A 71,800-nucleotide genomic window follows, 5' to 3' on the forward strand; every position below is an offset into this window, starting at 1 on the left:
GGTGTTTGAAAATGGGAATTTTAATCCCAGAATGGTATGATTCTTCTGGATCAAAATACCAAAACATTTTTCTAAGCAGGTCCTGGGAACTTTTGGTTATTTTGAAACTGAGAAATTAGGAATTTTTAACTCCAAAATGGCACGCTTCTTCCAGATTTCGTAACTAAGTGGGTCCTAAAAATTGTGGGTGTTTGAAAATGGGAATTTTAATCCCAGAATGGTATGATTCCTCCGGATCAAAATACCAAACCATTTTTCTAAGCAGGTCCTGGGAACTTTCGGTTATTTTGAAACTGAAAAGCTCATTTCCACCATGGCATTCCAGACCTTAATACTGAGTAGGTTTGGAATTAGGAATTTTTAACTCCAAAATGGCACGATTCTTCCAGATTTCGTAACTAAGTGGGTACTAAGAATTTTGGGATATTTGAAAATGGGAACTTTAATTCCAGAATGGCATGATTCCTCCGGATCAGAATACCAAGTCATTTTTCTAAGCAGGTCCTGGGAACTTTCGGTTATTTTGAAACTGAGAAGTTCATTTCCATCATGGCATTCCAGAGCTTAATGCTGAGTAGGTTTGGAATTAGGAATTTTAACTCCAGAAGGGCACGATTCTTCCAGATTTCGTAACTAAGTGGGTCCTAAAAATTTTGGGATATTTTAACATGGGAAGTTTAATTCCAGAATGGCATGATTCCTCCGGATCAGAATACCAAACGATTTTTCTGAACAAATCCTGAGAACTTGCGGTTATTTTCAAACTGAGAAGTTGATTTCAATCATGGCATGCCAGAGCTTAATACTGAGTAGGTTTGGAATTAGGATTTTTTATCTCCAAAATGGCACGATTCTTCCAGATTTCGTGACTAAGTAGGTCCTAAAAATTTTGGGATATTTTAAAATAGGATTTTTAATTCCAGAATGCCATTATTCCTCCGGATTAGAATACCAAGCCATTTTTCTAGGAAACTGAGAAGTTCATTTCCATCGTGGCATTCCAGAGCTTAATACTGTAGGTTTGGAATTAGGAATTTTAACTCCAAAATGGCAAGATTCTTCCAGATTTCGTAACTAAGTGGGTCCTAAAAATTTTGGGATATTTTAAAATGGGAATTTTAATTCCAGAATGGCATGATTCCTCCGGATCAGAATACCAAACGATTTTTCTGAGCAAGTCCTGAGAACTTGCGGTTATTTTGAAACTGAGAAGTTCATTTCCATCATGGCATTCCAGAGCTTAATACTGAGTAGGCTTGGAATTAGGAATTTTAACTCCAAAATGGCACTCTTCTTCCAGTATTGTTAACTAAGTGGGTCCTAAAAATTTGGGAGTTTGAAAATGGGAATTTTAATCCCAGAATGGTATGATTCTTCTGGATCAAAATACCAAACCATTTTTCTAAGCAGGTCCTGGGAACTTTTGGTTATTTTGAAACTGAGACATTCATTTCCATCATGGCATTCCAGAGCTTAATACTGAGTAGGCTTGGAATTAGGAATTTTTATCTCTAAAATGGCACGATTCTTCCAGATTTCGTAACTATGTGACTCCTAAAAATTTTGGGATATTTTAAAATGGGAATTTTAATTCCAGAATGGCACGATTCCTCCAGTGATCGATGGTAAGTCGCATTACTAGATTTTTTTAAATATCTTGGCATTGGTGATTTTAATTCCAGAAGGGCATGATTCTTCCAGCCTTCGATAGTAAGTAGCTTACAAGAAATGTTGGTCTACTTTGGAAATGTGAATTTGCCAAAGACCTTTTCGCGATAGCGGGGACAGTTAAATTTACTCAATTTTAATTTTCCTGAGCTATCCTTGTAGTCAATTTTTCACACCCACAACTGACGAATTATCTTCAAAATGGCGATGTCTACTTTTCCTATTGGTTAATGTCTCTTTTAATACCAATCACAGATAGTTTTAAGGTTCTCAGAGCAAGCTGACCTAAAAATTTCTACTTTTACTTTATCTCATGCCTACTATGTAATGTAACCTTATAGACAGCTAGACGTAATATCACCTTCTAGTCATTATGGAACAAAAGCTCATTAAAAACTAACTATATAAAATGACGCACACTCCATTGGGGCTCAATAGGATTTGTCAAATTTAGTGTTTAATTCGGTTTTCGTATTCTCATCGTACATTTTTCCTAGTGACCCATAACAACCAAACCGTCCGTACACTTGAATGAAGAGTTCAGATCTTAGCTCGGTCTGGGGAGTCCAGCGTAAATTTGAGTGCAAGCCATAAATAAATTACTCGATTGCCATTTGAACCAGGTCACGAATCGGCACTATTTATTCTACAAATAATCGTTAGTATGGGGTCAGTTTGTAAATAGTCCGACCCCCGTCGAAGGTATACGGTCAGTTGTGTACGTTTCTAATACCGCTACTTATCAGTCAGTCAGTCCTTTCACTAACGAAATCAAGCCAAAGGGTTGCCGATGATTTTCTCTTATCCGGCCCCCAAAAAAAAAAATCTACGGTCATTTCGAATTTCTCGACCGCCCGCGTATGAAAAACGAATGCGGAGTTTTTTGTTCGCATATATGAAAGGGTTGGTCACACTAGAGGGTGGTTATAAGTGACCGTGTCCGACAGCCATGGTGAATGTTTAAACGCCCCTAAATTACCTTTATTGTCTTTAACCCTCACACATGCATGGCTTCTTTTTGTTTTAAAATTTATGTAATATTTGCGCGCGCGAGGTTTTTTTGTACGCGTTCGTTCACCCCTCGCTACGAGCGAAAATGATTACGGCAAAACGGGAAAGAACGCCAAGATACCGCGCTTAGGTGTGCTTAAAGTATTAGTAATCTATATGTTTGCGCAAGTTGATTGTGATGAGGCAAATCGGATTAGGTGCTCGATACAAGGGAGGAATGCACCCCCTCGCTCCCTTATAATAATCACTTCAACTTGTACATGTTTTAAATTGCATTTTAGTCGGTAAACTACCACTTCTAGTCATTGGGAACGTTCGTGGGGTATATTCCTCCCTTAAAATCAAAGACGAACTGAAGACTGCATTTTAGACCGGAGTTATTCGACAGTTCTCTGCTTTTAGATCGATTTCAGGCCTCAGAAGACACGGACCAGGATTGAGTTAAATCCATGATTTGGGATACAACGCTCAGAGGGATAATTCATGACCCAAGCCACAGGAGCCTAAACCCCAAACTCAAGGTTCAGATTTCAAGAGTCAATATTCAAAATTGAAGTCGCGAAAATTTGAGATTTACAGCTCAGGGTTCAAGATTCAACAAGAATTAGGAATCTGGACCCGAAACTCAAAACTCAAGGCTTATGACTCAAAATGCTAAAGGTTTAACAAATTCAGGATTAATCCCTCAAAGATCAAAACTGTTTGCGAGTAGATATTCAGGATTCAGGACTCAATACTCAGAGCATAGGACTCAAGGATTTAATATAAAAGACTAGGAAATGAAGACTGCATTTTAGACCGGAATTATTCCACAGCCCCCTGCTTTTAGACCGATTTCAATACCTTTCCGATAGTTCCAAAAACGCATGACTGGGTCAGACCTCAGAACACACGATTCAGGATTGAGTATTCAAAATTCAGGATCTACGATTCGGGATACAGCGTTCAAGATCATAATTCAGGACCCAAGCCTCAGGACCCTAAACCCATAACCCCAAACTCAAGGTTCAGATTTCAAGAGTCAATATTAAAAAATGAAGTCATGTAAATTTGAGATTTAGAGCTCAGGGTTCAAGATTCAACAAGAATTAGGAGTCAGGACCCGAAACTCAAAACTCAAGGCTTATGCCTCAAAATTCTAAAGGTTTAACAAATTCAGGATTAAGCCTTCAAAGATCAAGAATGTTTGCGATTAGATATTCGGGATTCAGGACTCAATACTCAGAACACAGGGCTCAAGGATTTAATATAAAAGACTAGGAACTGAAGACTGCATTTTAGACCTGAGTTCTTATTGGACACCTCTCTGCTTTTAGACCAATTTCAATACCTTTCCGATAGTTCCAAGAAAGCATGACTGGGTCAGACCCCAGAATACACGATTCAGGATTGAGTATTCAAAATTCAGGATCCACGATTCGGGATACAGCGTTCAAGATCATAATTCAGGACCCAAGCCTCAGGACCCTAAACCCAAAACCCCAAACTCAAGGTTCAGATTTCAAGAGTCAATATTAAAAAATGAAGTCATGTAAATTTGAGATTTAGAGCTCAGGGTTCAAGATTCAACAAGAATTAGGAGTCAGGACCCGATACTCAAAACTCAAGGCTTATGACTCAAAATGCTAAAGGTTCAACAAATCCAGGATTAATCCTTCAAAGATCAAAACTGTTTGCGAGTAGATATTCAGGACTCAATACTCAGAGCATAGGGCTCAAGGATTATAAATATAAAAGACTAGGAACTGAAGACTGCATTTTAGACCGGAATTATTCCACAGCTCCCTGCTTTTAGACCGATTTCAATACCTTTCCGATAGTTCCAAGAACGCATGACTGGGTCAGACCTAAGAACACACGATTCAGGATTGAGTATTCAAAATTCAGGATCCACGATTCGGGATATAGCGTTCAAGATAATAATTCAGGACCCAAGCCTCAAGACCCTAAATCCCAAACTCAAGGTTCAGATTTCAAGAGTCAATGCTCAAGAATGAAGTCACGAAAATTTGAGATTTAGAGCTCAGGGCTCAAAATTCAACAAGAATTAGGAGTCAGGAACCGAAACTCAAGGCTTATGACTCAAATTGCTAAAGGTTTAACAAATTCAGGATCAATCCTTCAAAGATCAAAACTGTTTGCGAGTAGATATTCAGGATTCAGGACTCAATACTCAGAACATAGGACTCAAGGATTTAATATAAAAGACTAGGAACTGAAGACTGCATTTTAGACCGGAATTATTCGACAGCTCCCCGCTTTTAGACCGATTTCAATACCTCTCCGATAGTTCCAAGAACGCATGACTGGGTCAGACCTCAGAACACACGATTCAGGATTGAGTATTAAAAATTCAGGATCCACGATTCGGGATACAGCGTTCAAGATCATAATTCAGGACCCAAGCCTCAGGACCCTAAACCCAAACCCAAGGTTCAGATTTCAAGAGTCAACATTCAAGAATGAAGTCACGAAAATTTGAGATTTAGAGCTCAGGGCTCAAGATTCAACAAGAATTAGGAATCAGGAACCGAAACTCAAGGCTTATGACTCAAAACGCTAAAGGTCTAACAAATTCAGGATTAAGCCTTCAAAGATCAAGAATATTTGCGATTAAATATTCAGGATTCAGGACTTAATACTCAGAACGCAGGGCTCAAGAATTTAAGAACATGACAGGGGATACAAGGTTCAAAATAGCGAATCGAAGATACTCGCAATTCATGATTCAGTAATAAGAATTCAGAGTTCGACATTTAGGGATTTACAATTCATTTTCTGGATCACTCAACTTTCAAGAGGACTCATTATTCAGGGTACAGCTTTTAGGATTCATGACTCAGGGTTTAAAATTCAAGGTCTAGAATTCACATCATGATTTAAGACCCAAAACTTAAGACTTAAGTTTATCAAGAGGCATTAATGTTAAAGGTTAATGAGTCATTTTTCAGGGCATAAAATCAGGAACCAAGATTTGAAATCCAGGATGTTCCATTGAAGGTTTAAAATTCAATTTTTGCATTAAGTTCCTAAAACACACAATGGAGGACCGTAGTTTTGGAGTCCTTAAGTAAGTGACGCAAAGGATTCAATTAGTTTAGAGCCCAGGACTCAATATGGCCTCAAGGGATGCAGGATTCAAGCTTTATGCTTCAGAATTTATAGAACTCAGGATCTAGGAGATTAAATTGTCAACAGAATTTGTGATTTGGACTAAGGATCCAAGTCTAGGAACCAGGATTCGAGATTAGGAATTCAGAATTTGTGTCTTTGAGCTAAAAAGGATGCATGATTTAGAACTCGAAACTCAATATGTGAATTGGAATTCAAGGCTCAATGCTAAAGGCTCTAGAGGTTTAGAGTTGATGATTATAGGAATCCATGACCGAAGGCTAAAAGAGGTTTAGGATTGAAAATAAGTGATTTAGAGTTCAGAACACAAAGAATCACATCATTTGTCGACAAACTTATGTAAAAGGTGTCGAGCTACTAGGAGAACATAATGTACGAAGAGGTCTTTTTCTATCACTATGAGAATTATTTCAAAGCTTTATTTCGAATTAAAAATTTAACATTCTCTATCAGAAGCATATAACGTGCGAGGAGGTGTTTCTTTTCCTAATACTACACCTGGTATTTGTCGAAAAACTTATGTAAAATGTTTTTTGCTACTAGGAGAACAGAATGCACGAAGCGGTATTTTTCTATCACTATGAGAATTATTTCAAAGCTCTATTTCGATTTAAAAATTTGCCAATCTATATCAGGAGCATATAATGTGCGAGGAGGTGTTTCTTTTCCCAATACTACACCTGTTATTTGTTGACAAACTCATGTAAAATGTTTCTTGTTACTAGGAGAACAGAATGCACGAAGAGGTCTTTTTCTATCACTATGAGAATTATTTCAAAGCTTTATTTCGATTTAAAATTTTAAAATTATGTATCAGGAGCATTATAATGTACGAGGAGGTGTTTCTTTTCCTAATACTACACCTGTTATTTGTTGACAAACTTATGTAAATTGTTTCTTGCGACTAGGAGAACAGAATGCACGAAGAGGTCTTTTTCTATCACTATGAGAATTATTTCAAAGCTCTATTTCGAATTAAAAATTTTCCAATCTGTATCAGGAGCATATAATGTGCGAGGAGGTGTTTCTTTTCCCAATACTACACCTGTTATTTGTTGACAAACTCATGTAAAATGTTTCTTGCTACTAGGAGAACAGAATGCACGAAGAGGTCTTTTTCTATCACTATGAGAATTATTTCAAAGCTCTATTTCGAATTAAAAATTTTCCAATCTGTATCAGGAGCATATAATGTGCGAGGAGGTGTTCCTTTTCCTAATACTACACCTGTTATTGGTTGACAAACTCATGTAAAATGTTTCTTGCTACTAGGAGAACAGAATGCACGAAGAGGTCTTTTTCTATCACTATGAGAAATATTTCAAAGCTCTATTTCGATTTAAAAATTAGCCAATCTGTATCAGGAGCATATAATGTGCGAGGAGGTGTTTCTTTTCCCAATACTACACCTGTTATTTGTTGACAAACTCATGTAAAATGTTTCTTGCTACTAGGAGAACAGAATGCACGAAGAGGTCTTTTTCTATCACTATGAGAAATATTTCAAAGCTCTATTTCGATTTAAAAATTAGCCAATCTGTATCAGGAGCATATAATGTGCGAGGAGGTGTTTCTTTTCCCAATACTACACCTGTTATTTGTTGACAAACTCATGTAAAATGTTTCTTGCTACTAGGAGAACAGAATGCACGAAGAGGTCTTTTTCTATCACTATGAGAAATATTTCAAAGCTCTATTTCGATTTAAAAATTAGCCAATCTGTATCAGGAGCATATAATGTGCGAGGAGGTGTTTCTTTTCCCAATACTACACCTGTTATTTGTTGACAAACTCATGTAAAATGTTTCTTGCTACTAGGAGAACAGAATGCACGAAGAGGTCTTTTTCTATCACTATGAGAATTATTTCAAAGCTTTATTTCGATTTAAAAATTTAAAATTATGTATCAGGAGCATATAATGTACAGGAGGTGTTTCTTTTCCTAATACTACACCTGTTATTTGTCGACAAACTTATGTAAATTGTTTCTTGCGACTAGGAGAACATAATGAACGAAGAGGTCCTTTTCTATCAGTATCGAAACTAAAGACTCAAGATTTATGAACACACAGGGGCATGCGGTTCACGACTAGGAATCTATGATCCAAGGTTCAAAAGGATTTAGGATTGAAAATTAATTATTCAGGGTTCAGAACGCAAATAATGAGGTTTCAAAATCCTGAATTGAGGATACAGGAAATATGATTAAGGTCTCAGGGAACAGAAAAACTATTTTCAATGCTCAAAACACATGGTCGAGTACTTAAAAGCATGGCACATGATCCAAGGTTCAAAATTGCTCATCAAGCGTTTACGGTTCATGATAAGTATTGAGATTTCAGAGTTCAGGATGTAGAGATTTATAAATCGTTCTCAGAACTTACCCCTCAACACTCAAAAATCATAGTTCAGGGTACAGGGACCGCAGTTCAAAATTTAAGATTCAAGGTTCAATTTACAAATTTCCTAAAGGATCAGCAGCCAAACCTCAACGGTCCAATTAACACTCCTAAATCCCAAAAGGATTCGTAATTTAGGGAACACCGTACACGATAAAGGATCAAGGCTTGTGTTTCAAGGGCTATGACTTCGAACTCTCCAAGGATCCAAGAATCAAAAGGCCCAAGAATTAGGACTAAGGGACTAAGACTCGGGATAGATGTCGGATTCGGGATTTGGTATTGAGAAGTCCCCGGATTTAAGAAGATACAAGATTTAGAATCCGCAACTCAGGATTCTTGGGTTGGAACTCAAGATTCATGCTGAAGATACAAGAAGATTGAGGATTGAAAATTAATGATTCAAGTTATAGTTCATCGCTCGGAACCTACGAGTTAAGGGGAATCAGGGTATAAGGTTTAGGATCTAGGATTAAATAGTAAAAAACCAGGACTCAGGAATCATGATCAAAGATTTAAAAAACCAGAAATTCCGAGTATGGGCCCAAAAATATTGATTAAGAAGACTTAGGATTCATAACTCAGGATTTAGGAATAAAGATTGAAGTCCCAAAAGAATTCACAAATGAGGACTAAGGACCCAAGGCTCGAGAGAGAAAATCTAAGATCTAAGATTCCGGACTAAAGACGCAAGGTTTAAGTCCCAAGGGCTTAGGGTTCATGACTAGGAATCCTGGACCCAAGGATCAAAGGGATTCAGGATTGAAAACTAATGGTTCAGAGATCACAAAGAATCAGGGTTCAAAATCCAGAATTTATAATTCAGGTTTCATCATTAAAATTTCAGGATTTTGTATTTGTAACTGAGAGCTCGGGGACCAAGTAAACACATATATTAGGAACGGATGCTTGAGAAACAGGGTAGAGAGTTCAGAATTCAGGGTTACTGGTTCTCAAAGTTCAAGACGCGGAAGTAACGATACTTGATCCAAAACGCAAGGGTCCAAAAATATAGATGAAGAATTCAGGGAACTCGGGAGTGACGACTTAGAATTCAGGATTTAGGAATCAAGATTGAAGTACGAAAATAATTCAGGAATTAGGACTAGGGATCCAGGGCTCGAGATCTACTATCTAGGATTCGGGGCTAGAGATTCAGGATTCATGACTAGAAGTTCTTGATCCAAAGATCAAAAGGAGTTAGGATTAAAAATGAATGACTCGAGAGTTCAGAACGTAAAGGACCAGAATTCAGGATGCAAGACCTAAAAGCATTCGGGATAAGTTCAGGATTCAAGGTGCTACATTTAGGGTTCAGGATACCTGCACTCAGAAGTCAGGAATAAGGATCTAGAACTCTTGAATTTATTGCATCGCCATCGTATGGCCCTAAATGCTGAAATGCTGAAAAAGTGACCTTCTACTTGGAGCGAATTTTAATCCTTCAAAGATCTAACACCTAAGACATGTCAAAGGGCGACTGTTAATAAGCTTCGTCTAAATGCATAAAACCGCACCATTCCGATTCATTACGGCCGAATCGGTGTATCGTTTTCCACCAGTGCGCAGTAAAGTTGGGGTCAAGTTCAATAAATCGGGATAAAATCTCAATCTGATTAGAATTCCAATAACAAGACCATAGCAAATATTGCCGGTTTCTATTTAGATACGCCAAATATCTACGAAATGAAATTCATGTCCCGTATTATTTTTCCCTCCCTCTTTATCCGCAATACAATATATCGAAATAACCTTACGGAAAGAGAGCAGATTTAAGCTCGGGCTCGAAAACGGAATTTATTTTATTTGTGATACGGCTGACCATAGAAAATTACCCTAAGCTCGAAGCATAAATCAATGGTGCGGCGCGTATTGTAAAAAGGGGATGCTCGGCTAAGTGACCCTATTATTTTTGGGACGTAATACTTCTTGTACGCTTACGAAACAATTAGTGAAAGGGATTCTCAACGTAAGTGTTTGCTTGGGTTTGGTAAAACGGAAAACAGCACAAACGCATTCAATGGACGTTCAGTGGACGTACTAAAAATCGTTTGAAAGACATCGCGCTTTAAATTGGAAGTGGAGGATCAGAATTAACTGTTGCAGTTTTAAAACCATGCATCAATTAAAAGCATCGACTTCTTACACTTCGAGCCTTGAGCTTCTATTTTAAATTTCTCTTATAAGATTTCTTAAAAATTTCGAAAAGTCCGAAAAAAATTTCTTGGAGCCAATTAGCCAGACTTTCGAGCTCTGGAAGGATCATAGGTACCGTTTAGGAGTTCACGAGACTTGATATCGAGATGCGAATTCAAAGTAGCTCAAAATTTCCAAGGACCTGCTTTGTCAAGCGCCTTAGAACCATACCGTTCTGGGGACATTCCCAATTCCAAAATAGCCCCGCACTCCAAGAACCTATTTAGCAAAGCGGCTTAGTATATTCATCTCTGGAACAATCATAAAAATTTCCCAATTACATCTAAAGTAGCCCAAAATTTCAAGGATCTACTAAGTTATCAAGTTCTGGAAGAATCCTAGAGCTAAAATTTACTCCAATGCCAAAGTAGTCTAAAATTCCTAGTTAACCGACTTAGTATCAAATTTTACAAGAATCATGAATTAAAATTCCTAATTCCAAAGTAGCCCAAAACTCCTATGACTTACATAACGAAACGACTTCAGTAACCAGCTCATTCTGGAGTTAAAAATAGCTCAAATTTTCAGGGACCTACTTAGCCACTTTAACGATCTCTACAAGAATCATACCATTCTGTAGTTAAAATTCCTAATTCCAGGGTAACTCAAACATTCCTATGACGTATTCAGATAAATTCACAATTCCAAAATAGTCCAAAATTTGTAGTAAGGGCTTAGTATCGAGCACTGGAAGAATCATGAGATTCTGGTATAAAATGTCAAATCTCAAATTGAATATTGAGACATTTAGTAGTTAATCATTAACCCTTGAACCTTGAGCATTGAAGGTTTAAGGTTTAAAATTCAATTCAAGATATTCTTATAGCAGGGCTGCACGTAATTATGTATAAGATCAAAAGTTCATGACGTTCAGAGGGTGGAGTTCCAGAAAAAATAATTCCTCCAAGGTTCATTATTCTGTGTCAACTACTTAATGTCTAAAACTCAAGGTTCCAGGTTCATGATTTAAGATTTAACCTTCAAAATTTCGAGATGTACAATTTTAACAACGGAAATTCAAGGTTCAAATTGCAAAATTCAATTCTAGACATTCTTATAAGTCTGGAAGATAAAGATTATAAGATAAAAGGTTCAAGACATAACGTTCAAATGGCGAAGGTCTAAAAATATTAATTATCTAAGGTTCATTATCCTGGGTCAACTATTTCAGATCTAAACATCAAGATGGAAAGGTTCAGAGATCAACATTTATATTAAAGGTGGAAGTGCACAAAATATTTAAAGTACAGGGTATACCTTTAAGCAATTGAAATTCAAGGTCTAAAGTTCAAAATTCAATTCAAAACATCCTTATGACAGGGATGAAGGGTATAAGAAATAAATCATCTGAGGTTTTTTATACTGGGTCAACTATTTAAGGTCTAAAGCCACAGATAAAAGGTTCAGCGTTTAAAATTTAATGTACAACCTTCAAAATTTTTACCTCGAGGTGCACCAAATATTTAAGGTTCAACATTAATATTTTAACAGTTGAAATTCTAGGTTTAAGGTTTAAAATTCAATTTAAGATATTCTTATATTAAAAGGGCTGTAAGAGAAAATACCTATATAAGATAAAAGGTTCATGACAACGTTCAGGGGGTGGGGATCCAGAAAAAATAATTCATCAAAGGTTCTTTATTCTGGGTCAACTACTTAATGTCTAAAATTCAAGGTGAAAGATTCCATATTCATGATTTAAGGTTCAACCTTCAAAATTTAGAGCTCGAGATGAACAATTTTAACAATTGAAATTCAAGGTTCAAGTTGCAAAAGGTTCCTTATTTTGGATCAAATATTTAAGTTCTAACCCCAGGTGAAAGGTTCAGCGCAGAGTTCAGCGTTTATAATGTGAGGTTCATATTCCAAAATTTGTACCTCGAGATGCACCAAGTATTTGAGGTTTAGCATAAATACTTTAACACTTGAAATTCAAGATTTAAGGTTCAAAATTCAATTTAAGATATTCTTATATTAAAAGGGCTGTAGGTAAAGAGGTATAAGATCTTCAAAGGGCGAAGGTCTAAAAAAATAAATTATCTAAGGTTCAATATTCTGGGTCAACTATTTTCAAGTCTAAAGATCAAGATGAAAGGTTCAGGGATGAACATTTACAGTTCAAAATTCAAAATTTAACGCTGGAAATGCACCAAATATTTAAGGTTCAGGGTTAATATTTAAGTAATTGAAATTCAATGTTTAAAATTCAAAACCCAATTCAAGGGGTTCTTATAGAAGGGCTGTATGTAGAGATGTATAAGATAACAGGTTCACGTCATAACGTTCAAAGGGTTGAATCCTAAGAAATAAAGCATCTAAGGTTCCTTATTCTGGGTCAACTATTTAAGGTCTAGATCCCCAGATAAAAGGATCAGCGTTTATAATTTAAAATACAACCTTCAAAATTTATACCGCGTGATGCACCAAATATTTAAAGTTCATCATTAATATTTTAACAAATGAAATTCAAGGTTTAAGTTTCAAAACTCAATTTAAGATATTCTTATATTAAAAGGGCTGTAAGTAAAGATACCTATATAAGATAAAAGGTTCATGACTTAAAGTTCAGGGGGTGGAGATCCAAAAAAAATAATTCATCCAAGGTTCTTTATTCTGGGTCAACTACTTAATGTCTAAAATTCAAGGTAAGGGATTCCAGATTCATGATTTGAGGTTCAACCTTCAAAATTTAGAGCTCGAGATGTACAATTTGACCAATTGAAATTCAAGGTTCAAGTTGCAAAATTCAACTTGAGACATTCTTATAAGGGTGGAAGGTAAAGAGGTATAAGGTAAAAGGTTCAAGGCATAACATTCAAAGGGTGAAGGTCTAAAAAATAAATATCTAAGGTTCATTGTTCTGGGTCAACTATTTCAGATCTAAACACCAAGATTAAAGGTTCAGGGATCAACCTTTGTAGTTCAAACTTCAAAATTTAGAGCTGGACATGCACCAAATATTTAAGGTTCAGAGTTAATATTTAAGCAATTGAAATTCAAGGCTTAAAGATCAAAATTTAATACAAGACGTTCTTATAGAATGGCTGTTGGTAGAGATGTATAAGATAAAAGGTTCACGACGTTCAAACGGTGGAGCCCTAAGAAATAAATCATCTAAACTTCCTTTGTCTGGGTCAACTATTTAAGGTCTAATGCCCCAGATAAAAAGGTTCAGCGTTTAAAATATAAGGTACAACCTTCAAAATTTATACCTCGAGGTGCACCAAATTTTTAAGGTTCAACATTAATATTTTAACAGTTGAAATTCAAGGTGTAAGGTTCAAGATTCAATTCAAAATGTTCTTATATTAAAAGGGCTATAGGTAAAGATCTATAAGGTTAAAGGTTCATGACATAACGTTCAGGGGGTGGAGATCCAGCAAAAATAATTCTTCCAAGGTTCCTTATTCTGGGTCAACTATTTAAGGTCTAGATCCCCAGATAAAAGGATCAGCGTTTATAATTTAAGATACAATCTTCAAAATTTATACCGCGTGATGCACCAAATATTTAAGGTTCATCGTTAATATTTTAACAAATGAAATTCAAGGTTTAAGTTTCAAAATTCAATTTAAGATATTCTTATATTAAAAGGGCTGTAAGTAAAGATACCTATATAAGATAAAAGGTTCATGACTTAATGTCTAAAATTCAAGGTAAGGGATTCCAGATTCATGATTTGAGGTTCAACCTTCAAAATTTAGAGCTCGAGATGTACAATTTGACCAATTGAAATTCAAGGTTCAAGTTGCAAAATTCAACTTTAGACATTCTTATAAGGGTGGAAGGTAAGGAGGTATAAGGTAAAAGGTTCACGACGTTCAAACGGTGGAGCCCTAAGAAATAAATCATCTAAAGTTCCTTTGTCTGGGTCAACTATTTAAGGTTTAAAGCCCCAGATAAAAAGATCAGCGTTTAAAATTTAAGGTAAAACCTTCAAAATTTATACCTCGAGGTGCACCAAATTTTTAAGGTTCAACATTAATATTTTAACAGTTGAAATTCAAGGTTTAAGGTTCAAGATTCAATTCAAGATGTTCTTATATTAAAAGGGCAGTAGGTAAAGATCTATAAGGTTAAAGGTTCATGACATAACGTTCAGGGGATGGAGATCCAGCAAAAATAATTCTTCCAAGGTTCATTATTCTGGGTCAACTACTTAATGTCTAAAATTCAAGGTAAGAGGATCAAGAGTCATGATTTAAGGTTCAACCTTCAAAATTTAGAGCTCGAGATGTACAATTTGAACGATTAAAATTCAAGGTTCAAGTTACAAAATTCAATTTTAGACATTCTTATAAGGATGGAAGGTAAAGAGATATAAGGTAAAAGGTTCAAAGCATAACATTCAAAGGGTGAAGGTCTAAAAAATAAATTATCTAAGGTTCATTGTTCTGGGTCAACTATTTCAGGTCTAAACGCCAAGATGAAAGGTTCAGGGATCAACATTTATAGTTCAAAACTCAAAATTTAAAGCTGAAAATGTACCAAATATTTAAGGTTCAGGGTTAAACTTTAAGCAATTGAAATTCAAAGTTTAAAATTCAAAATCCAATTCAAGATGTTCTTATAGAAAGGATGCAGGTAGAGATGTATAAGATAAAAGGTTCACGACATAACGTTCAAAGGGTGGATCAAAGGGTGGAGCCCTAAGAAATAAATCATCTAAAGTTCCTTTGTCTGGGTCAACTATTTAAGGTTTAAAGCCCCAGATAAAAAGATCAGCGTTTAAAATTTAAGGTAAAACCTTCAAAATTTATACCTCGAGGTGCACCAAATTTTTAAGGTTCAACATTAATATTTTAACAGTTGAAATTCAAGGTTTAAGGTTCAAGATTCAATTCAAGATGTTCTTATATTAAAAGGGCAGTAGGTAAAGATCTATAAGGTTAAAGGTTCATGACATAACGTTCAGGGGGTGGAGATCCAGCAAAAATAATTCTTCCAAGGTTCCTTATTCTGGGTCAACTATTTAAGGTCTAGATCCCCAGATAAAAGGATCAGCGTTTATAATTTAAGATACAATCTTCAAAATTTATACCGCGTGATGCACCAAATATTTAAGGTTCATCATTAATATTTTAACAGTTGAAATTCAAGGTTTAAGGTTCAAGATTCAATTCAAGATGTTCTTATATTAAAAGGGCAGTAGGTAAAGATCTATAAGGTTAAAGGTTCATGACATAACGTTCAGGGGATGGAGATCCAGCAAAAATAATTCTTCCAAGGTTCATTATTCTGGGTCAACTACTTAATGTCTAAAATTCAAGGTAAGAGGATCAAGAGTCATGATTTAAGGTTCAACCTTCAAAATTTAGAGCTCGAGATGTACAATTTGAACGATTAAAATTCAAGGTTCAAGTTACAAAATTCAATTTTAGACATTCTTATAAGGATGGAAGGTAAAGAGATATAAGGTAAAAGGTTCAAGGCATAACGTTCAAAGGGCGAAGGTCTAAACAAATAAATTATCTAAAGTTCATTATTCTGGGTAAACTAGTTCAAGTCTGAACATCAAGATGAAAGGTTCAAGGATCAACATTTATAGTTCAAAATTCAAAATTTAAAGATGTAAATGCACCATATTATATTGGAGGTTCAGAGTTAATATTTAAGCAATTGAAATTTATACCTCGAAATGCACCAAACAGTTAAGGTTCAACATTCAGATTTTAACAATTGAAGGTTTAAGGTTCAAAATTCTATTTAAGATATTCTTATATTAAAAGGGCTGTAGGTAAAGATGTATAAGATAAAAGGTTCAAAACATAACGTTCAAAGGGCGAAGGTCTAAAAAAATTAATTATCTATTCTGGGTCAACTATTTCAGGTCTAACTATCAAGATGAAAGGTTCAGGTTTAATATTTAAGCAATTGAAATTCAAGGTTTAAAGTTCAAAATTCAATTCAAGACATTCTTATAGCAGGGATGCAGGTAGAGATGTATAAGGTAAAAGGTTCACATAACGTTCAAAGGGTGGAGTTGTATGAAATAAAGCACCTAACGTCCTTATTCTGGATCAACTATTTAAGGTCTAAAGCCCCAAATAAAAGGTCCAGCGTTTATAATTTTAGGCACAACCTTCAAAATTTATACCACGAACTGCACCAAACATTTAAGGTTCAACATTAATATTTTAACAATTGAAACCCAAGGTTCAACATTCAATTTAAGATATTCTTATATTAAAAGGGCTGTAGGTAAAGATGTATGAGATCAAAGGTTCATGACGTAACGTTCAGGGGGTGGAGATCCAGAAAAAATAATTCATCTAAGGTTCATTATTTTGGGTCAACTACTTAATGCCTAAAGCTCAAGGTAAGGGGTTCAAGATTCATGATTTAATGTTCAACCTTCAAAATTTAGAGCTCGAGATGTACAATTTGAACAATTGAAATTCAAGGTTCAAGTTGCAAAGTTTAATTTTAGACATACTTATAAGGGTGGAAGGTAAAGATGAATAAGATGAAAGGTTCAAGACATAACGTTCAAAGGGCGAAGGCCTGAAAAAATAAATTATCTTCTGGGTCAACTATTTCAGGTCTAAAAACCAAGATGAAAGGTTCAGGGATCGCATTTATAGTTCAAATATTTAAGGTTCAGGGTTAATATTTAAGCAACTGAAATTCAAAGTTTAAAGTGCAAAATTCAATACAAGATGTTCTTATAGAAGGCTCTGGGGCCACGTTAGCTTGAAACTGATTCTTTAGGACTTTACAATTTGGAACTTAGAGACTGTGACCCTCAAAGATGATACACAGAACAGTGAAACCTTGGTGACCTGAAAACAAGGGGTGTTTATCTATCGCGGCGACTACGTAAAAAATTAAATTACTTACTAAAGTTGTCGTTAGACGGTTGGCCGTAACACGACGTTTTAGTTTCAAGTCGATCAAACTCAAATTGAATCAAGCATCGTCGATCGGAGAATATGAACTATGAATTTCCTAATTAAGACCATTTAGGGGCTTGAGTTTCATTTAGAAAACATGGTAAATATTTAAAGAAACCCCCATTCGCTTAATTACAAATAATTATAGCGAAACAACGATATAAAGAAAAACAGTAATTTGAGGGTTTATTAAAAGTACCGAGTTCAATTAGAAGTAATTACAATATCGTTTCGATAATTGCGACCGAATAAAAAATTCCGGACGCACCTATAAATAATAAAAAAAAAAATTACGAGGGCGAATCTTGCCCTTTTCACGTCGAAAGCCTTACAAAGATATCCGACGTAGTTCGAGAATTCGCTTGATGAAACCGTAATACGCGAATCGCCGCGGCGGCGGCGGCGGTCGCGTCGTGACAAATATATCTCGTCGGATTTCTTATTGTAAAATTTGAAAATGAATGTGGGCCCCGAGATATAATAAAGATAGAGGAATGCAATATATTACGATTCGAGAGTAATACGAGGTTCTTATGAAAATCTGGAATAAATTCCGGATGAGTGTCTGTTTCAATAATAGCAGACGTCCCCCTTTGGCGCGCGAGGGAATTTAATTTTTTTCCATGTCAAATAAAGCGCGAGGGCGGGAAGTGAAGATTTACAATCACATTTGACTTTACAATGTTTCGGTTACTGGTTGACATCTTTACCCCGGCGTTTGTTTCGTTCTTGTTTGCATTTCTGTTTTGCTGTCGACGACTTAATAGGGGTTGAAAGTTGCGGTGCATTTTTCTTACTGTTTAGAACATGTTATAGAACGTTTTTAAGATGGAAAATTGACACCAGCCACATTAGGTAGAAGAAGAGTACATAAAAATTGCGTTTTCTTATGCACTACCAATTATACTCATTTTCAGAACGTCTTTGGGTGGGTATACTTTCAAGTTAATCAATGAGATACTCGTGTATCGAATATTTTGTGTAGATTTCAGAAATTCTGTAGTTTTATTTGACGTTCATGGAGGCACCATAAAATATTAATCACCGGCTGTAAGAAACTAGTGCAAATGTGACGCGTTCTTTCCGGGAAATATGGTGTGTTTTGTTCGAGAATATTCGGGAACTGTTATAAGACTGATATAAATTCATTGTTAACGGTAAATAAATAAATCACGTAATTAAAGTTAGTTGCCGTATTGGTGCCCCCTCAGTGGTCCTTATTACACTTTATATGTACGTAGTAGTTGTAAATACAGTGATTCTAATATATTCTGTGTTTTATAAACTACAGAAACTCATACAATTTTTACATGAAAGGACACTACCAGTGTTGCAGAAACTACAAGAAGTACATACGGTACAGGAATTACACGAACGCAGTTTTACCTGTGAATTATGTCCCATAATTTATGTATGGGGTTTTGAACTATTACCTGTGGAGTGTATTTGTAGTATGGCGTTATTGTTTGAGATACAACTTCTTAGACATGTTCTATGGCTCTTACGAAGATACTTGCAGGCAATGCCTTAGACATGTTTGGAAATAAGCGTTTTACAGGAACTGTGGTATGTTTTCCTATAAAATTTCATGAAAACTGTACGAAAATTTAGGTTTTCCAGAGAATTCGAAAGATTTTCGGTAAAATTTCACGGACATTTTGAGACTAGGAAACTTCCAGATAATTGTTTCATGGACATTTAGGGCGGGGGCGATTCTGAGACTGTGCCTAAAGTTTAAAACTATTGCCATACGCTTTGTCTGCATTTTCGATCCGCATTATTTCAACCTATTTTGTGCACATTCTGTACTATACAGAACCGATCCTCTTGTGCGTCTTTGTTACATACACAAGACGTACTTAACTGATCCACAAACGTACAGTAACGTACGATTTATGTACATCGAATGTCCAGGAATGTAGATGGCGACACTATAGCGCATATTGAGTCAGAAACCTTAAAGGTCGAAAGGCGAATCAGGAGCTAACCATTTTTTAAGGGAGCTTTATCATAGGTAAACTTAAGTTGTAATCTGAGCTGGCCATGTACAGTATAAAGGAAGAAATAAGCGACGGTAGTCGTTGAACGTTAGTAATTAATAGGGCCATTAAAGCATACATAACGAAAATACTGGGCACGTTAATCATCTCCCACACAACGTGAAAAACGCGCGTTACGAAGACCTAATTGCGTCAATTCTAGTTAACCAAATCGAATTCCAATTTTTTTCGTCTCCCCCGTTTAAATTAATTAGTGGTTAAAATAGGTAGCGTTTACGTATTCATAACGTAAGTATAATTGCGTGTTCCTGAAGTTACAGGCGGCGCACGCGGGGCGCAGCCCGTCGGAAAACCGTCTGGCTGCTTAATAACTTGGAAACTGAATGAAAACTTTATAAGGCAGCGAAATGGTAATTATAGGTACTAAAGATAATCACGCCACACTTCTATCCTCGAGTGTACCGCAAACCAGTCGCCGCCTACTTCGTGTATTTCTTTTTTAAAACAAAAACTCTCCGGTAGCGCCGATTGGCCGATTGGGGCCTCCACATGGGAGGCCTAAAGCACATAACTGATGTGGTACTTGAACGGTTTAGCATATAAAATGTCACTCTCGCATTTATTCGACTGTACGAGTGGGACGCGAGCCGAACTTGTTGCATTTATTATTACTTATTGTCTAATTTTTTTTCGTTTCCCCACCCCGCAGCTTCTGTGGCAATACCTTTCGTACTGGGTGGGTTTTCGGGTCCATTCAAATTTATTTTCACTCACGAAAAATTTATTCTCTTAATACGGACCGTACCTTAAAATATACCACGGATTCGAAGAATGGAGAGGTAGCGGACGTTGACAAATTTATGTATCTTTGTCTAATGGCTATTAGTTTTTTTTTAAATTTTTATTCGTCTCGTATTAATTATGGCACAGCATACTTCGAGAATCAGAGGAGCTTTTTTTGTTCGAGTTGTAATGTTTTGTGCATGGTGCAAGGCTCGGAAGGGTACACGTTATTCCGACTGGGAAATGAGCGCAATGGCACTTCGTGGACCTACTCTGTACGTTCCATGTACGTAAATCGTACGTTATTTGCTGCAATGGGCGTCTTCCGCTACACGTACGTTTTTGGTACATTGGATATCTATCCAGTACGTCCTACGTACCTACGTAATAAAGGCACGCAAAGTGCACACCTTTGTAACACATTTCAAATTGATACGCATACCTCGAACGTCTCCGACAATACTGTGACTGTGATACAAAACTGTGAATGATATTATACAGGGCGTTAATTAATTGAGTGCCGATAATACAGGGTGTGAATCCTGATTTATATCAACATATGTCCAAAACTTAATACCTATATAAAATTGTCAGTTCTAACCCCTTACCGACGTCACTGGTGAAAAACTTTTACATAAAAAATGCTCCTTAATGATGAAAAAGTGTGTACAAAATTTCATAAAAATATCTAAGAGTGAATTTTGAAAAAAAATTTTAACACCCTGTAGTTAAAAAACTAAGAGGTTTTGGGCATATTTTGATATAAACTTTTCGCCTTAAAATCACCCGAGGATTCACAACCTGTATCGGCATTCAATTAATTAATACCCTGTATATACTTTTTTAGACAGAGAACCAGGGTCCAAGTCTCAGGACTTGGGGGAAGGTGGTCCAACCAACGGAAGATCCAAGGTAACGGTCCACATATGCAACCCAGTGCTGACAACGGAACTAATCGTTAAAGTGTTGTATTGTATTTTGTAGTAAATGTGACGCGAAGCACAATATAAAATGACGTTCAGAACATATGACAATGCTGTTGCTATGGAAACGACCGCGACAGTAGAGCCTAAGCTTCCCATTTCGGACGTCTAAGTTAATTTTAGACTTGTCAGAAGCTTTACAATGACTTTATATGGCTTCTGCTACAACATAAAGTGTTGTATTGTATTTTGTAGTAAATGTGCCGCGAAGTACAATATAAAATAGCGTTCAGAACATGTGACAATGCTGTTGCTATAGAAACGACCGCGACGGTAGAGCCTAAGCTTCCTATTTTTGACGTCTAAATTAATTTCGGACTTGTCAGAAGCTTTACAATGGCGTATATGGCTTCTGCTAAAACATAAAGTGCTGTATTGTATTTTGTATCAAATGTGACGCGAAGCACGATATAAAATGGCGTTCAGAACATATGACAATGCTGTTGCTATGGAAACGACGGCGACGGTAGAGCAAAAGCTTCCTATTTTTGACGTCTAAATTTATTTTAGACCTGTCAGAAACTTTACAATGGCTTTATGTGGCTTCTGCTCTAAAGTGAAGTGTTTTGTATTGTATTTGGTATCAAATGTGACGCGAAGCACGATATAAAATGGCGTTCAGAGCATATGACAATATGCTGTTGCTACGGAGTTTCAAGTAAATTAAAGATGTAAAGAAGTGGAATTTTTTAATAGCGGGTCGTAAACTCAGAATAAACGGATTTTGCAATTTCATGTCTCATCATATAGCCTTGCAAGATCTATTGGGCTTGGTCTGCCTAGTTGCAGAGATGGAAGGGAATCTTTAAGGTGGGAATAGACCAAGCAAACATTGTTGTGCAAAAGTTGAATAACTCACTCACTTGTGTGTTCAACTGTTGCACAACAATGTTTGCTTGGTCTATTCCCACCTTTACAATTACCACTTTGCCATGTTTTGTCTGTTACGCAACAAAACGGCGGTATCCTGGAACTTTTTGGTTCAATTGAACACCCGGTCTTCTAATCTGAGGGAGGGGGTGCTAATCAGTACACCTTTGAGGCACTCCCACGAAGATCGGCTACCTTTTTAATGTACGACCTGCAAGAATATTGGACGGAAATTTGTCTCATATAGGGTTATACGTGCAAAACAGCAAATTTCCCCAAGTCAACTTGTTAGAGCAACGCATGGCAAAATGTGGTTAAGTTAGTAAAGAGGAAGTGAGAGGAAGAGTGAATTATTATTTATCACTCGGAATGTTATAAACGACACGAGCGCCAACTGAAATTACACTTCGGAACCGATGTTAGAACTAACCACTACAAGCGATTCAATTCGCTAAAACGTTCTCGAACAACTCGACTTATCGCATTTCTCGGTAAAAACGCGTCACATTTGCTTTCGTTTCCATCGATGTCTATCTGGATTTTTAGAATATTCACTACAATATTTTCCGACTCAAATGAGTCGAAGTAATAGCCATTCTGACATTATTAGCACAATTTCACCTGACCTGAAACAAAGAAAGAGCTAAGGAGAAGAAAAACAGAGCCTTTGAGCAATCAAGGAATTCGCCGAGTTCGCGGAGTACATTAATTCATTTATAAAAGGAGCACTCGATGACCATATATTCACGACCAGGAGGATCCTAGACGAACAATGGTGAGCTGGAACCAAATAATGGCTTCTAGCAATAGATCTGGGTAAGGCCTTTGACAAAGTGAAGCATGAAGCAATAGTCACCTCCCTGGCGATGCTGGGACTGCCCAAGTTCCTAAACGCGTGCCTAAGGGAGTATACTTGTATACAATGGTTTGGGAAGAAAACCGCGCGCCAAAAGAAAACCAGTGGAATCGAGCAAGGATGTCCGCTTTCCCCAAGGTTTTTCGCGATAGCACGCTTTAGAACAAACAAAGGATGGTGGTCTGGTGAGGAACTTCAGCACAAGCGACCAATTACAACTACCGACACTACTGGCGTACGCGGACGACCTACTCGTAATCGCGGATAAGTTAGAAGGCATTGAGGACTTCGTCCAAACCAGCGAGGTATACATGGAAATGGTCGGCAGAAGCAACACCCAATCCAAAAAAGGAAAGAAGATTGCCATAGCCCAGATAAGGGAATTACTAGAGGGAAAGACGATCACCAGGAGACTGAAGATGAGGCAGATGAGATACTGGGGACATATAAACAGGAGGAATAACGACCATATCCTACGGGCTGCCAAGAATCTATGTGCCTCGGAATGGAAACATAGACCAAACGGTAAGGGCCTCGGGGATTCGAATGGGAAGAGTGGAGCAGAGACAAGCATCAAATGAAGAAAGAAAGCAGAAGAATACTGGAGGTGGAGGAAGAATCAGACATGAGCGCAAGTAGCCAAGAGGGGGAGGAACAGGGGACAGATAGTAACGCAGGAAGAAGACAACAATAAAAAAAGAACACGGGGGAAACCAGGGAAGGGAACGATACCAAAGGATGGGAATATCGGAAACTAATGAATGCCCACAGAAGAAGCTATCACCAGAAAGCAGAGTTCCCTCTAAGGCAGATATTCCAGTGGCGACGCTGTGGCCGTACCCGTTCGGGTCGGGTAAAAACCAGATAGCCCCCCCCCCCACACACATACACAAAATCCATCACACTGTTTGGCATAGGTCGCGGCCCAGCGCGATGGCAACAAAGTAGTGGTGAAACGCCCCTGACAGTACCTACCAGGGACGCATCCCCACGACAGTTGACTAAATCACGGGAGAGGCGGCGATGCCGGGCATCATAGTATCAAGGTAACAGGGTTAACGGTCTTGGTTCTTAAATCTGCAGTAATACATAATTAATTTTAAAGTGAGCTTTAGGTAAGACAAAAGTGCTGTTTACGTTTAAAGCTGTAATCCATAAGTTTATTATCCTTCACTAATGGCAGATTGCACCGATAAATTTAAGCGGAGCTTAGCTTAAGCGTTGCTTAAAATCCATTGCAACGATTATTAAGACAATTGTTGCAATAGATTTTAAGCTACACTTAAATTTATCGGTACAAACGGCAATAAGTGATCCACGCCTTTTTTTATGACCGTGGATTTAATCAGGCCATGTTATAATCGTCTCTTTACTGCAGAACGAATGCACAATACGCCATGATGGCTGCCCATGAACTGTTGTACCTGATTCTCCTAGTTGCGGGGACGAAAGGGGACGTTTTTGATTATAACTTCGAGGCACTTTCATCGCCACGTATGATTTCCGATGCGATCGAATCTTTTCTGTTGCGCAATGCTACGGCGGTATCTTGGGACTGTTCGGCACAATTGAGCGAGTACGTAGTCGGCCTTCGATCGAGGGAGGAGTGGGCGTTAAAGGGTAAGTCACCTTCGATATCCTCCCGAAGCAATCGGCTACTTTTTTAGTGTACGACTCCACTGGAAAGCTTCCGGCTGGAGTATTGGACGGGAATCTTGCCGAGCTGGGTTCATTTGATGAGTGCCTCTATGTCACGAAGTTAAACGAGGAACCCGAAGGTTCCAGTTTTACGGGACAGTATTGCTTGGGCTCAATTTACGTAAATGCAACACGGGTGAGTAGAATTTTCGATGACCTTCTCGATTACGAAAGTGTACATTTAACACCGCGGATCGACTCTTGCCTATGACCTTTGATACTATTCAAGGGGGGTGGGGGGTGGGCAAATTTGTTAATAGGTAAAAGGAGCCGAGTACGTAAGTATGAGAACCGCTGTTGTAGAACATCAGCAATGAAATCAAAGTGCCCGAAATTGGGAACAGACTGGCCTTTCCCACGTGCCTCCCTGAAGGATGCTCAGGCGGGGACGTTCAAAATGTCATCAGAGGCATTGGAATCAACTTAACCATTAAAGACTCTCACTGCCAAACATTGGCGAAACGGCCGGAAATGGACACCGGATGTATCATTGGATTGTAAGTCTACTCTCAAGGGAGCAGGTGGTACTCATTGACCTTTTAGGACCTTTTTTGTATGTTTACCATTGCTGATGGCCGCGTCTACAATCTACGACCTTCGTAACAAATTCATCGAGAAACGTAGGACGTTCAACACTATCAGCAACTGACTAACGACTGCTTACAGGTGCGCCAAATGCGCTTCTGTCGGCATTTTCGATATACACAAACCTCAAGAAGATCTTCGACACGAAGTCCGCCCCCCGAGAAATTACCTGCCTGCACGGGGTTCGCGCTATTGCAATGTTCATAGTCATTGCAGGTCATCGCTATTACTATGTGTTACACCAAAAGCACAGAAATGAATTCTTTACTATCCACGTGAGCTTTTTGACTTCCTTTCAATCAGAAAGTAACCAGACTCATAATTTAGTGGGTACAACAGATACAAAACATGCCTCTAATAAAAGCGGACATTGCCATGGATATTTTCTTCTTTTTGTCAGGTTCGATGATTACGTATGGATATTTTCAAAAATTGGCGAAACAGCAAAAGTTCGGAGTAATATCGCACTACGCCAACAGATATTTGAGGTGAGCAAGTCGAAGGAAAGAGGAATTTTAAATTTGAGCGTTTAAGGTTGACTCCCACGATGGCTATTGTAATCTTGTTTGTAGCGACAGTGACCAAGTATTTGGGTTCAGGTCCACTATGGCCAGCATTCAATGAAACTATAGTCGACCCTTGTGTTCACAATTGGTGGTTCAACATGCTGTATATTCAAAACTTTGCACCGCCAATGGTATCGGCCATCTAAAGGTAAAGACACCATCTAAACACTTCCTTTTAGTGCATGCCACACACCTGGTATATGGCTGTAGATACTCAGCTGTTTCTTCTGACACCTTTGCTACTGATCCTTCTGAGACGCTGGACGAAGAAGAGTTTAGTAACGATGGCTTTTCTAGGCGCCTGCTGCATTGCATCCGTGTTTGCCCTTGCGTTCACAATGGAATTTCGCGTTGCTCACGTGTTTCACAGTGTGTAAGTTAATGGCCACAAACTCGCCTGAAGAATAATCGCCCGATTAGTTTAGGCGAGTATTTCCCTGCAGGTTTTTAGGGGCTAATCCAGATTTGTTCTTTGCTGAATCTCAAGCCGGCACCACATAAATCAATGCCGAGCGAGTTCGGCACAATCCGAGATTTGTTTCTTGAAATTGGCGCCGGAACAAAGGGCGCCGAGCAAACCGACCGATTAAATTGTCAAATTCGTCAATTCCGAGCGACTTGAAAGCGAGTTCGGTAAATTCCGGGACCTGTTCTTTTACGGAAGACCGAATGTAAGATGGTAGCATGGCTTGTGTCGAATTCTCCTTCAGCTCGCTTGGAAAAGGTACATTCGATTGACTGCGAAGTGTTTTCAATGTTCGACTTTGGGCCTTAGAAACTGTCGTAAATCCCCAAACTTCAATAAACAAATTAAAAGTCTCTTCCCTTAAATGTTTTCTAAAGTTAACAAAGGCAGGAACCATGAAAGGCCCCTAAAATCTCTTAAAAGCTATACATGGCCCATATACAGGGTGAAAACGTTGCCTACAACACTGAATATGCCTTTAAAAAAACGGTTTTTTAAAGAAGCTTTTTATGATATCCAAAATTATAAAATGTTTGCTACGTACTGGAAATTAATGGTCAGGGGCGTACTTCTACATGGTCTAGGGGGGGCTTATTTTTTTAAGTCTCAACCACTGGTTTTCATTAGGTACATATTTTTAAAGAGCTCATTGTCTAACTAATGCTGGAGTCAGAGGCCTACTCCTACGGTTTTTAAGATACCTATATACTTCGTTCTTTTTGCATTTGGTAGTTTATATCTTTGCAACAGCGCAAAGTCAACTTTCTTATTGGTTCTCTCCAGAATTTAGTCAACTGCCACGGGAATTTGTCCCCAAATAATGAGGTGAATTTTGTGTATTGGGGAGGTTAACGGGGCGGCTAACTGGGTTGTCCGACCCGAAAGAGTACGGTCACAGCTTCGCCACTGGTATAAACTGCATCAGAGGGAGCTTCCTGTTGATAGCCTCTCCCCCTTCGTTCCATTGATCTCAATAATTCCTTTTTTTGTTTCTCCCTTCCTTCTTCCCTCTCTGTCTCCTCCTTCTCTTGACTGCTTGTACTTCCGCCTAATTCTGCCTCCACTTCCAGTACTCGTCTGCTTTCTTTCTTTCTTTCATTTTGTGTTTGTCTCTGCTCCACTCTTCTCATCTCTCTATAGAAATTCCCGAGGCCGCCACCGTTTGGTCTATAGTGGTGTTCCATGTGAAGCACGGCCGGCCTACTTTCTATTCCGAGGCACGTAGATTCATGGCCCCCTTGAGGTTTTTGTTCCCCCTGTTTATATGCCCCCAATATCTCAGCTGCCTATATTCCCTTAGGCACGCGTTTGGTTTGGGTAGGTTGCGTACATCTTGTAATCGTCTGTTACTTGTGGTGACCTGACTTTTGGGATTTTGTTTCCTCCTGTTTTTAGCGCATTTTTTAAGAATTAAAAAAAATGTGCTATTGTTTGCGTTTTGTCCATCCGTCCGACCGTCGGGACCCACTTCTGCCGTTTTGAACTACTTCTAGGGAATGGTCCTAGAGTCCTGGAATTTTGTGCAGTAGATAGCCTATACCTTGAAGGTGTGCCAGGCGGACATCAAATTTCGCTGTCTAAAAGCCCGCTCCCCCACAAATTATTTCCTGAGATGCTGTTTTTGAAAGTAAAACGTGCATAACTTTTACATACGACAACCAATTGGTCTCAGATTTTGCATACCTACAGATATGCCTTTAGTGGTGCCAAGTTAAACTTTAGGAAATGTGGGGGGGGGGGGTAAACATCATGTTCTACCCTTCATGGTATTCTAATGAAAGGTCTCATCGAAATAAGTTGGTTTTTACAAACTATAACTTTCCCGTGTGACTCTTTTTCGAGATCAGTGAGCGACGGGGCCCTTTCTATAGTTCTCCCCTGTCAAAAGTCTCACATCCCCCCATTCAGTTCTCTCACTTTTCTCCTTGGCCTTTCCCTCCTTGTCGCATTTTTCACTCCTCCCCTTACTTTCCCCCTCACTATTTTTTGGTCCGATCCTACTGTTTTTGCCAATATGCCTACTGTGATGATTATTTTTTTTAACTTGGTCTTTACTATGTGGTCGATCTGTGATTTAGAGATCCCTCTCCTCCATGTTGTCAGTCCATGCAGATGTATCACGTCTTGCTCGTGCTTGAGCATTTTGCCTATCCTTCGTCCCCTTCCCTTTCGTCTAGCATTGAAGTCGCCTAATAGGATGTCCGGGTATATTCCGCTCTTTTGCTCTATAATTTTGCTGAATTCCGCTTGTCCTTTTTTGTCCGAGGGGATGTGGCATCCTATAACCGTTAGTCTTCCTAAGCTTGCCTTGATTTGGGCCATACATATATTCTCGCTTCTTTCTTTAAATTTCTCAACATCAATGCCTCGGTGTTTCCTGATTACGATTGCTGTGCCTCTTCTGGTTCTCTCCATCTTCCCTCCTCCTATCTACCAATCGTACTTCCTCGTCGCGGCCATCCCACTCGTTTGTTTGGTTTTCTGTAGGCTGGCTACCTCTATATCCTGTTTTCTTAATTTGTCCATTTTATTTGGGCCCCTTGTACATTCCACGTGGCTACCCTCATGCTGTTGCCTCCGTCTGCATCATGGCTACTATCCTGGTTATTTCCAGCATGGAACTCCTCCCGGATACCAAGCTCAGACTATATTCGTTTGGAACGGTGGCTTCTCTCATTTAATTAAATCGTCGTGCGTTATTCGTGTCTTGATAAAGACAAATTCCGCTTGGGCTTCGAATGTAATTTTGAATTAAGCCTGGACCCGTCTCGCGTTTAAAAGTTAACGAGTTCTTTACTAAAGAAAACAAACTCATCTGCACTCTTTGCCGGTCCGAATTCCACAGCGCAAAGTCAACTTTCTTATTTACTGAGATATTTTTTTGAATTTTAACCACTTGGCGAAACATGAAATCATTCAGACCCGTGGGTGAACTGCTTGACTTAAGAGACTATAAATCCTTTTAGGAAACTTTTTAAAGACCCTTAAGCCTTTTTAAAGAATGGTATATATATAACAAGTTCTTCGCATCCGTGGAAAATTCAAGGGCCGAAAACGCCAAACGTGCTTGAAATCAACGTTAAGTTAAGAAATACTGCAGTCAATGTTTCAATAGCACTTTGAGACTCTCTTAATTTTGAAGGTTCTTGAAACCTGAGACTTTTGACACCTTCAATAATTTTAAAATTTTTGACACCCTTGATGTTTATCAAACTTCGACTCTGTCAAACATTAGACTCGTTGAGTTGATAATTTTTAAAAGTTTGGATTTTTAGGTCAAATATTCTTTTACAAATCTTGGTACTTACTTGACCTCTCCCAAAAAGCGTTTTCGCGAGAAATTTTGATGTAGTCGACTTTTGGTAAAAAAGGAAGGTTATACACTGCCTTCTTTTGAGCCCCGAAAAAAAAATGGTCTCAGATCGACCGGGAAAAAAAATTTTCTTATAGAATGCGCCCTGTAGAATCCGTAATTTCAAACAGTTCGAAGATTGGGCTACTAGTTCAAAAGTTACAGCCCTTTGAATTTTCTTTCGAAATTGGTTTCTAGTGTATAACTTTGGTTGATAAGTCTAATCGAAAAAGTACGAATTGTTTTGGATTCTACGCCCCAAAATTAATAAGAATTAGCCACAATTCGTTTACCAATCACGATCGTTTGCTAAAGGTCAGGGAGGTCATCCAGGAACCACCACCCCGGCTGGTAGAACTAAAGAAATGAGCAACGAAAATGGAGATACGAAAAACGATAAAAAAACTAAAAGGCACAAACATATATTTTTTATTTTATCCCTCTCTTGTTTTGGGCCCTCAACAGGCATGCGCCCAATTACAGAGTGACCCGCATAATGCTATTTAGAGGTGCCTCTGCAGAAGGTCTTAAGTTGGTCTATACTACTCCGGTATTTACCTTACGAATTAGGAAAACTGCAGGAAAACCTAATTCGGAGTAGAGGGTAGAATGCTCGGAACTGGTCTAAGGTAATTTCCATCTCCGCCACAGATGAAAAATTCACCTCAACCCAAGTTCGAACACCCGACCTCCGGATTTATAACCCAATGCTCTACCACTGAGCCATAAATCCGATATACATAGAAGGAGACAAAGGAGACCCAAGATCCGATAAAACACAGGAGTAGAATCAGAACAGAGAGATATTACGAAGCGATTAGATACAATTAGTGATGTTAAATTACACGTTTTTTTTAAAGTGCGTAATATTACGTGTAAAATTACCAATTGTTTATGTTTTTTATGTATTTTATGTAATTTATGTAACTTACCATTTATTTAAAAAAAACCGTAATTTTACATGAAGATTACCAGTAATTTATGTTTTTTATGTAATTTACAAATATTTTTGTAAAATTACCTGTCATTTATGTTTTTTATGTTTTTTTTTTAAATTCCATAAACCTTTTTGAATTTTGTGAGTGTTTGAAAACAAAAACACTTGTTAAATTATATATTTTGGTGTATTAAATAAAATACCCAAGCAGTAGGTATTTCGCCATCACGCGTCGTTTGGAGGAAGAAGTTCCAGATCGCGAATTAGATGCTGTATCATCTTCATTAAACCAAACTAGATTCAACGGTGAATCGTTTACGTTGGTAGTACCGTTGATGGTCTGTGGTAGTACCGATCAAAATGTATCAAATAGGTATTACATTTATGTAACGGTTTTTTTACATAAAAAACGTAAGTTACGTAAATTTCATAAAAGACATAAATTACATAAAAAAACCGACCTCTTGTAAGTTACGCGTAATATAACCGTTTTTTATGTAACTTACATATCGTTATTTTACAATCCACATCACTAGATACAATAAACCAACAGTAAATGGTGATGTCTACAACCTAGAATAATTAAATGAAATGGAAAGGAAGAAGAGAAGAGAACAATACCAGAAGGAAAAATAGACTGGGCCTGAGAAGAAAGATGGATAAGTTTCAAAGAGACACTGCTGAAGATAACAGCGAAAATATGTGGGACGAGAAAATACAGTAAACACGTCAAGAGGACGAAGTGGTGGAATAGAGATATACAAAGGCTGACAAAATATAAGAAAATAGCATGGAAAGCAAAGACAAACAACGAAGGAGAAACACAGGGAAAACTGAAATCGAAATAGCAAAGAAAGAATCCTGGAAGGAGTTTGGAGAAGGGATAACAGAAGAACATAGAACAGCCTGTAGGCAATTCTGGACGAGAATAAAAGGATACATAAAAAGAAACAAAAGCAATTAAATTAGAAAGGATTTCTACTCACCTGCAAGAGCCTGTGGAGGAGTAGCATTTCTCATTCACAAAGGAACACCTTATAAACAAGTTAAATTACATACAACTTACCAGGCTGTAGCCGTTAAACTTGAAATTAGTAGATCGTGTACACTTTGTAATATTTACACTCCCAATACAAATTATGATGTCGAAGAAATTCGAAAAATTATTGGGCAGCTTCCACCACCATTTATTCTTGTTGGGGATTTTAATTCCCACAACACCGTTTGGGGCTCCAGATCAAATGATGCTAGAGGGAAAGAACTGTTGGACCTGATTGAAAATAGTAACTTAAGCTTACTAAATGATGGCTCCGCTACATTTTTCAATGCAGGATCAGGCACATTTGACTCCATCGATGTATCAGTATGTTCACCAGGTATACATACTAGCCTGAAATGGGAGGTGGAAGATGATCTACATCATAGTGACCATTTTCCCATTATTATCACAGTCAGGGGTCACAATCTTCCAATAAAAACGATAGCTAAATATAAAATCCAAGTAGCAAATTGGGAACTCTTCACACAAGTCCTCGTCCCTCCTAATCAAGACAATCTAAATGTTAAAACCATTACCTCTTCCATCATAAACGCTGCTGACGCCAGCATACCTAAATCTAAACCTGGCAATAGGCGAAAGATGGTCCCGTGGTGGTCACCTGAAATCAAAGAAAAAATAGCATTAAAGAAAAAAGCTCTAAATAAATTTCGTCGAAATCCTACGTTGGAGAATCTTGTAGAGTTCAAAAAACGAAGATCTCAGTGTCGTAGGGGAATACTAGAAGCCCAAAGAATTTCATGGCAACATTATGTAACAACCATGACACCAGAGACTACCAGTAATGATGTCTGGAAGAAAGTCGGAGCTATATCTGGAAAAAACAGCTGCAGTCATCCGGTGTTTTTGCGCAATTCCGATGGAATAATTACCAATAAACTGCAAGACATAACTAACATAATTGCAGATCAGTTCTATAAAGTCAGTAGCTCGTCAAACTATTCCAACACCTTTCTAGATACCAAACCTGAAAAAGAAGCAGTATTAATTGACTTTAACACAGATGATATACAGAACTGCAACGTACCTTTTACTGTAGAAGAATTGGAGGCAGCAATCCGTAACACCAAGTCATGTTCACCGGGAGAAGACGCTATCCATAACCAGATGCTTCGCCACTGTAGTTCTGAAATGAAAAATACCATCTTAAGATTCTTCAACAACTGCTGGAATGATTCTACCTACCCCTCAGAATGGAAGCAAGCCATCGTAATTCCTATACCGAAACCAGGAAAAGATCCGTTGCAGGCACAAAGTTATCGCCCAATTAGTTTGACATCTTGCTTGGGAAAACTGCTAGAAAAAATGGTTAATGTGCGGCTACAAACATTTCTCGAAAGCATTAACGTATACGTGCCTTACCAAACTGGTTTTCGGAAAGGACGGTCAACGGTAGACCATCTGGTCAAACTGACAGACAGAATTCTGAGGGCATTTGACAGTGGTGAACATCTGGTTGCGGTCTTCTTCGATATAAAAGGTGCTTATGACATGACTTGGAGATATGGAATAATGCAAAATATGTATAAATACAATCTTCGAGGGAATTTACCTAAATTTATAAAATCCTTTTTAGAGGATAGGAAGTTCTGTGTAAGAATCGGCGATATCAACTCCAAAGAGTATGTTTTAGAAAATGGTGTGCCGCAGGGGTCAACACTTAGTTGTTCCCTGTTCGGCATCGCCATAAATGAAATAGCCAAAGGTGTTGAGGAGTCAATTGATAAATGCTTATACGTAGACGATTTAATGGTTTGTTGTTCTGGTAAGACGGTTGGCACAATAACTCGAAACCTACAAACGGCAATTAACATCATTTGTCATAACGCCAATGCTGTCGGGTACGTGCTGTCGGAGGAGAAGACAAAGGTTGTTCACTTTTGTCGACTCCGTAAGCCCCACTATGACCCCGTTTTGTTTATGAACAATCGTATAATCAGTGTTGTCCAAGAAGTCAAGTTCCTCGGACTTACCTTTGATAGGGAATTACGATGGTCAAAGCATTTGGAGAATGTTGCGGCTACATGTAGAAAATCGCTGAACATTATGAGAGTTCTAGCTCATCGTAGGTGGGGAGCTCACCCTAAGACCCTCCTAGATATTTATAAGGCCCTCATCCTGTCAAGGATGGATTATGGATGTGCAGCGTACTCTACATGTGGCAGTAATACTTTGCTTGAGAAACTTGACAAGATTCAGAACCTGGCTATTCGCTACTCTTTGGGAGCATATCCAACAAGTCCGGTAACATCGCTCCACGTCGAGGCAAATATTCCCCCTCTAGCTCTACGCCGGAAACAGATTGTCGCAAACTATTATATAAAAGTAAGGATAGATGATAAACATCCAAATTTTATATCACTTACTGATGCAACTACAATTGCTCGACTAAATAGATGTAGATCGTTAGGTGTTAGAGCTAGAGAGGTATTAAACTATCTCCAACTGGATAACGTTGACTTTACGAATATATCATCTATTGCACGACGTGAACTTGTGAAGACGAAAATTTATGAGCGGTGGAGTGAACAGTGGTCGGAGACTGATACGGCTTTGAAGAAGATCAAACAGAGTCTGGATCCGCTATTTTATATCGACGTTGGGCGTTTGAACTTGATCAGGCTGTACAGACTCCGGCTGGGGCATACTGCCCTCACTCATGGATATTTGTTGGAGGGCGAAGAACGGCCACTATGCGAACAATGTGGTGTTATTTTAACACCACATCATATTATTTCTGTCTGTCCGCAGTACACAGATGTACGTGTGCTCTTTAATATCGACCCTGCATGGGAAAATAACTTTAAAAACAAAGAGCAATGTAAAAATACTCTTGCCTTCACCCAAAGAATTGGTATAGCAAATGATCTGTGATATTTTTAAATTGTTGGTTTTGTATGTTAATAAATGTAACTAGATCCGTTTCTGTCCCATTGTACTTATATAGTCATCTTTTTCTGTGTAAAAGTATGTATAAAGGCGAATGACCCTAGAAGCCGAAGCCTCAGGTGGGGTTTTAGTGGGTGAGAGTCCCACACTACTCCGGACTTTTCCATCCGGAGTGTGCATAATGCATTTCCCCACCTGACAAAAAAAAAAAAAAAAAATTAAAAGCAAGCAGGGACAAACACTAACAGACACAAAAGAAACATTCAAAACATGGAAAGAACATTTCAGAATAAAGTATAACACGACAGTGGCCAGAAGACAAAATAACATCAAGAGAAGAACAAGTGGAACATGAATAAACAATAAAGAGAGAAGAAGTCGAAGAAGCATACAACACAATCAAAATCGGCAACCGAAACTGGGAGAGGAACAGGCAGCATTTGACCGAAAAGACAGACAAAACGACAAGACGTATATATTAAGAAATATAAGAGAGGGAAAGAGAGAAGCCAAAATTGCTAAACAAATTAAAGAAAAATACAACGAAATGGATACAGTCATTGGGCACAGAAGCAGCTAAAGTGAGTTGCCTGTTATACGTAGACGTCCAGATCGACAAAGAAATAAATTATACATACGAATTTATGGGAAGTATAACAACGAAGGAAGGGAAACTAGAAGCGGTGGTTATCAAACTGAGCTAATAAATCAACAATATATTACGTAATAAACAAAACAAAAAAATAGACATAGGGGCTCGCATAGGGGTGAAAACAAAAATACACTGTGAAAAAGGATGAAAGTAAAGTAAATGGTATGAAAAAAAACAAAGAAATGATCCGATCAGAGAAATAGCAGAACAAGAGCCAATAACGGAAAAAATAAAAAAGAAATAACAGACAGACTTACAAGATGAATAACTAAAATGGAAAAACCAAAAAGGAAGGTAAGGGTAAGGCCAAGAAGAGAATGGATGGACCAAATCCGAGAAAGAGGGACGGAAAGAGGAAAGACGGCAGGGAAAATGAAAATCCTAGGAAGAGACAGGAAGAAATGGAGGAATTGGATACAGGACAAGAAACCCACATCCGACGACAAAGAAGAAGAAGAATTTCTGATTCAGAAGTAAGCCCAATTTTTCTTTATTACGCAATATGTAGGACTCACTTACGAAATGAAACACATTTTTAAGTTTTGTTTAACATGAAATCTGATAAGTGCTATTTACGTTCGACGCTCGTATCCAAAAGTTTATTGGGGGTTCATCATTAATCCTTTTCATCAGTGAAACATTTTATACCTGCCATAATTGCGTGAAATATAATGGACCTTGAAGCATGACCAATTCCGAATCATCCCAATCAATCTTGAAATTATGTCTAAATCCTCCTAGAACCTTACACCTTCTTGAATCTTAAATCTGGAATATTAGTTTGTTTTGAAGTGAGCTTTAGATAACATAAACGTACCGTTACGTTGAAAGCTGTAATCCGTAAGTTTATTGTGAGCTCTTCCATCGTTTATTAAGTAATCCAGGCACGATTTTTTTATGGTATGCCGTCCATTAAATCAGGCCATGTTATAATCGTCTCTACTGCAGAACGAATCCACAATATGCCACGATGGCTCCCCAAAAACTGTTGTGCCTGATTCTCCTCGTCGCCGGGACGAAAGGAGACGTTTTCGATTACAACTTCGAGGCACTTTCGTCGCCACGTATGCTTTCCGATGCCCTCGAATCTTTTCTGTTACGCAACGCAACGGCGGTATCTTGGAACTGTTCGGCACAATTGAGCGAGTACGTAGACGGCCTTCGGTCGAGGGAGGAGTGGGCGTTAACGAGTAAGTCACCTTCGATATCCTCCCGAAGAGATCGGCTACTTTTTTAGTGTACGACTCCACTGGAAAGCTTCCGGCTGGAGTATTGGACGGGAATCTGGCCGAGCTGGGTTCATTTGATGAGTGCCTCTATGTCACGAAGTTAAACGAGGAACCCGAAGGGTCCAGTTTTACGGGGCAGTACTGCATGGGCTCAATTTTCGTAAATGCAACTAAGGTGAGTAGAATTTTCGAGGTTTGCGCGTGACCCTTCTCGATATCCAATGAGCGCGTGTCTCCTCTACTAGTGTCAATTTAATTCCTTAATTGCCTGTTATGAGACAAATGTGGAGGCGATGACCAAAAATTTTTGGGTTAATAGTTCAGGGACTGTTGTAGAACATCAGCGCTGAAATTCAATTTTCCGAACATCTGAACTCATTGGCATTTTCAACTTGCCTTCCTGACGCTTGTTCAGCGACGGACGTTCAAAATCTCTTCAGAGGCTTTGGAATCAACTTAACCACTGACGACACTTACTGCCAACTTTTAGCGGAACGGCCGGTATTGGATATTGGAGGTATATTTGGAGTGTAAGTCTACTCTCAAAAGAGCAATATGGTACTCATCAGATTTTTAGGACCATTTTTGTATGTTTAGCATTGCTGATGGTGGCGTCTACAATCTACGACCTACGTAAAAAGTTCCGTGAGAAACGTAAGACGTTCCACACTATCGGCAATTGAGTAACGACTGCTTACAGAGGCTCCAAATGCCCTTTTGTCGGCATTTTCGGTGTACACAAACCTCAAGAATATCTTCAACACGAAGTCCGCCTCCAAGGAAATAACCTGCCTGCATGGGCTTCGCTCAATAGCAATCATTGTAGTCATTGCATTCCATCGCTATTTCTATTCCTTTGCCTTTAAGTACAGAAATAAGTTCTACATAAATCACGTGAGACTTTTGCTTTCCTGCACAGAGTAACTAAACTTATAATTTAGTGGGTACACCAGACACAAAACATGCCATTAGTAAAAGCGGACTTTTCCATGGACGTTTTCTTCTTTTTGTCAGGTTCGATGATTACGTATGGATTTTGCCAAAAAATGGCGAGTCAGCAAAGGTTTCGAATTATGTTGCACTACGTTAACAGATATATGAGGTGAGCAAGTCGAGTGAAAGAGGAGTTTTATATTTGAGTGTTAAAGGTTGACTCCCTCGATGGCTATTGTAGCCTTGTTTGTAGCGACAGTGACCAAGTATTTAGGTTCCGGACCACTATGGCCAGACTTCAATAAAAATATAATCGAACCTTGTGTTCACAGATGGTGGGGCAACATGCTGTATATTCAAACCTTTACACAGCCAGCGGTATCGGCCATCTAAAGGTAAAGACACCATCTAAACACTTCGTTTCAGTGCCTTCCACAAACATGGTATGCGGCTGCAGATTTTCAGTTATTTCTTCTGACGCCATTGCTACTAATCCCTCTACGACGCTGGCCGAAGAAGGCTTTAGTAACAACAGTTTTTCTAGACGTCTGCTGCGTTGCGTTCGTTTTTGCGCTTGCGTGGATTGCGGAATTTCGGGTGGCGGCTCAGTGTAACAACCTGTAAGTAAGCTAATTCTCTGGTTAAAGCTGTCGCTTTGAGAACAATCGTCAGATTAGTTGAGATGAGTATTGCGAAAACCCTGGTTTTTGGGGCCAATTAAGAATAAAGACAGCCATTAAGAGCCCTTGAAGACAAAAATGACCTGTACCGATCTTAAAGGTTATTCTTTTGGGGCTTCTAAAAACCCTGTATGGTTATGAATTTATGATTCATGGCTAATGCTAAAGTCGCCTTTGGGTCGCTCGGAAAGGATACTTTTTAACTGCGAAGTATATCAAAGCAGTAGTATACAGGGTGAAGGTGTCTGAAATTTAGTAGGATAACATGGCTATTTTTGTTATTATTACTAGTTTTTGATGCTGATGGGTATTCCGATGCGATATTTTGAAAGATAATTGGAAAAAGTGAAAATTTCCATTTTTAAAAAGATGAAATATTTTAGTAAAAAAGAGAAATCGAAAAAAGTTTCAAGATTCGATGGGATAAATTCAATGGGTGTAAAATAGTATATTAAGATACAAGTGTATAATCAAGTCTTTAAAGCACGCGCAACGAGGTTAAGGGCACGACGCAAAGCGGAGTGCCTTTAACGTTGCAAGTGCTTTAAAAACCAATTATACACGTGTATCTTATAGTATTTTTTATTATACCTGCAGTATAATTTAAAAATAGGAAATTCAATGAAATCATATTGACGTTACACTCGAATACATGTCTAATTAAGTGGGCTGGGTGTTCGTAATTTCACGATTGCCATGGAAATGTCACTTGACGTTTGTTTATAAAAATTGTCGTCTTCGTGAATAAAACGATTTCCGTTGAAAAAGATCCATTAAATCGCTTGTTGTAAAATCTAAACAAACGTTGGTAGGTGTACAATCTCAATCCAGTAAAGCCTATTATCAAGCATATGAAAAGTTGTTTCCATGGATGAATAGGAAGCTACTTACGAATAAAGTCTTAAATGCATCGATAATGCTGGCATATATATGAAGGAAATGTCAAAGGTATTTAAATCTTCTATATTTTGGTGCATTCATTCAAAACTTTAAAGCAATGCTGCGATTAAAAAGTGGAACAGATTTGGAAGCATACCCTAAATTCCGCGCGTTTGTGAAAGCTTCAACCAAAGGATAGGTACAAAAGCCAAAGAAATGTTCTGCATTTACAGAAAGCGACCTAAGAGGATTTTTATTTCATCCAGATGACAGTTTCAAAAGTCATACTTGAAGTATCGTTACTTAGCAACTTTAAAGCACGTGTGTTTTAAAGGCCTTTTTCGCACGCATTTGAGTGTTTAAAACGGAGATTGTGATTCAGGTATAATAAAATACTATATTTCATTAGGAGTCCGGAAAGCAGGCTTTTTCCGTGCGCGCGTGGCAAATTCCCGTGTGAGGCGTAGCCGAACACGGGAAGCCATGCAAGCACGAAAAAAGCATTTCTGGACGTGTAATGAACGATATTTTTTATTATACTTCTTTTAAATCGATAACATAAAAAACGACAAACTCGCTAACATTTTTATTTTGTGACAGTTATAGAATATGCGTTTTCATGGTTACTCTCAAATCATTCCAAAGGCGATTTGTTTAATTAGTTTAGTTCAGATAAGATTGACGAAACGTCAAAAAATGTCACAAATTCTCAAAGAAGTTTATCTAAATATTCAAACATCTACGAATTAAAACGCAAAATACTTACATATGAAACATTACAACGCATATAGATTTTCTGAAAATTACTTTACTTCCCTGTAAATTTGTATTTCAAAGCAATATTTTGGGTATTTATATTCAGCGCACGGAAAGAATCAAAGGGATCGGGAATAGTATTTTACATTATTAGCCAGGTAAGTGAGTTTTTACTGGCGATAGGAGAAGTTGACTGGCGAGCCGTTAGGCGAGCCTGTCATCTCCTAGAGCCAGTAAAAACTTTTACCTGGCGTATAATGTACAATATTTTATTTGTTACTCATTTGTAAACGTAAATAATTAGTTCTTAAATTGATCTTGAAGAAATGTCTAAAATATCATGTGATCCATATAACAGAGACTTCGCATTAATTCTGGCCAATGAAATTACTAGATTACTAACTTGTAAAATTTTTACAGGTCTGCTGTCAGTTTTACAAGTCTGCTGTCAGTTTTACAGGTCTGCTGTCAGTTTTACAAGTCAGTAGCGTTTAAACATGACGTTTACCCGTTTGCGTTTTGTCTTGTTAATCAACGTTTACAACTGAGTAACAAATAAAAGTTTTTCCGTGCACTAGCCTGGAAAAGGCCAGATACCATTATTTCTAATACAGGTGTAAATAAGGTGATTTCAATGAAGTATAATAAAAAAAATTTTTTAATCAACTTCTTTATTTCTTATGGACGCCAATTTAGATTATTACGTCACTCGATAGAGAACAAAATTACAAAACCGATGATACTAAAAACTTAGTATTTCATTTGGAAATCAACCTTGCATTTTTGCCTTGAAGTTTACAATGTGTGTCAATAGCAATCAGCCATGGAATCATTGCCATAAGAAATACATAGTAATTCGAGGCAAAAATGCAAGGTTGAATCCCAACTGTTTAGTATCACTGGTTTTGTAGTTTTTCTCTATCGAGTGACGTAAAAATCTAAAATAGCGTCCATAAGAAATAAAGAAGTTGATATCAGTCTCTCGAAAACAGCCATTTTGAAAAATTTTTTTACAGGACCTGTACCATTCGCAATTGCTTACTACACCCTGACACCAACAAGGGCATCGCCATGGCTCATTGGCTTAATCTTTGGATATTTCCTACACCTTACAAATAACAACCCAAGTCCGATTCGAAAGGTGAGTTACCGACACGATCTTGCTCGAACGTTTCGTTCTTGTTATATTTATATTTTTTTTTCCTCTATGCCTCTATATTTCCTTATATTAATTTTTGTTTATGTTTGTAAATATATCTCATGTAAAACAGTTGAGGAATAAATATTATTATTATTATTATAGCCGATCGCCCAGAGAATTTTGTTCGTGGCCCTCGTTATTTGCTTCGCTCATGTTTTCGGAGCGAGCGCCATACTCAACGCCAGATACAACAAGTGGATCAGCTCCATTTACCTGTCCTTGTCGCCGACGGCGTTCGTACTGTCCCTTGCGTGGATCATTTACTGCTGCAAACTCGGTTACGCGGGTAACTAGCAAGAATAGGTGGCGAAATGCACTTTCCGATATTTTTCAGGTCCAATCAACAGCTTCCTGTCGTGTTCGCCATTTAAAATCGTATCTAAATTGACGTACTGCATGTATTTGGTACAAAGTCCAATTATAGTGTACTCGATCTTCACGATGCGAGTACCACCTTTCATAACCGGCTTTGAGATGACGGTAAGTCTATGGCGATGAGCCTGATTCCACTTGAGGTATGTTTTAAGGTTCATCAAATCCCAGGAGATTTGCTGTACTCCTTCTTGATCGGCTTGGTACTTTCCTTGTCCGTCGAGTTACCCACGCAGACGTTTGCGAACGCCCTTTTGAAAAAACTGTAGTTTATACGAATGAAGTAACTGGTATTTTTTGCATTGTGAGGTTTTTCTAAATTTAATAAACGTAAGCTTTACCACATACACTTTGACACATACCCTGCAACCTGACACTGATGAGGAACATGCTAAGGAATCTATACTTAGGGTTATAAATCTCCTTTAAACCAGAGCCCAAGTCTCAAGACTGGGGGAAGACCGCAAGGTCCAAGGTCCAGGCAAGCGAGCAACGGAACTAATCGTCCTTCCAAAATTACCGGGGATGCTCCCAAAGAAGTCCATGGAGTTCGATCTGGAGCCATGGAAAAACGTGGTGCTGGCAGACTCAACACCTAACGAATCTACTAGGCGCCCAAGAACAATCGTGAAAGGCGTATAGAGGAAGGGACCATCCTTTGTTGGCACAACAAGCAAAGTTTAGTTGGATCATTTCCATGCAAGCACAATACCACGAAAAGACAGGAACAGGAAGACCGATCATTGGGATGGTATCCACCACGGAAGAACAACAATTATCCAAGCTCTTGGAACTAGAAGAAGTGGAAGTGGCAATCACAACACGCAGGGACGAACAATGGTGCAAGGACCTCTACAGAAACACCACCACAAGACGGCACCGTTGAAAAACGAGCCCATCATGATGGAACAATCACGATCATTAGCAGTAGCCAGGTTGCATCAATTACAAGAGAAACGGAATCCATTTGTACAAGACTATCCAGTGGAAGTGAGAAAAAGTACTACATTCCTCACTAATTACTTATTGTAACTGTATCGTTTTGGATAGAAATTACATAATTAATTAATTAACAAAAATACCATGCCTAATTACCTCTAATTAGGTACGAAAGCAAAAATTGTGCACAGGTCTAAATTAATTAATTCAAGAAAGATTAATTGCTATAAATGAAAAATTAAGACAGATCTAACTATAGCAAGATTGCTCACACAAAATTCTAGCAATATTATGAGCAATAATAACAAATTTGTCATTCTCTAACTACCAACTTGAGCAATAATGCTAATATTCCTACACTTCGTCAAATTGCTACGAACTAGTCAGAACTTAGTGACAGAGTGTTGTCACTGGGCCTAAAATTAGACGCATTAGGCCTACTGAACCCTTACCACCTAAATTCACAACTGTCTAAACTTTTTAATTGTAAGGTTCGGTATATTTTTGATTTAAGTTTAACCGATTAGGCGCGTTGTGCTTTAAAAGTGACATGCGACTTGTAATTTGTATTTGCTCGCCATGGAAAATACAGATACCAAACAGCGTGGCGCTAGAACAACATAGGAGCAACATTCCATATTTAGAAAACAAGTAAAAAAGTTTTCGCCCTAAGGCGATTAACTTTAGCGCATTTTCCATGCATTGATCAGTAGTTACTAAAAGGTAACTAAATGGACATAATGCGGATGCGCAGTGTAATTGTTACGATTTTACTTGGTTCAGCTGCCCAATGCGATTATATTTCCTAGAAGCATCTGTTATTAAAATTTCTCTATAAATAAGAAATAAGAAATTTGGCAGTTGGCCAGTTTGCGCATGCGCACATCTGATGTTTACAATATGCGATATGCTTATCTTTATTAGAGACAGCTATGTTTAAAATTTCAAAAAAATTTCTCTATAAAAAGGAAAGTTGACATTGCTCCGTTTAATCGTCAAGATTTTGCTTGGCTCAAATGCCAGAGTTATACGCTACCGAATGCAAAAAGAACGAACTAAATATCTTGAACTGTAGGAGTAGTTAAGGCCTCGGACAGACGGACAGAGAAAGTGGCTGCAATAGCGCACCCAACTTCTTTGGAAAATGCGCAAAAATGCCATGTTAGTTCATGAAAGAACTGCTCCAAACAAACGATATTAAAAACTATATGAATTATGAGAAGAATTGAATCTTCAACAGCGTTTAAAAATTCGTATTTAAACCGAGATTTAAACCACCCACCTGCCATATTTGAACGGGTGAAATACACTTGCTAAGACTTAACAACAGCACTTTACCTATTGCTAGGGTCAAGCAATTGAATTGTTAAAATGTTAGGCAACATTGCTAAGTTTGTCAGTACAGAATACCACTTTTAACAAATATTGCTTATCTAGCAATTACCTTCACTATTAGCAAGTTGCTAAGGTTATTTTAAGTTACAGAATTGGACTGATTGTTTCGTCTTGGAATTATGTAATTGTAATTAAGAAACGCTCGCAATTTTGTGAATTGATCGCAAAATTAAAACTCCCTTCATATGCTAGTTTTGTGTCAGTATAATCGCAATAGATAGTTAATTAAAGAAAACCAATTTTTGTTGTTCAAAGGGCTGTAACTTTTGATCTAGTAGTCCAATCTTGGAACTGTTTGAAATTATGGATTCTACGGGCCAAACTGTATAAGAAAATGTTTTTTCCCGGTCGATCTCAGACAATTTTTTTTCAGGCGTCAAAAAAGGGCAGTGTATAGCCTTCCTTTTTTACCAAAAATCGACTGCACCAAAATTTCTCGGGAAGACACTTTTTCTTAATAATTTTGGTGCGTAGAATCCAAAATAATTCGTACTTTTTCGATCGGACTTCTCAATCAAAAGTTATAGACTAGAAACCAATTTCGGAAACAAATTCAAAGGGCTGTAACTTTTGAACTAGTAGTCCAATCTTGGAACTGTTTGAAATTATCGATTCTACAGGCCACATTCTATAAGAAAATTTTTTTTCCGGGGCGATTTGAGACAATTTTTTTTTCGGGACCCAAAAAAAGGCAGTGTATAACCTTCCTTTTTTACCAAAAAACGACTGCTCCAAAATTTCTCGGGAAAACACTTTTTCTCACTAATTTTGGTGCGTAGAATCCAATACGATTCGTACTTTTTCGATCAGACCTCTCAATCAAAAGTTATGGACTAAATACAAATTTCGACAATATAAACCATAATGGTATAGACCAAATTCGAGAAAGAGGGGTGGAAAGAGGAAAGACGGTAGGGAAAATGAAAATCCTAGGAAGGAATGGCGGAATTGGAAGAAGAAGACTTCCTGGTTCAGAAGTAAGCCCAATTGCCCAATATGTAGGACCCACTTACGAAATGAAAAACATAAAGTTTTGTTTAACATTAAATCTGGTAAGTGCTATTTACGTTCCACGCTCTAATCCAAAACTTTATTGGGGGCTCATCATTCAGTGACGTGGGATTTTTTAAATAGCAGCTCGTAAACTCAGCATAAACGGAAGGTTTTTCATACGAAATACGAAGATTCAAGATGATTTAAGATTCCAAATTTCCTATAGATCGTATAAATTAATCAAGAGCATGAGTCAGGATTAACGGTCATACAATACTCAATATGAATAGTCGCTAAGCGTTATTCCTTCAAGAGTTTCTAATGCCCCCCCAGGGCCCTTTAGTGATACTAATGGTTTTTACGGTGAGGTGAAGAGCTTTTAAGTCCCTTTACGAAGTCATTTAAGAGATCGATTTCCACGATTTTCCTTATAGTCTCCAAAAAGGTAAAAAAAAAGATGTAACAGACGCACTTAACCGCCCCAACCCCCGTTAAGAAGTACGCACGCCTTACTTATGCCCCAATCAGTTCTTCGTGCTAAACCACCGCTACATCTTACTCCACCACACTACGCAAATCCCCCAGTGCACACTGAACACCAACCGCTACACCCTGCCAAACACAATCCTCCTACTCCACCACTTACACAACCCGGTAAACGAAGACGCGCCATTTCCAACTCCTCTTCCAGTTCCGCAGTGTTCCTCCACTCAATTAACCGACCAACATCCTACTGCTATACTGCGGATTCATATCGTTACAAAGATAGATCAATTACACATAATGCTTTTTGGCCTGGGCGTGAAGGAATAAAATTTTGTAATTATCTGTATATAATGTATATTAGGTTTTGTAAACGTATCATTTACTGTAAGTTTCAAGTTCGCGTTATAGAACAAGAGTTGCCTGGGGCAGTGTCTCCGCTATAACCGTCGTCCATGTTTTAAGAGGGGGGCAGTGTGGCGAATATTTTAAAAATCCTGATAGACAAATATCGATTTATGAGTCACCTATCGAAATTTAGGAGATTAATCCCCAATATCATGAACCTTGAAGAATGACGAATTCCGAATCTTCTCAACTTTTCAGTCAAGCTTGAAGTTATGCCTAAATCCTCCTAGAACATTAATCTTAAATCTGTAATATTTGTTCGTTTTGAAGTGAGCTTTAGATAAGATAAATTGACTGTTTACGTTGAAAGCTGTAATCCACAAGTTTATTGTGGGCTCTTAAAATATCCATCTTATACTAAGTAATCCAGGCGCGATTTTTTTATGGCAGGCCGTCCGTTGAATTAAATCGTCTCTTTACTGTAGAACGCATTCACAATTATGGCTACCCAAAAACTGTTGTGCCTGATTCTCCTCGTCGCCGGGACGAAAGGAGACGTTTTCGATTACAACTTCGAGGCACTTTCGTCGCCACGTATGCTTTCCGATGCCCTCGAATCTTTTCTGTTACGCAACGCAACGGCGGTATCATGGAACTGTTCGGCACAATTGAGCGAGTACGTAGTCGGCCTTCGGTCGAGGGAGGAGTGGGCGTTAAAGAGTAAGTCACCTTCGATATCCTCCCGAAGAGATCGGCTGCTTTTTTAGTGTACGACTCCACTGGAAAGCTTCCGGCTGGAGTATTGGACGGGAATCTGGCCGAGCTGGGTTCATTTGATGAGTGCCTCTATGTCACGAAGTTAAACGAGGAACCCGAGGGTTCCAGTTTTACGGGACAGTATTGCTTGGGGTCAATTTACGTAAATGCAACACGGGTGAGTAAAATTTTCGAGATTCGCTTGCGCAATTCGTCACCTCCAGACAATTCGATGACCTTCTCCATATCGAATATACCTACTAGTGTAAATTGAATGTCGCGGATTGACCCTTATTCAAAGAATGGAGAAGGGGGAAGCTAACATTGCTTGAGTTATTAGCAGAAGGGCGCCCAATATCAAATTTTGTGAACCACTGTTGTAGAACATCAGCGCTGAAATCTTATTTGGGGTTTTTGCGAACAAATTGGCATTTTCCACGTGCCTCCCTGACGCATGTTCAGATACGGACGTTCAAACTATCATCCGAGGCATTGGAATCAACTTTACCACTGAGGACCCTCACTGCCAAACTTTGGCGAAACGGCCAGAATTGGACACTGGAGGTATCATTGGATTGTAAGTCTGCACCCAATGGACAAGTGGTACTCACTGATTTTCTAGGACTATTACTGTATGTTTAGCATTGCTGATGGTCGCGTCTACAATCTACGACATACGTAATAAGTTCACTGGGAAACGTAGGACGTTCAACACATCAGCAATTGACTAACGACTACTTGCAGGTGCTCCAAATAGACTTCTGTCTGCATTTTCGATATACACAAACCTCAAGAATATCTTCAACACGAAGTCCGCCTTCGGAGAAATAACCTGCCTGCATGGGGTTCGTTCAATAGCAATGTTTATAGTAGTCATCGCTATTTATATTCGTTTTTCCAAAAGTACAGGAATGAATCCTTTGCGGATCGCGTGAGATTCTTTTAATTCCTTTCTCGCACATTTGACTAAACCTATAAATTTAGTGGATATACCAGATACAAAACATGCCATTACTAAAAGCTGACCTTGCCATGGACGTTTTCTTGTTTTTGTCTGGTTCGATGATTGCGTATGGATATTTTCAAAAAATGGCGAAACAGCAAAGGTTTGGAATTATATTGCACTACGTCAACAGATATTTGAGGTGAGCAAGTCCAAAGAAAGAGGAGTTTTAAATTTGAGCGTTTAAGGCTGACTCCCTCATTGGCTGCTGTTGTCTTGTTCGCAGCGACTATGGTCAAGTATTTGGGTTCAGGTCCTCTATGGCCAGCTTTCAATGAAGGTATACTCGACCCTTGTGTTCAGAATTGGTGGTACAACATGCTGTATATTCAAACCTTCCTGGAAAAAAGAGTTCGGCCATCTGGATGTTAAGTCACCGTCTAAAAACTTCTTTTTAGTGCCTGACATACACGTGGTATTCGGCAGTAGATTTTCAGTTATTTCTTCTGTCGCCTTTGCTACTAATCCCTCATAACCGCATATCCAGATCTATTTATGTAATCGCATATAATTGCCTCTAGTCGTCAGTCGCGCTCGGGAGTCTGAGTGAGGGATCAGTTTAAATCCTTTTTAATAGGGATATAGTATTATAGCCGTCTGTGATTGGTAGTAAAAAAAACATTAACCACTAGAAAATTTAAACATCGCCATTTTGAAGATAATTCGCCATTATGGGCGTAAAAAAATACTCAATAATTAAAAAGGGAATCATTAACATCAGCACCCGAGGAGGGATCGCAAGATTTTGAGTAAAAGGGAATTTAGATTTGAAATAGAATTGAAACTAACTGTTTATTACGTTTCTCCGCAGTCATTGCCGAGCGAGTCTAAGGCGAATGAAATTTTTTGCAGGAATGTTTTGGCTTACATGATCGCTTACTACAACATGTCACCATTAAGGGCATTGCCATGGCTCATCGGCATGGTCTTTGGATATTTCCTACACGTTTCAAATAACAAACCAAATCTGATTCGAAAGGTGAGTTACTGACACGACTTTGCTCGAATGTTTCGTTTTCGTTATACAGCCGATCGCCCAGCGAGTTCTGTTCGTGGCGCTGGTTATTTGCTTCGCTCACGTTTTCGGAGCGGCCGCCGTACTCAACGCCAGCTACAGCAAGTGGATCAATTCCATTTATCTGTCCTTGTCGCCGACGGCGTTCGTACTGTCCCTTGCGTGGATTATTTACTGCTGCAAACTCGGTTACGCGGGTAACTACCAAGAATAGCTGGCGAAATGCACTCCCTATGTTTTTCAGGTCCAATCAACAGCTTCCTGTCGTGTCCGCCATTTAAAATCGTATCGAAATTGACGCACTGCATATATTTGGTGCAAAGCCTGGTAATACATTACTCGATCTTCTCGATGCGAGTTCCACCTTTCATAACCGGCTTTGAAATGACGGTAAGTCTATGGCGTTGAGCCCGATTACAGTTGAAGTGTGTTGTAAGGTTCATCAAATCCCAGGAGATTTGCTGTACTCGTTCCTGATCGGGTTGCTTCTTGCCCTGTCCGTCGAGTTACCCACGCAAACTATTGTGAATGTCCTTTTGAAAAAACCGTAGGTTATACGAATGCAGCAATAGCTTTTTTTTGATTTGTGAGCTATTTCAATATTCAATATTCAATAAACATTATTCCGTACCGCATGTGTACACATAAGTGATGACGAAGCCTTGGGAACTTTTACGACTAATATGTTGATAAGGATGGCGATTCCGAAATTTGTAACACAACAGTAGCCATATATAGGGCCGGTTCTTGACCAGTTCAAGGTCGCTCGCCCCCTGATGGTGACTTTGAGAAGTAGATAGCAGGGACCCGGACCGGACCGAAAAAGAACCGAAAACCGGTATTTTTTCTAGACCGAAAACCGAACCTAAACCGTTATTCCTTCAGAATTGGAAACGTATTGAGAACCGGAACCCACATTACTTTTTTCGGTTCTTTTCGGTTTTTTACGTTCTGAAAATGGATAAAATATTACTCTATGATTGCCATCCGTGGATTATAAATTTTGAATAAGGTGTCGAAATTGAAGGCATAACGGGTGGCGGTGGTGCTAATTTAGCGACTACTTAAAAAAAATAAAAAAGGAGGGGCGAAGTTTTAGAAAATAAAATTTTCTGTTTTTTAGTAATAAATTAAGTGTGTCAATATATATTTCCCTCTTCCTCCTTTATTCCCCTTGTCATTATAAATTAGCTACACTGACGATACATCGCGTTTTGGTATTCATGACTTTTTCTTCACACCTATTAATTAACAAATCTTATATTGAATTTTTTGAATGCCATACTTTCTGAAAAACTAGAACCGAAAATAACCGATATGGACCGAAAAAAATGCGCAGAACCGAACCGTTATTTCTTTTTAGAACCGAAACCGGACCGGAACCGTTTTATTTTCGCTTAAATATAAACAGAACCGGAACCGATATTTCATTTGGGTCCGGGTCCCGGGTAGGTAAACGTGAAGTGCAAAGGTCCCTATGTGGATCATGGTTCAAAGTTCAATTACAATTGTTCGTTTCATACTCAAGGACCCTGTTGTAGATCATCAGCGATGAAATCTTGTCATGTGAACAAATTGACAGTTTTGACGTTCCTACCTGACAGATTATGCTCAGTGAGGGGTGTTCAAAACGTCAACAGAAGCATTGGGATCAACCTACTCACTGAGCACATTCCTGCCAAACGGCCGAAATTGGAAACTGCATTGCTGATGGTTGCGTCTACAATCTACGACCTACGTAACAAGTTTATTGAAACGTAGGACGTTGTACACCGACTAGCAACAGGTGCTCAAAAGCTCAAATGCACCGCAATATCGTGGAATGTGCCAGCCTCGCACCCGTCTCGCTCGGTAGTGGCACTTTTCTTATACATAAGGTATAAGGTCCAAATTAATCAATTCCGAGTGAACAGAAGGTAACTTCGGCACAATCCAAGACCACTTTCGGTAAATAGAAGCCCGAATGCAATTGTGAGTGATTCTGATGAACTTCTTCGAATCTAAAGAATCTAAAGAATCTAAAGAATCTAAAGAATCTAAAGAATCTAAAGAATCTAAAGAATCTAAAGAATCTAAAGAATCTAAAGAATCTAAAGAATCTAAAGAATCTAAAGAATCTAAAGAATCTAAAGAATCTAAAGAATCTAAAGAATCTAAAGAATCTAAAGAATCTAAAGAATCTAAAGAATCTAAAGAATCTAAAGAATCTAAAGAATCTAAAGAATCTAAAGAATCTAAAGAATCTAAAGAATCTAAAGAATCTAAAGAATCTAAAGAATCTAAAGGATCTAAAGGATCTAAAGGATCTAAAGGATCTAAAGGATCTAAAGGATCTAAAGGATCTAAAGGATCTAAAGGATCTAAAGGATCTAAAGGATCTAAAGGATCTAAAGGATCTAAAGGATCTAAAGGATCTAAAGGATCTAAAGGATCTAAAGGATCTAAAGGATCTAAAGGATCTAAAGGATCTAAAGGATCAAAAGGATCAAAAGGATCTAAAGGATCTAAAGGATCTAAAGGATCTAAAGGATCTAAAGGATCTAAAGGATCTAAAGGATCTAAAGGATCTAAAGGATCTAAAGGATCTAAAGAATCTAAAGAATCTAAAGAATCTAAAGAATCTAAAGAATCTAAAGAATCTAAACAATCTAAAAAATCATTAAGAATCTAAAGAACCTAAAGAATTTAAAGAACCTAAAGAATCTAAAATCTCTAAAATTTCAGGAATCGCATAAACCCCAAGGGTTTAAAGAACCTTGGAAATTTTTAGAATCTCTAGCGACTTAGAGATCTCATAGAACCTAAAAATCTAAAGAATCTAAGGAATCTAAGAAATCTAAGGAATCTAAGGAATCTAAATAATCTGACGAATCTAAAGAATCTAATGAATTTAAAGAATTTAAAGCATCTAAAGAATGCAAAGGATCCAAAGGACCTAAAGAATCCAAAGAATCTAAAGAACCTAAAGAATCCAAAAAACCTAAAGAATCCAAAGAACCTAAAAAATCCAAAAATCCAAAGAATCTAAGGAATCTAAAGAACCTAAAGAATCGAAAGATTAAAGAATCTAAAGGATCTAAGGAATCTAAGAAATCTACGGAATCCAAGGAATGCAAAGAATCTAGAGAATCTAAAGAATCAAAAGAACCTAAAAATCATAAGAATCTAAAGAACCTAAAGAATTTAAAGAACCCAAAGGATCTAAGTCTCTAAAATTTCAAGAATCGCAAGATCCTTAAAGAACCTTGGAGATTTTTAGAATCTTTAAGGACTTCTCATACAATTTTTAATTAGCTGAAGAATCTTAACAATTTCAGTAATATTAAAAAGTCCAGAAATAACCCAATAATCTTATGGATTTTGATAACTTCAAGGCCTTCAAGTCTTTAGTCAATCGACCCAATAACCACATTAGTCTTTAGCATCTCAAGGATCTTAAATACTGAACAACCCTCAAGAATTCAAAAAACTGTGTCTTTAGAATCTCAACAGTTTAAAGTAGGACGTCAAAACTCCTAATAATCTAAAAGATTTCAAGGACCTCACGAATTTCAAGAATCTCAATCATAATTTCAAAAATCTTGGTAAACAAGAATTTCAAAATCTTAATTTTAAAAATCTTAAATGTTTTAAGAATCGCAAGAATCCCAATACCTCCTTAATCTGCACCTCGAGAGATTTAAAAATCCATAAAATGAATCTGCTGTAATTCAATACTCAAGATTATTTAAGATTTTCGATGATCCATTGAATAAAACCTTTCATGAAAACGAGTTCACTCCAAACTGCGGAATGCTTAATCCCGTGTTATTCTAAAGTTGCGTTCTGAATCTTGTATTTTATACTCGAATCTGAAATGTTTGATCCTGAACCTTGAAAATCAAACTTCGAAACCTAGACCCATACCTACTGTTAAACCTTGAATCTTAAATCCTCAGGATCAGGGCTTTAAACTAAACGCCTAAGACTAACGAACTCGTAATTCAGGATTCAAGATTCGAATCAAGGTTCAGGACAAGATATCTATTTGAAATTTTAATCACAGATGCTTCTGTTAAATACAAACATATCTCATATTGTAAACATTGCGCAGTGTCAACTTCCTTGTTTATGTTGATATTTCTTAGAGTATCGCATATTGCAAAAATAATATTCGCGAATGCGTAGATTGCGCAATGTCAACCTTCTAATTTATTGAGATATTTCTTTGAAATGTTAACCATAGATGCTTCTAGTAGAAACAAACATATCGGATATTGCAAAAATCATAAAAAACATTCTTATTTGTAGAAATTTTACCAAAAATTTTTCTAGAAAAGACAAGCATATCGCATATTGTGGAATCAGACGTGCCTTATTTATGGAGATATTTTTTTTTATATTTTAACCGAAACTGCACCTTAGAGAGTAGAATCTAAAGCTGAAATGTGTAAGGTGGAATTTGGAATCAGGTAGGCGAGTGCAGGAAACTAGATCTGGAATCCGAAAAGTTAGAGCAAGGAAGCGAGTAAGAAAGGGAAACTTGGAGACGAGTAAAAAAACACTTTCAATATGCTCAAATTTATAAATTCAAATAAGATAATTCGAAAGATTGGAAGCCTCGTAGTGACATTTTTCGCTTGTAGAATGGATTTCGGCAATTGCTCAAACTCTAACGTAATGCCATCTTTTGCGCTTCCAAATATGAGAATATGTAGGTCTCTACGAAGCCAAATTTTTCAAAAACTGGCGATTTTGGTTTTATTTTAATTGCACGTCTAAGGGATTGACTACTGACAAGCTTCAGATCTGGACTAATCCTCGGCAACGGCGTCGATGATGCATTCAAAGAGCCGATACGATTTCTCGCATAGCTCTTCCGCCTCCTCGCCGGAGCTCACGCAACCTCCCACTTGATCTTCATTCAAAAACGAAGCGGTGTTCTGGATGGTCTCACTGTCGAATTCTCCTTCCGCCGAAATGAAATTCACCTGCTGGAACACGCAGTGGACGTAGCAGTGGTGGTCGCCGTCATCGATGGGACTCGCCTCGGAAAACATCGTCGCCACGGTGTCCAGATCGACGTTGGTCTCACTGGCGCATTGCTCGCGATACGGTCCCATGGCTTCGTTCCATATCTCCACCGCTTCCGAGGGAACCTGTACGAAAAAGCACGTAAAGCGAAAAATGCAAAACGGGCCAGACACTTACCTGTCGACCGACCGCCACGCCTACCAGCAGACACAGTAACCAAACTCTCAAAAGTGCCATTTCGAATACTGATCCTTTGTACAAACACCAGCCGTTTATAAATGTCCTGGAGGTGCTAAAAAAAAGGTAATCGTCGAAGGTTTTTCCCACGACCGTTTGCAAAGAACAAAGTCATTTTCAATTAGCGGCACTGATAAATAATAATTTAATTGTTTATAATTAATAAATCTATTTTTACGCATATTTCTGTCATTATAATTGATAATTACCACGTTTTTCCGGAGATGAATGTGTCACGAATAATTAAGATGTAAAGCTTATTTAATCCCTCGCTATTATTGTTCATTAAATGTAGAAGATGCGATAACAAATAGGAAGTATCAATCGGGGATGCATATTCGTTACCCTAAAGCTAGGATCAATCGACTGCTCCGTCGAGTTAATCCGCAATCGAGAAAACGTCATTTTGAATCCCGTTACATCTGGAATCCCCTCAAGCTAGAAGGTATCAAGCGGAATCTGGAATCAGGAAGCTGACACATTCACACATCTCAATCATTCTTGTAGCATTTTGGTTCATTTTTGCCGAATCTTACGTCATTTTGAATCATAGAACATCATGCCCGTTTAACCGTTAATAAGGAATACTGTAATCGTGAATTGCAGACCTTCATCATCGCACAGCATATTGAATCCTGTTGAATCTGGAATTACAATGAGCCTTGTTGCATCTCAGACATTCTGCATTTCGAACCCCTTGAGCTTTGAATCTAGAATCCTGAACTTCGGCTTCGCCTGCACCTGAATTACATTCAACCTTGATTCCAGATACCTCTAGCACCGCCGCACTCAAGAGGATACAAGATCCAAGGCTTAAGATTCACTGCTCAAGGTTCAAGATTCACGAAGAAAGATAAAAAACATAGGGCTCAAGATTGAAGATTAAAAATCCAGGGTTCAGGTTCAGATTCGGGTTACAAAATACAGAATTCAAGGTTTAAATTTCAGGATCCATAACTCAAGATTCAAGAACTTCAGAGAACTGAGACTTGAAGATATCTAAAGATTGGGAATTTAGGATCCAGGAATACAGGAGACTTGGACAATTTAGAATTCAAGGTTCAAGATCATGGCGTCAGGACTGTTAACACGCGTTTCAGGATCCCGAATCCAAGAACACAGGAGTTGTGATTAAAAATCCTGTGCTCAAGGCCCAAAGATTGAGTTTTTCAGGGTTACGGTTACGAGGTGAAGAATTCAGGTTCCAGGATTTTGGTATCAGGGCTTTGAATCCAGGATTCTGCTATCAGAACTCAATTCTCAAACTCGGGATTGGTGCACACGGGTAGAAAATACAGGATCTAGGACTGCGGGTTCAAAAGACCCCAGGCTCGAGATACTCTCGGGAGCTCAAAAAGGTTCATAATTAAAAATTCAGATTTCCATGACCTGATACCTTAGAAATTCATGACTTAGTTTGGGGATACAGGGTGAAGGACCCAAGACCGAATCCCAGGTCTCAAGTAAGCTTAGAATACAGGATACAAGACGCAGTATTCAAGATTATTAAAGTTTAAGGGGTCAGACTCAAGATTTGTGATTCAGGGTTCAAAAAGATACGAGATTTATTCAGGATTTAGGAATCAAGGCTTGCCGTGATTTAGGTATCGGAAATCAATACTAAGAGTGCAGAATTTAGAACTGTGAAATTCAAATACAGGGGTCACTATTGAGCATTGCGGATCAGGGACTTTGAGGCTCAAAACCCAAAATGTAAAAATGAAACAATTCAAGATTTAGGATTAAAAATTGACTCGGGAAGTCAAGACTTGGAAGTTAAAATCTCGACTTTGGATTGAAAATTAAAGATTTAGGATCTTGGGTCCAAAGGATCTCAGATCCAAGATGACTAAGAGACTAAGCGGCCCAGGCCTCGTGACTCGGAAGGTTCAGAATTCATGGCTTGGAATCCAGGACTCAAAACCAAAGTTCAAGGTTATCCACACATTAAAGCTCTACATTCAGTTTGACACAGGACTGACAGCTCAAGAGCCTGGAGTCAAGAAGAGGTCAAGATTTCATGGTAAAATGAATCACTCAATTTTCTAGTTCCAGAGCACGTCGCACGGTTCAGGATTAGGAGCTTAAGACTCACGATGCCAGAATACAGAATTCAGGGTTCAGGACTCTCAGATTTAGGTCCGTAAATCAAGGCGCAAGACTCACGATGGATCGGAATTAGTGGTTCTGAAGTCAATATTCAGGACTTAGTAGCCGGAGGGTCTGGAATACCCACTTTTCGGTAAGGCGACGTGCATCCTCCCACAAAACCGGCTGCCTAACCACTATCATTGCACTTTTCGGTAAGTCGGTAAGACCACATTGAACACGTGTCACTGGGGGGTATAGAATACCCCCAGTATACGAAGAGTAAATCTATATGAGCCTAAGAATTTTCTCATGTCGATAGTGATGATTGCAGAGGAAGGATCATTGAATTTTCCCTTTACTGGGAGGTATTCCATACCCCTAGAGTTACATCCTCCCAGAAAACCGGCAGCCTAACCCCTATCATTGCACTTTTCGGGACGACCACATCTAACGTGTCACCGGGGGGTCTGGAATACCCCCTACTATACGAAGAGTAAATCTATATGAGTCTAAGAATGGTCTCATGGCGATAATGATGATTGTAGAGGAAGGGTCATTGAGATTTCCCTTTACGAGGGGGTATTCCATACCTCCAAAGTTGCATCCTCCCAGAAAACCGGCTGCCTAACCCCTATCATTGCACTTTTCGGGACGACCACATCGAACGTGTCACCGGGGGGACTGGGGGGTTTGGAATACCCCCCAGTATACGAAGAGTAAATCTAAATGAGAATAAGAATGGTCTCATGGCGATAATGATGATTGCAGAGGAAGGATCATTGAATTTTCCATTTACGAGGGGGTATTCCATACCCCCAGAGTTGCATCCTCCCATAAAACCGTCTGCCTAACCACTATCATTGCACTTTTCGGTAAGACCAGATCGAACGTGTCACCGGGGGGTCTGGAATACCCCCCAGTATACAAAGAGTAAATCTAAATGAGTATAAGAATGGTCTCATGGTGATAATGATGATTGCAGAGGAAGGATCATTGAATTTTCCCTTTACTGGGGGGTATTCCATACCTCCAGAGTTGCATCCTCCCAGAAAACCGGCTGCCTAACCCCTATCATTGCACTTTTCGGGACGACCACATCGAATGTGTCGCCGGGGAGTCTGGGGGGTATGGAATACCCCCCAGTATACGAAGAGTAAAACTAAATGAGTATAAGAATGGTCTCATGGCGATAATGATGATTGCAGAAGAAGGATCCTTGAATTTTCTCTTTACTGGGAGGTATTCCATACCTCTAGAGTTACATCCTCCCACAAAATCGGCTGCCTAACTCCTATCATTGCACTTTTCGGTAATACCACATCGAATGTGTCGTCGGGGGGTCTGGGGGGTATGGAATACCCCCCAGTATACGAAGAGTAAATCTATATGAGTCTAAGAATGGTCTCATGGCGATAATGATGATTGTAGAGGAAGGGTCATTGAGTTTTCCCTTTACGAGGGGGTATTCCATACCTCCAAAGTTGCATCCTCCCAGATAACCGGCTGCCTAACCCCTATCATTGCACTTTTCGGGACGACCACATCGAACGTGTCACCGGGGGGACTGGGGGGTTTGGAATACCCCCCAGTATACGAAGAGTAAATCTAAATGAGAATAAGAATGGTCTCATGGCGATAATGATGATTGCAGAGGAAGGATCATCGAATTTTCCATTTACGAGGGGGTATTCCATACCCCCAGAGTTGCATCCTCCCATAAAACCGTCTGCCTAACCACTATCATTGCACTTTTCGGTAAGACCAGATCGAACGTGTCACCGGGGGGTCTGGAATACCCCCCAGTATACAAAGAGTAAATCTAAATGAGTATAAGAATGGTCTCATGATGATAATGATGATTGCAGAGGAAGGATCATTGAATTTTCCCTTTACTGGGGGGTATTCCATACCTCCAGAGTTGCATCCTCCCAGAAAACCGGCTGCCTAACCCCTATCATTGCACTTTTCGGGACGACCACATCGAATGTGTCGCCGGGGAGTCTGGGGGGTATGGAATACCCCCCAGTATACGAAAAGTAAAACTAAATGAGTATAAGAATGGTCTCATGGCGATAATGATGATTGCAGAAGAAGGATCCTTGAATTTTCCCTTTACTGGGGGGTATTCCATACCCCTAGAGTTACATCCCCTCACAAAATCGACTGCCTAATTCCTATCATTACACTTTTCGCTACGACCACATTGAACGTGTCACCGGGGGGCCTGGGGGTATGGAATACCCCCCAGTGTACGAAGAGTAAATCTAAATGAGTATAAGAATGGTCTCATGGCGATAATGATGATTGCAGAGGAAGGATCATTGAATTTTCTCTTTACTGGGAGGTATTCCATACCTCTAGAGTTACATCCTCCCACAAAATCGGCTGCCTAACTCCTATCATTGCACTTTTCGGTAAGACCAGATCGAACGTGTCACCGGGGGGTTTGGGGGGTATGGAATACCCCCCAAGTATTCGAAAAGTAAATCTATATAAGTCTAAGAATGGTTTCATGGCGATAATGATGATTGCAAAGGAAGGATCCTTGAATTTTCCCTTTACTGGGGAGTATTCCATACCCCTAGAGTTGCATCCTCCCAGAAAACCGGCTGCCTAACCCCTATCATTGCACTTTTCGGGACGACCACATCGAATGTGTCGCCGGGGAGTCTGGGGGGTATGGAATACCCCCCAGTATACGAAAAGTAAAACTAAATGAGTATAAGAATGGTCTCATGGCGATAATGATGATTGCAGAAGAAGGATCCTTGAATTTTCCCTTTACTGGGGGGTATTCCATACCCCTAGAGTTACATCCCCTCACAAAATCGACTGCCTAATTCCTATCATTACACTTTTCGCTACGACCACATTGAACGTGTCACCGGGGGGCCTGGGGGTATGGAATACCCCCCAGTGTACGAAGAGTAAATCTAAATGAGTATAAGAATGGTCTCATGGCGATAATGATGATTGCAGAAGAAGGATCCTTGAATTTTCTCTTTACTGGGAGGTATTCCATACCTCTAGAGTTACATCCTCCCACAAAATCGGCTGCCTAACTCCTATCATTGCACTTTTCGGTAAGACCAGATCGAACGTGTCACCGGGGGGTTTGGGGGGTATGGAATACCCCCCAAGTATTCGAAAAGTAAATCTATATAAGTCTAAGAATGGTTTCATGGCGATAATGATGATTGCAAAGGAAGGATCCTTGAATTTTCCCTTTACTGGGGAGTATTCCATACCCCTAGAGTTACATTCTCCCATAAAACCGTCTGCCTAACCACTATCATTGCACTTTTCGGTAATACGACATCACACGTGTCACCGGGGGGTCTGGGGGTATTCCATACCCCCAGAGTTGCATCCTCCCATAAAACCGTCTGCCTCACCACTATCATTGCACTTTTCGGTAATACCACATCGAATGTGTCGCCGGGGGGTCTGGGGGGTATGGAATACCCCCCAGTATACGAAGAGTAAATCTAAATGAGTATAAAAATGGTCTCATGGCGATAATGATGATTGCAGAGGAAAGATCATTGAATTTTCCCTTTACAGGGGGGTATTCCATACCCCCAGAGGTGCATCCTCCCATAAAACCGTCTGCCTCACCACTATCATTGCACTTTTCGGTAATACCACATCGAATGTGTCGCCGGGGGGTCTGGGGGGTATGGAATACCCCCCAGTATACGAAGAGTAAATCTAAATGAGTATAAAAATGGTCTCATGGCGATAATGATGATTGCAGAGGAAAGATCATTGAATTTTCCCTTTACAGGGGGGTATTCCATACCCCCAGAGGTGCATCCTCCCATAAAACCGTCTGCCTAACCCCTGTCATTGCACTTTTCGATAATACCACATCGAACGTGTCGCCGGGGGGTCTGGGGGGGTATGGAATACCACCCAGTATACGAAGAGTACATCTAGATGAGTATAAGAATGGTCTCATGGCGATAATGATGATTGCAGAGGAAGGATAATTGAATTTTCCCTTTACTGGGGGGTATTCCATACCTCTAGAGTTACATTCTCCCACAAAATCGTATGCCTAACCCCTATCATTGCACTTTTCGGTAAGACCACATCGAACGTGTCACCGGGGGGTTTGGGGGGTATGGAATACCCCCCAAGTATTCGAAGAGCACATCTAAATGAGTATAAGAATGGTCTCATGGCGATAATGATGATTGCAGAGGAAAGATCATTGAATTTTCCCTTTACAGGGGGGTATTCCATACCCCCAGAGTTGCATCCTCCCATAAAACCGTCTGCCTAACCACTATCATTGCACTTTTCGGTAAGACCTCATCGAACGTGTCACCGGGGGGTCTGAGGGGTGTGATACTCCTAGCATATATACTGGAAGTCTTTATTTATACGGAAGGTCTCATTGTGATAATGGCGATTGTAGGTAAGGGATTATCCTCACCTCAAGTTCCTTCATATTACCCCTAATCTTCTCTCAATTTCTTTTTCAGCATCCCTCAATCTTGAATCCAATTGTTTCCGATCGCGTTCAATCTTCAATTTCCCATTTAATTGCTCTCCGACTCTCTTTAAGTTCATATCAAATCCTTCTCACGTTCTCCTCAAGCTCCCTTCATGCATAATCCGCCACTGTTGGCGACGTAGTAGTGTCTATACCTATACATTACAGCAATGTGGAAGGAGCCCCGTAAAGAATGGCAACATTGTACTCTATCACTTTCAAATCCGGCTCTAAAGAACCAACTTCGAAGTGCTGCGAGTGCGTACTCCCACACAATTAGTCGGGTAAACCGGCAACTCTTTGTCGATATCGACAATTCATCGTCTGAAACAGAAAAAAAATCGCCGTAATTAAGCACCAGATAAGAATAAAGCGTTTCAAACAAAGGCGTTCCGAAAAATTGCATTGTAAAGGACTTGTGAATGAAACGCGGTTGTTGTTTGACGAAGAAAAAAAAAGGAGGAAGAAATAAATAAAAAGCCAAGTAGTACCTACAACATACGAGTAACAAGACTGGGAAAACGTGGAATGATTTATGCGATAGTATAGAGACCTCCTACTCTGTCGGAACGCGACGGCGGCTCCTTTATCCATTACAAAGCGAACAAAAAACGATTTATAAAAATATTAGTGGGATAAATAAAATAAGTGACGTGTACTTGATCGTCGTCGGTCAGCCTTTTTTTTTCCTTTTCAAGAACGGGAGCAGCTCGTCTATTATTACTATTAAAAATGAGTCGACCTAATTTAAACAAAAGGCGGGGGGAGAAATGGGCCTGGAAAAGAAAATCTAGTTTTCGAAAATATAAAAAGAGAAATAACGCCTTTGTGAAACATAAAAGTTAAAGAGTGTAGGGCATTTTTCTTTTTCTTATTCTTGTTGAATTCTTCTTCTGTAAGTTGGTGTGGTATATATCAAAGTGTCCCACACAGCTCTTGAACAAATAAGGGAAAATCATTTGGTGACGGTCGTATAGTACTACTGCCAGCTGCAGCGGAACGCTACGCGAGGGATGTTTTCGCGGAAAATCGGACGAAGGGCGCGACGCCATTTCGACGCTCGTCATCGACACGACGCGTAGATTGGCGGCGTGGCGACGCAGTGAAACGGCGGTCCAATTAACACGTGAAAATAGCGTCGGGCGAGTCGCCCGCATCTTTGGCGAAACGTAGTGCTCGTGCAAGATATATGAATGTGCTATCGCGGCGCCGGAGAGAATAGGGGAGGGGGCGTCACAAACAGGCGCCTAGCGTCGCGTCAACTCCCGACGCCGCTACGAAGCGCCGCACGTTCGCAAAAACTCCTTCTCTTCGTCCATTCTACTTTCTTTTACACTTCAAATGAAATTCGCACGTAATTTTGCAAAGGGTGAGTGGAAGGGGCAAAATTTAGGTTAGTTCATTGAAATTGACGAAAAACCCTTTCGCGCGACAAAATAAGAACAACATTTGTGTCAATGCAACGCTTTCTGCGCGTCTGTCTGTTTGTTCCATGCATTAACGGTGATTCAATGCCCAACACGATTTCTGATTTAGTATTTATCCCCGAATCCCATTCAGTCTCAGTTGCAAGTCCTGAAGTTCAAGTTCTGAATCCTGAAACTTTAATCCTGAATACTGCGTTTCATATACCAATATATCCTGAGATACCCTTCAGAATGATTCAATGTTCAAAGTTCAAGGTCCAGGTTACGTAAAATTTGTAATAATCTGGACTAGAAGAGTGCCAAAGATTAAGTACCGTTTAAATTTAACTATTAATAAAGAATCAAAATTATTCGAGAATCAGGATCTGAAGAATCTGGCGAATCTGAAGAATTTGTAGAATCTGAGGAGTCTGGGGAATCTGAAGAATCTGAGGAATCTGATGAAACTGTACAATCTGAAGAATCTAAAGAATCTGGAGAATGTGGAGATTCTGGAGATTCTGGAGAATTCGAAGAATCTGAGGAAACTGAAGAATCTGAAGAATCTGGAGAGTCTGGAGATTCTGGACAATACGAAGAATCTGAGGAAACTGAAGAATCTGGACAATCTGAAGAATCTAAAGAATCTGGAGAATGTGGAGAATCTGGAAAATCTGAAGAATCTGAGGAAACTGTACAATCTGAAGAATTTAAAAAATCTGAAGAATCTAAAGAATCTGGAGATGTGGATATTTTGCAGAATTCGAAGAATCTAGGACACTGGGGAATCTGAGGAATCTGAAAAATCTGAAGAATCTGGAGAATGTGGAGATTCTGGAGAATTCGAAGAATCTGAGGAATCTGAAGAATCTGGAGATTCTGGAGAATTCGAAGAATCTGAGGTATCTGAGAAAACTGAAGAATCTAGGGAATGTGAAGATTCTGGAAAATTCGAAGAATCTGAGGTATCTGAGAAAACTGAAGAATCTGGGGAATGTGAAGATTCTGGAGAATTCGAAGAATCTGAGGAATCTGAGGAAACTGGAGAATCTGGAGAATGTGAAGATTCTGGAGAATTCGAAGAATCTGAGGAATCTGAAGAATCTGGAGATTCTGAAGAATACGAAGCATCTGAGGGTATCTGAGAAAACTGAAGAATCTGAGGAATGTGAAGATTCTGGAGAATTCGAAGAATCTGAGGAAACTAAAGAACCTGGAGAATGTGAAGATTCTGGAGAATTCGAAGAATCTGAGGAAACTGAAGAATCTGGAGAACCTGAAGAATCTGAAGAATATAAAGAATATAAAGAATATAAAGAATATAAAGAATATAAAGAATATAAAGAATATAAAGAATATAAAGAATATAAAGAATATAAAGAATCTAAAGAATCTAAAGAATCTAAAGAATCTAAAGAATCTAAAGAATCTAAAGAATCTAAAGAATCTAAAGAATCTAAAGAATCTAAAGAATCTAAAGAATCTAAAGAATCTAAAGAATCTAAAGAATCTAAAGGAATCTAAAGAATCTAAAGAATCTAAAGAATCTAAAGAATCTAAAGAATCTAAAGAATCTAAAGAATCTAAAGAATCTAAAGAATCTAAAGAATCTAAAGAATCTAAAGAATCTAAAGAATCTAAAGAATCTAAAGAATCTAAAGAATCTAAAGAATCTAAAGAATCTAAAGAATCTAAAGAATCTAAAGAATCTAAAGAATCTAAAGAATCTAAAGAATCTAAAGAATCTAAAGAATCTAAAGAATCTAAAGAATCTAAAGAATCTAAAGAATCTAAAGAATCTAAAGAATCTAAAGAATCTAAAGAATCTAAAGAATCTAAAGAATCTAAAGAATCTAAAGAATCTAAAGAATCTAAAGAATCTAAAGAATCTAAAGAATCTAAAGAATCTAAAGAATCTAAAGAATCTAAAGAATCTAAAGAATCTAAAGAATCTAAAGAATCTAAAGAATCTAAAGAATCTAAAGAATCTAAAGAATCTAAAGAATCTAAAGAATCTAAAGAATCTAAAGAATCTAAAGAATCTAAAGAATCTAAAGAATCTAAAGAATCTAAAGAAATCTAAAGAATCTAAAGAATCTAAAGAATCTAAAGAATCTAAAGAATCTAAAGAATCTAAAGAATCTAAAGAATCTAAAGAATCTAAAGAATCTAAATTTAAAGAATCTAAAAAATCACAGAACTTAAAGAATTTAAAGAACCTAAAGAATCTAAAAATCTCTTATATTTCAGGCATCGCAAAAACCTCATGGATTTAAAGAACCTTGGAAATTTTTAGAATCTTTAGGTTCTTTAAATTCTTTAGGTTCTATGATTAGAGATCTCATATACCTCTCTGATACCTTCAAGGGCTTCAAGGATTTTAAGGATCTCCAAGGTCTTCAGTCAATCGACCCAATAATCACATTAATCTTTAGCATTTCAAGGATCTTGAATACTGTACAACTCTCAAGAGTTCAAATAACTCTTTCTTTAGAACCACAACAGTTTGAAGTAGGACGTCAAAACTCCTAATAATCTAAAAGATTTCAAAGAGCTCACGAATTTCAAGAATCTCATTCACAATTTCAAAATCTTGAGAATTTTAAAAATCTTAAAAGTTTTCAAAATCGAGTCCGGAATCTTAAAACTAAAAATTCCTAGAATCTAAACAATTTCAAGAATCTCACGAATCCCAATACCTCCTTAATATGAAGCACCTCGAGAGATTAAAAAATCCTTCAAAAATTCAAGAATCTTATGAATCTCAACGAATTAAAAAATCTCATGAGTTTCAAAAATCTCAATAATGCCAAGAATCTCAGGGTTCCAGGTCCCTGAATCCCCTTGAGTCTTGGGACGCCTGAATCCCACACCTTGAATATCAATGTGTAATTTCGATTTTACGTTTCGGGGGAAAATGTAGCACCGGGGGGCCTGGATTACCCCCCAGAACTCAATCCTCAATATGATCCTTCTATAGAAAGGAAATATTGAATGGATCTTTTTTCTTGAGGAGTATTCCATACCTTCAGGTTCTTCTTTGAGGAGTGGTTTTAACCCTAGTCGCTTTTAATACAATTTTCCAGAAATCGTCGTGGAATTCTACTTTGCTGGGGGAATTCCATACCCCACAGACCCCTCGATTTTAAATTCTTTGTGAGAAACGCAAAATTGAAAGGTCCTTTAAAACCGACTGGAGTTAAAACCACTCCCCAAAGAGGAACCTGGCGGTATGGAATGCCCCTAATGAAAAAAGATCCATTTAATATTTCCTTCCCTACATAAGTATCTTTGGATCATTGAATTCTGGGGGGTATTCCATACCCTCCAGACCCTCCGGTACTACATTTTCCCCCGAAACGTAAAGCTCTAAGAACTTTCGTGATGGGCACTATGATCCGTGTTCCGAAAGAATTCAAAACCGGGGGATCTGAGGGTATGGAAAACCCCCGAGCAAAGTAAAATTCGACGACGATTTCTGGAAAATTATATAAAAAGCGACTAGGAAATTCTTCAAAGAGGAACCTGAGGGTATGAGCTACCCCTCAAGAAAAGAGATTGTATACTACGTATATGGGGAAGGGAGTATTTAATGCATCTTTTTTCCTGAGGGGTAGTCCATACCCTCACGTTGCTCCTTGAGGAATGCTGCCCTAGCCTCTTAATATAATTTTTCAAATATCTTCTTGGAATTTTACTTTGCTGGGGGTACTCCATGCTCCCCAGATCCTCCGGATCTATATTTCTCCCCAAAAAATATAGTGCTTATATCACTGACAGTATAATTTTTGGAAAGGTATCTACCAACGTAACACCAGGAGTCTGTGGGGTATGGAGTCTTCGTCAGGAAAACAAGATTCAACGGTCATTTATAGAAAGCTATCACGAGAGTCTTAAGATCTGTACGTTTTGATGAAAAATGTAGCGCCGGAGGGGGTCTGCGGGGTATGGTATACGCCCATCAAAACACAGATTCGACATTCCTTTTCCTAATGATTCAGGTGCCAGGACAAAAAAATCAGGAATCCAAATTTAGAATTCGGGATTCAAGATGTAAGATTCAGGATTCAGAGTGAAAGATGAAAAACGCGTTATAAAAATTTTGGTTTCAAATAAAGAATCAAAACTGAAGGTTTAAGAATCGAAATAGATGCAACATTAATTATTTGCTATACGTTAGTTCCGCTTCAAGGATCATTTTCCATAGGTCAATGTTGAATTGAAGGTTTAAAATTCAATTTCAGCAATGAGTATCTAAGACACAGAACGGAGCACCCTAGTTCTACATCCCTAAGTAAGTGACGTAAAGGCTACAAATTCTGTGTCCTCGGGATGGAAAGTCTGAGGACCAAGATTCAAAAGAATACATTAGTTGGAAAATGATTTAGGATTAAAGATTAATGATTTAGGATTCAGGATCCAGAATTCAGGATACGGGAAATATGATTCAGGGCTCAAGGTATTGAAAACAGAGATTCAGATCAGGAATTAAAATCGAAACCTCAAAACAATTCCGGAATTAGGACTAAAAACCCAAGGCTCGGGATAGAAATTCGAAGGTCTAAGTTTAGGGACCAGAGATTCCTGAGTTCAGGTATATGGACTCAAGGGGATACAGGATTTAGAACACGCAACTCAATATTCAAGATTCATGAGTTGGATCTCAAGGCACAATATGGTAAACGTTCCAGAGACTTAAAGTGAATGATTAAGAATCCACGACCCAAGGTTAAAATGGATTTAGTATTGAAGATTAATGATTTAGGGTTCAGGATCCAGAATTCAGGAAAAGGGAAATATGATTCAGGGCTCGGGGTGTTGAAAACACAGCTTCAATGTACAAGGCTCACAATACAGAATTAAATATTAAAGATCTAGGATTCGCGACTTACGATCCGAGAGATTCGGATCCTAGGATTCATAACTCAGTGTCACGATTTAGAACTAAAGATCAGGAATTAAGATTGAAGCCTCAAAACAAAATTCAGGAATTAGGACTAAAGGATCGGGATAGAATTTGGGACAAGAGATTCATTAGCTGAAGGCTCAAAAGCAACTAAAGACTCAAAGGACATTTTAATACCACAAAAGTTATCCATTGCCGAAAAATCTGAAAACGTGAATTTTGATTTTGACTGTAGTCTACAGTGCACCTGCAGTACAGCAAATGTTTATTATTCTCTTAAATTATTTCGACTGATTCCCTTTCCAGCTACTAAATACGAAATTAACATGTGGGTCGTTTTTTTTTCTTCACGAACCCTAGTCTATCATTACCCCGCCAGATATTATAATATTTATAAGACGGAAAAGAGGTGATATCGAGCGTCCAGGCAGCGAAGCTACTACCGTTAAACCGCAAACGTATTATTGTCTACATTTGCGTGTCTTTTCTTATGGTTTTGGGTACGATAATAACAGCACTTTTATCGAGCATGGCCAGTGAATAAACTAGGATACGTAATTTGAGAGTCGCATTGTCCTTAATTCACTGAAAGCTCGCTGGAAATTATAGATCAACAACGTAATTTGGATTGTATGAGGTTTAGTTGTGAAAAGGATTACTTTCGAACCGGGAAATTTCAGGTCTCTACCCTTAAATAATTTCGAAATGATTAGGCGATCCGAAGCTCTTGAAGGATTCAATTTTTTTTCTGGTTACAGGCAAAGTTAAAGGTGCCAGGCGGAATCCTGGAAACTACATAATAAAATGAGAACCGAAATTCAATCAAAACAATTAGGTACAAGCTCTAGAAACTTAAAACTGGAAAGCACTTCGTGACTGATTGCATCACAAGAAGGTGATGGGCGATGGGGTCGTCACGTCCCGACGCCGGGTTGTTATTATATTCATTCTTTCATTTTTTATATACGTTTCCTGCGCTCCTGCGCTCTAAAAACCGGACCCTGAGCAGTGAATTCCGGAAGTGAAGTCAGAATCGTGGTCGCCTTGGAATCCGGAAACTGGAACTTTGAAAATGGGATCGGGAAACTGGAATCTAGAAACTGGAAACAGTAATCTGTAAAATGGAATCTGGGAACTGGAACCTGAGAACTTACTGAAATCTATGAACTGAAACCCCGGAAATTAGAATATGGCCATTGGAAACTGGATTTGGAATGTCGAAATCTGGAAGCGAAGCTCTGGGAACTGGAAGCTAGAACCGAAACGGAAGTCCGAAAACTAGAATCTAAAAACTAGAATTTGGAATCTGGAATTTGGAATCTGGAATTTGGAACCTGGAATTTGGAATCTATAAACTCGAATCTGGAAACTGGAGGAAACCGGAATCTAGGAGCTGGAGTGTAGAAATTAGAAACTGGAATATTTAATTGGGAAACTAAAATGTGGAAGCTAGAACCCGGAAACTGGAATTTGGGAGCCGGGGTCTAGGAAAGTGGGACTGACATCTGGAAAACAGGAATCTAAAAACTGGAGTAACAAAATTGGAATCAATCTAAAAACAAGAATCTCTAACCTGGAAACCGCAGTCTGGAACTTGCAAATGGAAATCTGAAAACTGAAATCGGGCATCGGTACCTAGGAAACTGGAATCTTTGGATTTGTTGAAAACCACGATCTCTGAGAATCTGAAAAATGCAATCTGGAGACTACATCCTGGAATATGAATCATAGAATACTGTGAACTTATATCTGGAAACTTGAATGTGAAATGTGGGATTTTGATAATGGAATCCGGAAACGGAATTTCAAAACTGGAATTTGGGAATTGAAACCTGAAAACTCGATACCCGACTCAGATCACTGAACTCTGGAAAATGGAATCTGGAGACTATAGGATATTGAAATTGCCATTTGTAAACCACCGAAAGAGGATTCTGAAAATTGCATTCTGGACACCATTCTCCGGAAACTAGAATTTGGAATTGGAAAGTAGAATCAAATTTCAATTTCAATTTAATTTATTTGCAAAATATGTTATAAATAAATACAACATAATCGATAACATAAGAATCAACTTCTTGCAATAATTAGCAGTTTAATAATTAGGAAATTCTTCGAAAGTACACGCCTCCATTTCTAGCAGTAGGTTCTTCACCACCTTTAATCGAATCTAGAAGCTTAAATCTAAAAAAGTAGATTCCGGAACCTGTGATATGAAAATGAATTGTAATTTGAAAAATGTAATCGAAAATATTGAAACTGGGCTCTGGGATATGAAAACTGGAATACTGAAATGGAGATCTAGCACCTGGAAAACTGAAATTTGTCGACTGACATCTGGAAAAATTTAATTCGAAAACTACGAATCTGGAAAATGAAATCCGGAAACTGCAATATGAAAACTGAAACACAGAAATCTGGAATGTGTAGGTTGACTTCTGGAACCTTGAATGTGGAAGGTGGGATTTAGATTCTATATACTCTAACCTGGGAACTGGAATCTGGCAACTGGAATTTGGAGACTAGAATCTGAAATCTAAAATCTTGAAACTGGAATCTGAAGAGTAGACTTCGGAAACTGGAATCAGGATACTGGAATCTGGAAAAATGGAATATGGGAACTAGAATCTGGAAATTGGAATCCGAAAACTGGAATCTGGAACATGCAAAATGAAATTTGAAAACTAAAATCTTGGGACTAGAAATATGGAAACTTGAATTCGAAAACTACGATCCAGAATCTGGAAAATGAAATCCGGAAACTGCAATGTGAAAACTCAAACATAGAAATCTGGAATGGGTGGGTTGACATCTGGAACCTTGAATGTGGAAAGTGGGATTTAGAGTCTGTATACTCTAATCTGGGAACTGGAATCTGGCAACTGGAAGCTGGAAACTAGGATCTGAAAACTAAAATCTTGAAACTGGAATTTGAAGACTAGACTCTGGAAACTGGAATCAGGATACTAGACTCTGGAAAATGGAATATGGGAACTAGAATCTGGGAACTAGAATCTGAAAACTAAAATCTTGAAACTAGAATCTAAAAACTAGACTGGACACTGGAATCAAGACACTGGAATCTGGAAAATGGAATATGGGAACTAGAATCTGGGAACTAGAATCTGAAAACTAGACTCTGGAAACTGGAATCAGGACACTGGAATCTGGAAAATGGAATATGGGAACTAGAATCAGAAAACTGGAATTTGAACACTGGAATCTAGAAACTGGAATCTGGAAGGTGCAAAATTAAATTTGAAAACTAAAAGCTTGGGACTAGAAATCTGAAAACTTGGAATTCGAAGACTACGCTCCAGAATCTGGAAAATGAAATCCGGAAACCGCATTTTGAAAACTGAATCATACAAATCTGGAATGTGTGGGTTGACATCTGGAATATTGAATGAGGAAGGTGGGATTTAGATTCTGGAAACTAGAATTTGAAAACTAGACTCTGGAAACTGGAATCAAAACACACCTGGGATCTGGAAAATGGAATATCGGAACTGGAATCTGAAATCTGAAAACTGGAATCTGTAAACTGGAAACAGAATCTCGAAACTGTATGCTCGAATCTGGAAGCCAGGAACTGAAATCTGGAAACTAGAAATCTGGAAACTTGAATTCGAAAACTACGATCCAGAATCTGGAAAATGAAATCCGGAAACTACAATATGAAAACTGAAACATAGAAATCTGGAACGTGTGGGTTGACTTCTGGAACCTTGAATGTGGAAGGTGGGATTTTGATTCTGTATACTCTAATCTGGGAACTGGAATCTGGCATCTGGAATTTGGAGATTAGAATCTGAAAACTAAAATCTTGAAACTGGAATCTGAATACTGGAATCCGGAAACTGGAATCTGGACACTGGAATCTAGAAACTGGAATCTGCGAACTTGGAATCTAGAAACTGGAATTGGAAACGTGCAAATTAATTTGAAAACTAAAATCTTGGAACTAGAAATCTGGAAAACTTGAATTCGAAAACTACGAATCGCAGAATTGGAAAATGAATCCGGAAAACTGCAATAGAAAACTAAACATAGAGAAATCTGGAATGTGTGGGTCGACATTGCGAACCATTGAATGTGAAAGTAGGATCTAGATTTGTGATACTCTAATCTAGGACCTGGAATCTGGCAACTGAATTTTTGAGGGCTAGAATCTGGAAACTAGGGACTCTGGAAACTGAAGCCCAGGACACTGGAATCTGGAATATCGGAACAGGAATCTGTGAAATCTGGAACCTGAATCCTAAATCTGGAAACGTGCACAATAAATCTGAAAAACTAAATCTTATAGAAACTAGAGCAAATACTTGGAAATCCGGAAACTAAAATCTCAAAAACTGGAATATTGAAACTAGAATCTAGAATCCGGAATTTGGAAACTTGAATCTGAAAACTATACTCTGGAAAGTAGAATACGGAAATTGCAATCTGGGAAGCGGAATCTAGGAAACTGGATCGGTGACTGGTACCTGGAAACTTGAGTATGTAAAGTGGGATTTGGATTCTGGAAACTCAAAAATCTGGAAACTTGAATCTGGAAACTGGAATTTAAACATTTGAATCTGAAAACTTACAACCGGAATTTAGAAACTGGAATCTAGTACCTAAAACTGGAAACTGGAGCCTGGAACCTCAAACGTAATATCTGGAAATCGGATACCAAGCTCTGGCATCCAGACAACGAACTCTGGAAACTCTAAACCGGAATATGATAGCTGGAAAATTAAATCTGAGATGGGTAACTGCCACCGGAAAACTGGAATTTGTTGACTGACATCTGGAACCTGCACTACAGAAACTTAAACATAGAAATGTGGAATCTGTAGTAACTTGAATGTGAAAAGTGGGATCTGGATTCCGAAAATTGGCATCTGTCTGGAGACTAAAATATTGAAACTGAAATGTGGAAACTGTACATGGGTTTTTGAAAACTAGATTTGTGAACTGGAATATAAAAACTTCAATCTAGAAATTGGAAAATTAAATCTGAAAACTGAACCGGGAACCTAGGAAACTGAAATTTGTGACCTGACATCTGGAAACTAGAATCTGAAAAGTGGATTTGGGATTCGGGAAACTCAAATCTGGAAACTTGAATCTGAAAACTTGCAACCGGAATCTAAAAACTGGAATCTAGTATCTAAAACTGGAAACTGGAGCCTGGAACCCCAAACGTATAATCTGGAAATCGGATACCAAGCTCTGGAATCCAGACAACGAACTCTGGAAACTAGAATCTGAATTAACTGGAAACTGACTTTGAAAACTGAACTATGATAACTAGTATCCACAGGCTGGAACCATTAAACAGCATTGTGGAAACTACATAATAAAATGAGAACCGAAATTCAATCAAAACAATTACAAGCTCCATTTGAAAGGTGGAAACTGGAAATTAAAAAGAAACTAGGAACTTAAAACTGGAAAGCACTTCGTGACTGTTTGCATCACAAAAAAGTGATGGGCGATGGGGTCGTCACGTCCCGACGCCGGGTTGTTATGTCTGAAATCTGAGGTCGAAAAACGCAAAATAAGGAATTTAGAAGCGGGAACTGGAAGCTAAATCTTCAGGAACAAATTGGACGTTGGAAGTAGGACTTTAAAAAAAGGAAAACATCAATTTTAGTACTGGATTCTAGAGACGGGAATTTCG

General features: G+C 38.5%; 4 protein-coding genes and 1 long non-coding RNA gene across 12 annotated transcripts; 3 read left to right on the plus strand and 2 right to left on the minus strand.

Annotated features, from left to right (window-relative positions):
* Nucleotides 1-31,386: 31,386 nt before the first annotated feature.
* On the minus strand, nucleotides 31,387-33,647 carry LOC116161266. 3 transcript variants are annotated; one of them, XR_004143385.1, is made up of 8 exons: nucleotides 32,815-33,647; nucleotides 32,638-32,745; nucleotides 32,480-32,578; nucleotides 32,325-32,419; nucleotides 32,118-32,266; nucleotides 31,971-32,053; nucleotides 31,694-31,879; nucleotides 31,387-31,642 (listed from the first exon to the last, which is right to left on the minus strand). It is a non-coding gene; the product is annotated as an uncharacterized LOC116161266 (long non-coding RNA). The 3 variants fall into 3 exon arrangements; XR_004143386.1 differs by having other exon boundaries at nucleotides 32,638-32,748; XR_004143384.1 differs by lacking the exon at nucleotides 32,815-33,647 and having other exon boundaries at nucleotides 32,638-32,783.
* Nucleotides 33,648-36,226: 2,579 nt separating this feature from the next.
* Nucleotides 36,227-42,111, plus strand: LOC116161562 (nose resistant to fluoxetine protein 6-like; the record flags this gene model as incomplete). The annotated part of the gene is made up of 12 exons (XM_031474950.1): nucleotides 36,227-36,397; nucleotides 36,559-36,752; nucleotides 36,800-36,876; nucleotides 36,923-37,116; nucleotides 37,164-37,324; nucleotides 37,371-37,533; nucleotides 37,582-37,775; nucleotides 37,828-37,858; nucleotides 40,411-40,611; nucleotides 40,774-40,957; nucleotides 41,006-41,151; nucleotides 41,199-42,111. Coding segments are annotated over 12 exons (1,830 nt in total), but the record flags the coding sequence as incomplete, so codon positions are not given.
* Nucleotides 42,112-45,671: 3,560 nt separating this feature from the next.
* LOC116162057 (nose resistant to fluoxetine protein 6-like) lies at nucleotides 45,672-48,543 on the plus strand. 6 transcript variants are annotated; one of them, XM_031475583.1, is made up of 11 exons: nucleotides 45,672-45,921; nucleotides 45,969-46,135; nucleotides 46,341-46,534; nucleotides 46,580-46,656; nucleotides 46,702-46,888; nucleotides 46,942-47,102; nucleotides 47,149-47,506; nucleotides 47,813-47,939; nucleotides 47,989-48,172; nucleotides 48,220-48,365; nucleotides 48,413-48,541. In XM_031475583.1, exons 1-6 carry the CDS (start codon nucleotides 45,702-45,704, stop codon nucleotides 46,973-46,975), a joined length of 879 nt encoding a protein of 292 aa, XP_031331443.1. In that variant the 5' UTR covers nucleotides 45,672-45,701; the 3' UTR covers nucleotides 46,976-47,102; nucleotides 47,149-47,506; nucleotides 47,813-47,939; nucleotides 47,989-48,172; nucleotides 48,220-48,365; nucleotides 48,413-48,541. The 6 variants fall into 6 exon arrangements, with proteins under 6 accessions (XP_031331443.1, XP_031331440.1, XP_031331445.1 ...); XM_031475580.1 differs by having other exon boundaries at nucleotides 47,149-47,311; nucleotides 47,359-47,939; XM_031475585.1 differs by having other exon boundaries at nucleotides 46,702-46,802; nucleotides 46,867-46,888; nucleotides 47,149-47,939.
* Nucleotides 48,544-52,525: 3,982 nt separating this feature from the next.
* Nucleotides 52,526-53,298, minus strand: LOC116161874. Its single transcript, XM_031475353.1, has 2 exons — nucleotides 53,166-53,298; nucleotides 52,526-53,113 (listed from the first exon to the last, which is right to left on the minus strand). Exons 1-2 carry the CDS (start codon nucleotides 53,223-53,225, stop codon nucleotides 52,769-52,771), a joined length of 405 nt encoding a protein of 134 aa, XP_031331213.1. The 5' UTR covers nucleotides 53,226-53,298; the 3' UTR covers nucleotides 52,526-52,768.
* Nucleotides 53,299-61,010: 7,712 nt separating this feature from the next.
* On the plus strand, nucleotides 61,011-62,368 carry LOC116161564 (processed variable antigen-like). Its single transcript, XM_031474953.1, has 3 exons — nucleotides 61,011-61,107; nucleotides 61,643-61,917; nucleotides 62,000-62,368. The coding sequence occupies exons 1-3, from the start codon at nucleotides 61,011-61,013 to the stop codon at nucleotides 62,366-62,368; spliced, it is 741 nt and encodes a 246-aa protein (XP_031330813.1).
* Nucleotides 62,369-71,800: the final 9,432 nt, after the last annotated feature.

The sequence above is a fragment of the Photinus pyralis genome, unplaced genomic scaffold (genome assembly GCF_008802855.1).
Source record: "Photinus pyralis isolate 1611_PpyrPB1 unplaced genomic scaffold, Ppyr1.3 Ppyr1.4_LG10, whole genome shotgun sequence".
Taxonomy (NCBI): Eukaryota; Metazoa; Arthropoda; class Insecta; order Coleoptera; family Lampyridae; genus Photinus; species Photinus pyralis.

Excerpts from the sequence above, each read along its gene's own strand:
- LOC116162057 (XM_031475582.1), top strand. The coding sequence starts at position 45,702 with ATGGCTACCCAAAAACTGTTGTGCCTGATTCTCCTCGTCGCCGGGACG. Across the intron at positions 46,657-46,701 it reads TAATAAGTTCACTGGGAAAC|GTGCTCCAAATAGACTTCTG; the intron begins GTAGGACGTTCA and ends GACTACTTGCAG. Across the intron at positions 46,889-46,941 it reads ATGAATCCTTTGCGGATCGC|TGGATATACCAGATACAAAA; the intron begins GTGAGATTCTTT and ends CTATAAATTTAG.
- LOC116161874 (XM_031475353.1), bottom strand. The coding sequence starts at position 53,225 with ATGGCACTTTTGAGAGTTTGGTTACTGTGTCTGCTGGTAGGCGTGGCG. Across the intron at positions 53,114-53,165 it reads GCGTGGCGGTCGGTCGACAG|GTTCCCTCGGAAGCGGTGGA; the intron begins GTAAGTGTCTGG and ends TTTTTCGTACAG.
- LOC116161564 (XM_031474953.1), top strand. The coding sequence starts at position 61,011 with ATGTGCTATCGCGGCGCCGGAGAGAATAGGGGAGGGGGCGTCACAAAC. Across the intron at positions 61,108-61,642 it reads GCCGCTACGAAGCGCCGCAC|AATCTGAGGAGTCTGGGGAA; the intron begins GTTCGCAAAAAC and ends AAGAATTTGTAG. Across the intron at positions 61,918-61,999 it reads CTGAAGAATCTGAGGAAACT|GACACTGGGGAATCTGAGGA; the intron begins GTACAATCTGAA and ends CGAAGAATCTAG.